General features: G+C 38.9%; 2 protein-coding genes across 6 annotated transcripts in view; both read left to right on the top strand.

Annotated features, from left to right (window-relative positions):
- Positions 1–7,108: 7,108 nt before the first annotated feature.
- Positions 7,109–35,329, top strand: smo.L (smoothened, frizzled class receptor L homeolog). 2 transcript variants are annotated; one of them, NM_001135232.1, is given in 12 exon segments: positions 7,564–8,258; positions 21,589–21,794; positions 22,493–22,702; positions 23,019–23,191; positions 24,147–24,366; positions 26,973–27,096; positions 27,635–27,727; positions 28,137–28,245; positions 28,688–28,873; positions 29,062–29,210; positions 29,844–29,978; positions 31,068–35,329. In NM_001135232.1, coding segments are annotated over 12 exon segments (2,448 nt in total). In that variant the 5' UTR covers positions 7,564–8,008; the 3' UTR covers positions 31,661–35,329.
- A 9,419-nt stretch (positions 35,330–44,748) lies between these two features.
- The window catches only part of ahcyl2.L (adenosylhomocysteinase-like 2 L homeolog), a 65,661-nt gene continuing 44,498 nt past the window's right edge, over positions 44,749–65,911 (top strand). Inside the window, exon 1 of one of the 4 annotated variants that reach the window (XM_018251015.2) lies at positions 44,749–45,205. In XM_018251015.2, the coding sequence (XP_018106504.1) occupies positions 44,909–45,205 (297 nt within the window). In that variant the 5' untranslated portion in view covers positions 44,749–44,908. 4 annotated transcript variants of the gene reach the window in all.

Raw genomic sequence — 65,911 nt, 5'->3', positions numbered from 1 at the left:
TGACACCTCTGCTGAAGGATTTGTTTGCATTGCTAAAATAGCTCCCTAGCGCCAGAATAGCACCAAAGCAAGGAAACCCCCTGCTTTTCTCCAGCTTGGGTGCTATTCTCATGACTACCACCAGGTAGTACAAACATGACCCATGTTGTGGTATAATACAATGGAAAAGGAAGAAACAGGGGTGCTTCGCCAAGGAGGAGAGTTGAGGCTGCTGCCGCAAAAATGCTGCTCCTGGTACTTTAAGAGCAAATTTCTGGGGGAGGGGGGGGGGCAGTAGCAAACTCCAGTTTGTGTTATTGCAAAAAGTTTGCCCATGGGTAGTTTTGTGTATCAAAGCATATTTTCCCTATGAATTGAATTAAATGGTTAATCATTTAGGTTCCATAAACTGTGGCCACAATTTTCCAATAAATACATAAATAATCGTTCCTATTTTTGTTATCTTTATTTTCTCATTGGCATCAAGTATCTTACGATTTCATGGATAGGTGAAGTGGGGCTAGTAGCATACCTGGCAGATGTTCCACTGGCATTTCCAGTCCAGTATTGCCTCCGGCCGATGATTTTGCATGCATCTGCATGTCACTGCACACATGGAGCAGATATCGGCCCAGAACACTAGTGTGCTTCTTCTGCATCTTACTCCAACTTCTTTTTGCTAGAAAAGAGACACCTATAATTTGACACCTTAGGAGTTTCAGCTAGTATGCATTATTTTGTATATAGTAATATTTTCTATGTAGGTACCCAGGGGCACTATATAGAGAAAATCTATTTTTAATCCCTCCACCGTCCTATTCAATCGGGCACATGCACTGATCAGGTAAGGGAGAGAAGGCATATCCTGAGTAGGGATAGCTGAAATGATTGGAAGGGGTTATATTTATAAGCATAACATACTACAGTTTTTTTGTACAACCCCTTTAAAAATTGTTATAAGTGCACAGAGGTATATGTTCAAAACCTGTAAACCTCCAGGTTGACAAATCCTACATTTTATCTTTTGTATGCTTTGATCTTTTCTTGTGTTGATGATTATTACAAGGAGACATTCTAGAAGTGGATTTTGCAATAATGCTCATTTTGCAATAAGACACTGAGTTTAAGATGTCAGAAGCAGAAGCCAAAGAGAGCGTGTGAGCAATAGTACCAGTTAATGAGTCTGTGATGCACTGTAGCCCAAAACACTCACATATTAAAACTGACTCATTATTTTATCAGTAAATGTAAGTATATAAAATGGTTGCATTCGGAGAGAGGAAAAAAGGTGGTCTAAAGCAATATATTGATTTGTATAGGCTTAAAAATATAAAGTATTAATACAACCAACACAAAGGATGTACCCAAGCTTGATTATAATTAATAGTGTACACTAGGGACTCTTTCTAAATGCTGCATTCATGAGGATGTTTGGAAGGCAGAAAAGTCAATTAAGTATGGGACATACAGTATTTCAATCATAGTTACTACTAAACAGTTGCTGAAATTTGAAGCTTTCAGTATAATAATTGACTTTTAATTAAAAAAAGATTGTGGAAACATTCTAGGAATCAGTGTCGGACTGGGATGTCCAGGGCCAACTGGGGCTGCAACCACAGTTGGTAACAACCTGCCTTCAACCTCCACTCCCCCCATAGGCACTGCTCAAGATTTGGAGTGTGGAGCAGGCCTGGGTGAACCCTGCTAGGGACCGAATATGCAAAGTAATCTGCAATATAGACTGAAATACATTTGCAGATCATCCAAATTACCATTTCTACAACATACTAAAAATTGACTTTAAGATGAAGTACCTCTTCATTTCTAAGTCTTAAAGGAGAAGGACAGGCAACAATCACTGGGGGGGGCAAAATGCTTAAAAAATGCTATTGTTTCCCCCATCTGTTACCCCCCCCCCCCACACACACACAAACACACAGTGGGGGAAAACATTTTAATTTTCATTACTGCCATATTTCAGCCGGAACTCTTGATGGAACATCTTCAGCATGAAAAGCACCAGTGCTAGGGTTAACCATGCAAGTACGGTAAATTAGGAGGAGGAGCAGGGATGATTTACAGTGCTTCACAATGTGCAGTTGAAGAAATGACCCCTTACCATCAGCCTACAAATGGAAGAAAAAATGGAAAAAAGTGGATTAACTGGAGTAAATACAAACATTGCTATTAGGTTTACTGGGACAAAATCTGAGTTCATTTAGATATTATATCCTCTAAATATATTCATTTTAAATTAATAATGCCTCTTTAAAAGAGAAGGAAAGCTCCCGAAGCAGTTTATTTTCAATAGATTAGCCACAATAGTGCAAGCTATAAGACTATATTTATTCTGCAGAATGTTTTACCATAACCGAGTAAACAGCTCTAGAAACTCTCACTGTTTGTTTAGGATAGCTGCCATATACATCACTTCCTGCCTGAGTCTATCCCTGCTCACTCATAGCTCCGGGCTCAGATTACAGCAGGGAGGGGAGGGGGAAAAGGGAGTGGGAGTGGGAGAGAGAAGCAAACAGAGCATGCTCAAGCCCTAGCCCTAGCCCTGGAGGTTTAAGCTGAAAACAGGAAGTCTGATACAAAAGTCCATGTATACACAATAGAAGGAAAGAAATGTGGTGTCACTTTTGACAGAGGAATCACAGCAGCATTTCTTTGAGGGTTTACCAGTGTATTTATATAGACCTTTCTGATAAAACTTACTTAATTATAGCTTTTCCTTCTCCTTTAAAGATTATAATATCTTGAATGTAATATAGTATATATTATATTAGAATATTGCTCAATTCAGATAAAAGCATAAAAGTGTTTCTATTCTGGTTTAAACATTTCCTTTCTGTAAAACACTACACACAATATAGGTCAGTGTACAGGGCAGTTCTCATCTGGCTGACAGTATTCTAAACATTACAATCCCAGTCTAAACATGTTCCATATAAAGAAGACCTAGGAAGCAATGACTCGTGTAGTCTGGTTTGGACACATAAGGGGACAGTTTGGCAAACTGGACAGATTTGAAAGAAAAACATTATTATTAACATGCTTAATTGAATAGATCTGCCCAAAGGAGCATAGAACATTGAATCAAAATTTTGACAAATCATGTAATGGGTACTGCTGCCAAGAATTTCCTCCTGAAAAGAAAGAGGAAATGTATTATTGTTTCCACTATCAATACTCCTTGAGTTGCTGTGTATAGCATACAGTTACAATAATGCTAAAGCACCTTGGCACCAGCACACATAATGTTCTGCACTCCAAATAATTAGGCAAAGCCATTTTAGATCAATTGAAGGCACTTGCATCAACATGCACAATTTACACTTCCTTATAGTTGCACTCAACATGTTGAAGTGTGAGCACAACTGCATCAATTTAGACACATCGCCCACAACTGCATCAGGTGCACTTCTCCCTGGTGACCAAAATAATGTTTGCATTTTTGGAAAAAAAGATGCATTTTAAGTAAACTATGTTGATTGTGTTCAGAAGTGAACTTTCTCACTGCACCCACGGTATAGAAATTACCCCGTTTAACTTTTATTACTCTTTGATCAGAACAGGAAGCTTTACATCATTCTGAATTTCCAATGAATCTTCATTCAGTATGCCCCCACATGAGTGATGCCAAAATGCTAACAAGAGTTTTTTTTATTAAATGCTATTGTCTGTTACCCCATACGTCTGGTGGGGGAAATCATTTTCAGGGTTCCCTTTCATTGATACCAATCTCAGATCAGTGAATGTGCATTGCACAAACTGAGATGTTCAACAAGGAATGCACCAAATACCCTACCTGGCAGTATAACCCTGGAACTCCTGTATGTGCAGGCTGGGGGTTATTTTAGGGTTCCCTAGCATCGATGAGCCATTTAACTCAACTTGCTTTAGTTCACAGTTAATGGCATGGCTTTCCCTTACTGGTATATTTCAGCTTGCAAAGAAGTGCCTAAAACTGCCCTTGCCATTTTCTTGAAATAGAAAAGCCTGACAGTGTCAGAACCGCCATATTTTAACTAAAACTCTAGAGCTTCTTCACCAGGGCTATGCACAACCATTACAAAAACTGGGGGAGCAGTGTTTGGCAATGTGCAATTAGTGGAATTATGTGAAGTGAATACAAACATTGCCATTAGGTTTACTGTGACAAAATCTGAGTTTGCCTATATATCATCTCCTCTAATACATTTGTTATAAATTAATATTGTCTCTTTCAAAATTATAATCTCAGAGGAAGTGTGGGCAATGTGTCTTGAATCTCCATTTAGTTTACCTGTGAGAACAGTTTTATTCCATATCTAGCATTGTAGGAACTGACTATCCCTTCTTTCTGCATTTCTTCTATATTAGTGTTTCTTAAAATTTGCCCACAATAACTTGGCAACCACATTTCTGAGCCAGATGTGAATGAAATGCCAATTGTTTGATCATAACCATTAGTTAGAATTCACCTTAATCTCAAAAGTGATGTGAGGCCACAGCAAAGGAGATTTCTCATGCCCAAAATACCTGTACCTCTGTATTTATAGGAATCTCTGCATATAAAACTCTTTACATGGAGCAATTCCAATGGATCCTGAGGAGCATGTATTTTCGGGCACTTTGAGGACCACGAGAACCTCCTCTGAATACTTCCCCAGTGGCTAGTGAATTGCCTTAGAAAATATAAGAAATGTATCAACTAAAATGTATCAATTTAGAACAGTTACAGAGTCAGCGACCCCCCCCCCCCGCTACTTTAGAAAGACATAAGAAAGTGAAAACTCAAAAGTTCCACTTCATTATTAGAAAAAATGGTCACAAATAGAAAATGGAAGGTAATTGGAAAAAGTCTTTATTTCTGGTGAACTATCTGAAAACAACTGAACTGAAAAAAGTGTTGGAAGGTGAACAACCCCTTTAACTTTCACCCATTGATAAATACAATTCTAAAAAATCCCATAGGAATGAATAGAAAGTGGGTGAATTTTTCTGTGGTGAGCTCTAATCTCACATTTTGATAAATGTTCCAAATGTTCCACTAAATCTAAAAGAAAAGAAAAAGGAAGGCCATGCTACAAGCCTCTTGCTTGTGGTATAGCCTTCACCTAGTGGTTGGTAAGCTTGATAAAAGGCCCACTGTGGCATGAAACATCGCTGTTATCCAGGTCTGCCATGTGTATCTAATAAAGGCATTTTTATTATATGATAATTTGGCACTGTACATAAAATGTTCTTCAGTATAGCCTTACGTTGTAGCCTGGTTCCTTACGCTCATAGCACATGTAGTATTTGTTCTGCAAGACCATTTTCTACTTGTGGAAAAAAGCCAATCACTATTTAGGATGCCTGTCATAAAATGAATGTGTGTTTTTAGCCTTAAATCACAGGTGGCTGGGGATTGCTATTTATTTCAGTGGTAACATTAGGATCTCTGCCTGCTGAGTAAACATTACATGTGACAAGAGCCTTAGGGGGAAATTCACTAACAGGTGAAAATTTTCCATCGGTGGCTTAGCCGCCTTCGCCATACTTCGCCAGGCACAACTTCGCACAGACAACTAAGTTGCGAAGTTTCGTCACCGGCACTGAACGCTTGCGAAGTTGCGCTAACGTTACTACGCCAGGCATAGCGAAGTTGTGCTAGCGTTAGATAATTTGCCTATGGCGGGAAGTTAAATTTCAATGGACGTATATGTTGCAGCAAATATATTACACTACACAAGCCCAGGGAACCTTAATAAAAGAAAATAGCGGTGTTATATTGTGCTACATATGAGCCCAGTGTATAGTTTATGTGCCATATGTAAGGAAATGTAGGGGGGGAAGGAGGGTACCCCAAAAAAAAGGTACAATCTTTTTCAGCCTATCACCCTGTAAAAAGGAAAAGGCGCCATTGTTTTTTGGGACTTTCAACTTTTTTTTGGACCAAGTCCTATCTACTCTATTGCACTTCGCCTGGTCTGAGGTGGCGAAGGCAAGTCTGGTGATAGAGGTAATGTTCAGTAAAAACAAAAACTTAGTGAATTTGCATAGTAACGCTCTTTCGCCAGAGTGAAAATATGTCTGGCGTTAGAGTGCAAAGTTGCGCCACAGTCTATCTCCTTCGCTAGTGTAATTACTCCAGCGCCCGTTAGTAAATCGGCGAAGTGCCCAAATGACGTCACGCTGGCGAATTTTCAGCGTTAGTCACTTCGCCCTTGAGTAAATTTCCCCCTTTGGTGTTCTGGTGGAATAGGGCCCTCCTGTAAGCAGGGATTGGGGACAGAACAACTACATAGATAGATAGTGAATTAGTAATACCAGACTGGCTAGGGCAAGCTGATGAAATATTGGCCTGGTAGCAACCCTAATCCTATCAGAGGCCAATGTGAGCTGTTGTGAATCGTGTTTTTCCAGCGCCAAGTAAGTTTTACTACATATGTGCCACAAAGGGGCAAACCAAGAAAATGTTGCGGATGCAGAAATATAATTTAATTGCATTTGCAAAACTTATAGAACGTGCTAAAAGTGCACAACAATAAGTTTTTGCTTTGCTTTACTTTTTACCTCAGTAAATGTTATTTAGATCTTTGTGACATCTTTGACCTTTGTTACTGTGTATATCTGTGCTTTTTTATTTAGTGTAACGTTTCTTTTACTTTTTGAATCATTATTGATCTGTAAAAATGTGCAAATACATATAAATACTGCTTTTGTACAGTATGCTCCATTCATCGTTAAGCTGGCCATAGACGCAAAGATCCTATTGTACGAACCGAGGATTCATACGATTTTCGGACCGTGTGGAGAGTCCCGACATTTTTCGTCCAGCGGAGATCGGTCAAGTTTTATTTTGTCCCGACCGATCCCGCCAGAGCCCATTGCGCCCTCATCGTAATCTGATCGTTCAGATTACCCCCGATATAGCCATGTCCGTTAGTGGCATATCAGGGAAAGATCGGCTCGTTTGGCGATGTCACCAAACGAGTGGATCTTTTTGTCTATGGCCACCTTTAGAAGTCATTTTCTCTGGCACTGGGAAGATGATGCATGAGTTCAGCAGACTGATCCACCAATCCCCTCCTTTCAGCCACTGTTTTTTTTTTTTTTGTTGCTGTTTTTTGAGGAGGGTGGAGGAGAATGTTGGAGGAGGGAACTGACTGAGAAACTTTCGTTGCTCTTGTGTGTCCTCAGCAGCTGCATTCCTGGACTGTCGTACTCCCAAAAATTCATTTCTAACAAGAGAACACATTAAAGACCGTCTGTCATAGGGCATTGCAGTTTGTTTTTATTTGGCGGGAATTATTTTGCTTCGTTAAGGGAAAGGACAGAGCCTGTGCGATTTGACCTGCATAACGCAATTTTCGCAAATGATTTAGGATAATTTCAGCAGATACGGCGCAAGGATCTCGGTAGTGCGCGACTGTGCGCAAAGATGAGCTGCACAAACTCTCACAAAGCAAAGGCAAAGAGGCAGCAGCAAGTGTAACGGAATCTTTTAGCGAATGGAAAACAACTTTCAGAGGAAATCGGAAAAGAGAGGAAAAAAAAGTCCGTTTCCCTGTGTGTGTGTGTGTGTGTGTGAAAGAAAGTTTGATGCAGAAGTGGGAGCCCCGGAGAGGAGGAGGCTGAAGATCAGATTACATTCTTCCACTCTTCTCCTCACACATCACTTCCCCGCTGCATGTTTTTGTTGGGGAAAGAAGTGAGCTGTTCCCACTGAAACCCTCCCCCAAACAAGTTGCTTGCATGTGTTGTGCAGGACGGGGCTTTGTGTGGGTGGGAGCTTAGGGAGATTGGGCCTTTGTTGGCTGCAGGCACTTCTACTGGGGGAAAGATTTGGGATTTGTATGGCTGCGTGAGGAGAGCGCAGAAAGTAAAATGGAGGAGAGCTTCGTGCAGTGTTCTAGAGGGTTGGGAAAGGAGCCATCCCAGTGAGACGTCGGATATTTGCTGGAAAGAAAATGCTGCCTTGAGGCATATGGTAATTTACTGCTGTATGGAAGGCTTTCCTAGAGGTTTGCTGTAGTTTCATCCCCCCTCACTTCTCAAGATGTCTTCCATGGTGCCTTGGATCTGTTGGATAGGAGGCTTTGGCTTTTTACTCTTCATTTGTACTTCAGGAGGAGTTCAGATTAATGAGACCTTTTACATGGATAAGTGCAAGAAGACCACCACTTGTGAGCCCCTCAAATACAACATTTGCCTGGGATCTGTGCTCCCCTATGCATTGACTTCCACTGTCCTGGCTGAAGATTCCAGCTCCCAGGATGAGGTTCATGACAAACTCTCGCTTTGGTCTGGTAAGTTTCTTGGATGTTGGGCAACGCGTCAACCGATTCCTTGACTACATTGCCGAGTACTTTACTTACAGTACAGTATGAGTGTGTGTGTAATAATATACCCCTTGTTGTAAATAGAAGGATTTCTCAAGTCCCCCAGAGTTTCATGACCATATAAAGGCATAAGGGTACAGTCCAAGTGTTTTTATATTGGTAAAGTCCATTGTGACTTATGATTTACTCATTTTACAACACGGATACATTATTTTCTATAATAGAAGTTTTAATGAATCATGGCCCCTGACTGCCCCTCACATACCTGAATGTGCAGGACACTTCAGCACCCTAGGTAATTTAAAAATAAAATTCTGCTTTTTGGGTTTTTCTTCTATAGAGGCACTAAAAGGCCACCCACATAAAGCTGCCACCCGAGGGCACGTGCTCTCAAATGCCTACATAATAAATACAACCCTGACATAACTGATGCCATCACTAAGCCTTATTTATAAAATGAATAATATAACTCCTGTTGTAAAATATCAGGATATTATAAGTCACACAGGAGTTCTATGACCATACAAAGGCACAACTTGTAGGTGACTTCTAATATAATTACATTTTACAACAGGGGGTGCATTATTTAATATACTACACAAGATTCATATGACAAATTACATCACTAAGCACCAATTATAACTGGTAACCTCAATTTAGCACCACTTTTAAGAATATAAATTACAGGATTCTTGTGTATTATATCTTTATGAATGTCTGTTCATGAATGTTCTGTAAATTATATCCTTATAAACAGTGCTTAGTGATGTCATTGGTTATAATCAGTGCTTAGTGATGTAATTTTTGTCACTTGGCTCACTGATGCTTGGGTATTATAATAAAGTACCCCCTTATTGTAAAATATTAGGATTTTGTAAGTTCCATGACCAGTTTAAAAGCACAAGGTCAAGGTCATGGAACTCATCAATGACTTATAATATCCTTATCAATGTTCCCTCTAAGCTGTGTGCTCATGCACACAAATTTTAAGGCCAGAAGACAGAAATTATGGGGCATGCAAAGTTTTTAAAAATGTGCACACAGGGAAAATTGATCCTTATATTTTACAACAGGGGGTACAAAATTCACTAAAATTGTAAAAGGTATTCATGACTCTTGTGTAATACACAACACAAACATCAAATAAAGGGAATGTACATCTTTCACAGAGTTTGAATACAATTAATTACCATGATATTATCAATCACTGTATACCGCAGATGCAGATTACCTCAACAGGAAATGAGCCACTTTGGACGCCAAGTTTAAGCTATCCCTCTTCAGGAGTGGATTGGCTACGCTAAAGCAGAGTGTGCCAGCAGAAAGAGAGGATCATTTAGGACATAAGAAGCATTATTTACAACCACAAGTGTAGCGAGCAAATGCAATTTCAAGCAAAATTGCCATTTCTCTCTCCCCCACAAAGCAATATTTTCCCCAGAATTCATTGCAGTCGCTAAGGGGGCTAATGCAATTGCAGTCGATGCATTAAAATTAGCACATTGTGATCACTCTTCAATGCGAATCCTATGCAATTGCATTGAAAACGTCAGTTTTCACTCATCATTTCTGGCATTTGGCGTGCCCTATTTTTTCGAGCTGTGCTGTGATGTTTTATGCAAACCGCTGTGGTTATAAATAACCCCTTTCCCTCATTCATTTACGAAGCATTATTTCTATTGGTTGTTGATACAGTTAATGCCATGAGGATGAGAGAGGAAAAGACAGAACATGTGCAAAAGTGCTCAAGAGGAATAGTCTAAACTTGGTGTTGGAGGGCTCCCCAGTTTTTTTTTTTTTTTTACCCGTAAGCAACATTCCATTGTAAAAAAAAAATGTTGGGGAGCAACACAAGCATGAAAAAAGTTCCTGGGGAGGGCAAATAAGACCTGTGGTTAGCTATTTGGTAGCCCCTATGTGGACTGGCAGTCTAAAGGAGGCTCTGTAAGTATTCTTACTTAAAATAATTATTTGATTAAAACGAAGTCTATGGAAGATGACCTTCCATTAATTCTAAACTTTCAGGATAATGTATTTACAGATAATGGATCCTATACCTGTTTTTTTTTTTATAAAGTGGAAGAATTATATCCTTCTTTGACTCAATACCTGTTTTATTAAAGAACAATATGCTGCTGGTCCTTTCTTCCACAAGAGCTTCCAGGTTTTTTGCCCCACGAAGTAACAAGTTGTTATTAAATATAAGAACAACGTAAAGACCAGAAACAAGGCAGTACCACATCTGATGAAACTGAATACAGTGGAATCAAAAACTTTTTTTTTTTATTAGTATGGTTTTGTGCTTCTAACTTTGGTGTTCTGTACATTACCACAATAAATTTTAAATGAAACAACTCAGATGCAGTTGAACTGCAGACTTAGAGCTTTAATTCAGTGGGTTGAACAGAAAGATTGCATAAAAATGTGGCAAATATCTACAGTTTGGTACATCCTGAGAAAGAAAGTACTGGTAAACTCAGCAAAGCAAAAAGACCTGGACGTCCATGGAAGACAACAGTGGTGGATAATTGCAATCATTTCTATGGTGAAGAGAAATCCCTTAAAGGAAAACTATACCCCCAAACAATGTAGGTCTCTATTAAAAGATACTGAGTAAAACAGCTCATGTGTAAAACCCTGCTTCATGTAAATGAACCATTATCATAATAATATACTTTTTTAGTAGTATGTGCCATTGGGTAATCATAAAAAGAAAATTGCCATTTTAAAAAATAAGGGCCGCCCCCTGAGATCGTAAGATTCACTGTGCACACATACAAACCACATGTTAGGTCACATGAGCCAATTAACAGACAGAGTTCAGCCTTTTTCTTCCTCACTTCTTCCTGTTACAGTTAGTGTTGTAGTATTTCTGGTCAGGTGATCTCTGAGGCAGCACAGATAGAGTCACGAAATGGTGGTTCAAGGCAAGAGATGTAAAAGGGCAATATTTATGTAAATATATATTCCAGTTTGGTAAGATTCTTTAATATGTCATTCAATTTGATATAAACTATCTGTTGCTTACGTATTCATTTTGGGGGTATAGTTTTCCTTTAACAACAGTCAAACAAGTGAACAACACTCTCCAGGAGGTAGGCATATCAATATTCAAGTCTACCATAAAGAGAAGACTTAATGAAAGTAAATACAGAGGGTGCACTGCAAGGTGCAAGCCACTCATAAGCATCAAGAATAGAAAGGCTAGATTGGACTTTGCTATAAAAAAAAAAACCATCTAAAAAAGCCAGCACAGTTCTGAAAAAATGTTCTTTGGACAGATGAAACCAAGATCAACCTCTACCAGAATGATGGCAAGAAAAAAGTATGGAGAAGGCGTGGAACAGCTCATGATCCAAAGCATACCACATCATCTGTAAAACATGGCGGAGGCAGTGTGATGGCTTGGGCGTGCATGGCTGCCAGTGGCACTGGGACGCTAGTGTTTATCCATGATGTGACAGGACAGAAGCAGCCAAATGCAGTCTTTCTGAGTCAATTCTGAGGTGTTCAGAGACACTGTCTGCTCAAATCCAGCCAAATGCAGTCAAATTGATCAGGAGGCGTTTCATAATGACCCAAAACATACAGCCAAAGCAACCCATGAGTTTATTAAAGCAAAGAAGTGGAATATTCTTGAATGGCCACGTCACTCACCTGATCTGAACCCAATTGAGCAGCATTTCACTTGTTGAAGACTAAACTTCAGACAGAAAGGCCCACAAACAAACAGCAACTGAAAGCCCCCGCAGTAAAGGCCTGGCAGAGCATTAAAAAGGAGGAAACCCAGAATCTGGTGATGTACATGAGTTCAAGACTTCAGGCTGTCATTGCCAGCAAAGGGTTTTCAACCAAGTATTCGAAATGAACATTTTATTTTCAGTTTTTTAATTTGTCTAATTACTTTTGAGCCCATGAAATGTAGTGATTGTGTTAAAAAAATGCTTTAGTTCCTCACATTTTTATGCAATCTTTTTGTTCAACCCACTGAAAGTCTGCAGTTCAGCTGCATCTGAGTTGTTTCATTTGAAATTCATTGTGGTAATGTACAGAACCAAAATTAGAAAAAAATTGTCTGTCAAAAGATTTATGGGCCTGTAACTGTAACATACCAATATAAAGTCTCTTACACAAATTCATTTAAATAATGCCTTTCCATGTAAATGTTGTTTTTCTAATAGTACATTCTAATAGTACATTGCATTGGAGAAGCATGAAGTCTGACCCTCTAGCTTCTATGAGGCACTGTGCTCACAAACAAACCAAGGGCACACACATGCAAACTTATATCTACCAATGAATGGGCAGGACTGTGTCTACCCCCACACTACTTCCGTTACACTTAGAACACAGAATGAGCCACAAAATGGTGGCTTAATGTAAAATATGTAAAAAAAGCAATAATTAATGATCTATAATATAGTTAGTTAGCCAAAATTGTCATCTGTAAAGGCTGGAGTGACTGGATGTGTAACAGAACAGAACACTACTTCCTGCTTTTCTGGCCATTCTATAATATACTAAAAGTTAACGGAAAGGTGAACCACCCCTTATAAGTAAGTATAAATATAATAATAATAATCAATAATTCCAACTAGGTTTCTCTTTATGTTTATTTATTTTGCAGAGTATAGCTGTTTAATGAAAGAGCTAAGGAGTCGGGAAGATGTGCATAATTAGATTTTCTGTGGATGTGACCTGATTATGTTTTGGACACCCTGGGATGTTCATGCTAACAGGAGGATGTTTATTTAGAAATGCAAAATTCTTTCTTTTTACAAACTGTACTGAAATATCCTCTCCACTTCTATTTGCAGTTTAGTTTACAAAACAATGCCTGTCCCTTTCACACCATTTCTGTCTAAATCATTTGCATTTGAAGCACTGGTTTTATGGCAGTGTCCCTAGAGCTGCAGTGTAGTGTGTGTCTGGGGAAGGGGGGGGGGTGCAAAATGATGTCTTGGAAAATGTTATCTGATGTCCTGGGTGTTCCTGGCACTACATAATGTTGTCCCCAGAATACTACCCCAAATCCTTAGTGTCCCAAAATCCTCTGCAGACAGTTATACTTATACAGATGTGGTTGGATGTGATTACTTGACAGCAGTGATGCATGAGGGACAGTATATATGCATGATGTGGGCTTTCCTTGGCCCACTAATTTTTTACACTTTATTCATGGGAGATTATATGGTCACATAACTTCTCAGCGATGTATTATGATTTCCAGTAGTTTCCATGTCCACGGATGGAAAAACATGTTGACTTAATAACGAATGGAGGGCACACCAGAACTTTCAAAAAGTAATTAGAGGTGCAAGAACAAATGTTACCCCTACCGAAGGTAACCTATACCAATGTATTTTATCCGTATGTTCGCACACTCAAAACAAACACAATTTAGAAAAAAGGTGGTTTGAAAAAAATTATTTTTACTTTTATGCAGAGAAAAATACTTTACATGAACAACACCATAATGCACATGGCATAATTTATACAATGTTAAAAATAGCATACAATATCAACCACCCTTTGGTTATACATGGCAAGCAAGATATCAACAAGGAGCGGATACACCTACCAGTAAAATGAGAATGGCCCCCTGAGGGGGTGTATCCGCTCCTTGTTGATATCTTTCTTGCCATGTATAACCAAAGGGTGGTTGATATTGTATGCTATTTTTAATATTGTATAAATTATGCCATGTGCATTATGGCGTTGTTCGTGTAAAGTATTTTTCTCTGCATAAAAGCAAAAAATTTTTTTTTCAAACCACCTTTTTTTCTAAATTGTGTTTGTTTTGAGTGTGCGAACATACGGATAAAAAACATGTGGACTTGCAAGCTCTTTTTGGTCAGGGCCCTCTTTACCTCTTGAATTGTATAACTGGATGTTTTTGTATGTATTCTTGTATTTTTTTTAAGTATATACCCATTTTTTGTACAGCGCAACATGTTGACATTTTGTAAAAGGAGCAGGCAGCAAAATGCCCCATGTCACATTGCCCTTACAATAGTTGGCCAATAGAAAAAAACTGTGAAATTCCACTGGACTTTTTATTGTCTTGGTGATATACAAGTAATTTAATTATAGACAATCCCATTTCCCCTAGAGATAATACAACAGTGCCTACTTTACTACATGTATAGTTACACATAAAAACCAATCAGGTAGTTGCATTTATTGATTAGCTGTTTGAAAGCATAATCATGGCTGGGCACTATGGGACATAGATATGGGATCCGTTATCCGGAAACCCGTTATTCAGAAAGCTCCAAACTACAGAAAGGCTGTCTCCTATAGACTCCATTTTATCCAAATAATCCAAACTTTTAAAAACTTTCCCTTTTCTCTGTAATAAATTAGTACCTTGTACTTGATCCAAACTAATATATAATTAATCCTTATTGGAAGAAAAACCAGTCTATTGCGTTTATTGTTTACATGATTTTCTAGTAGACTTAAGGTATGAAGATCCAAATTAAGGAAAGATCTGTTATCCGGAAAACCCCCGGTCCCAAGCATTCTGGATAACCGATCACATACCTGTACTAGAACTTGCCAAACATTTCCCCATTGATTACATTTACCCAAAACTTTTCTATACAGTGGTGTGTGCATCAAGGATTTTGCTAAGAGTTTTGGAATAGTACGATAGGAATTGCCAGCGAGACATAATGATAAAAACCATAGACATTATGCCACCTTGTGGTAAATTGGAGCAGAAAAGAAAAATGTAAACGTTTTGCTGTGTAACACAAAACAAAAGGTAGAGCCATAATAAGACCATTGTGATAAAAAGGTGGCTGCATCAGCATGCCTGTAACCATTTCCATTGTAAAAGGAAAGAAAAAGAACCTTGTTTTGTGACTGTATCAATTCACCAGACCTCCTATATTTCAAACACTTCCCTTAATATTTGTCACATTGATAATGGTTACTCAGTTTCTATTCTATTCGTTGTATAGTTTAAAAAGGATACCCTTATCTACTTAAATTAACCGACTTGATACTTTGTTTACAGACTTTAAAATAAGCTGATAACACCAGGCTATATAAATAATAAAATTACAATGTTGCTTATTGTTCAGATTAGGTAAGTTTAACTTCTCCCTGCTACATATTAATGAATATAACGTGCAACATTCACCTTCAAAGAACCCACAATAAAATGTTTTAATTGAAAAGAAACTTATCAATTGGTATCGTTGTTATTTTATTCAGGTTAATTTTCGCTGCCAGACAATTTGGCTGATTTGGTACTTCTATTGCCAGACCATTTTTGAACATTTTGTACTCTTTCACTTTTAAGAGCATTTCCTGGGGGGGTGTTTTAGTTTAACCAGGGAAACAATATATGTTTTTTTTCAGGACAACCTGAGCTTTCAAAATATGCTAGAATTGTTGTGTAATTCAACTTCTGTAAAAAAATATAGGCTTCAAAGTGCCTAATAAAATGAAAAAAATCAGGTTTCACATAGTACAATTACATATATCAGAAACATCATTTATTTTATGTACGAGAACACAGCAGATTTGGAAAGGTCTATGTCTCCTGAACGCAACAATACCAAATATATATAGTTTTATTGAGATTTCTCACTAATATAGATCAAAATCAGTGTACAAGCAGTACACTAGCAAATTTCCAAAGCACCGCTCCACAAAACGGCATACTTCTGATTTCAAGGCCAAACATTCCAGTAGGTTCACCCCAGAAAACCATATATTTTCAGAAAGTACACATTCCCCCGAATCTAAATTGGGCATGCATGTCTTTCTACCCCAAAGCACCAAGCCACAAATCTTTCCTAAATTTGCCAATTTTGGGGACATTTCCAAAAATCACCTCAAAACTTCCACCCAGCAGCATCTTATATCGAACATACTATTGGTTAACAAGACAAATGACCCCAAATATGAAAGCCTAGGGTCCGCTGAACAGTTTGATGCCCAATATGTATAGGTGTACCTAAGCACGTGGCATATAGGGGCCTCAAAACGAAGACCCCCCATTTGGTCTGTCTTTTCAGGTGCTGCAAAATCAACACATTTACATCATTTTGGGGTGAGCAAAGGTAGAAAAAAGTACGTTCACCCCAGAAAACTATATGTTTTCAGAAAGTACACATTCCCCCGAATCTAAATTGGGTATGCATGTCTTTCTAACCCAAAGCACCAAGCCGCAAATCTTTCCTAAATTTGCCAATTTTGGGGACATTTCCAAAAATCACCTCAAAACTTCCACCTGCAGCACCTTATTTCATACATACTATTAGGTATCAAGATAAATCACCCCAAATATGAAAGCCTGGGGTCCTCTGAACAGTTTGATGCCCAATGTACATAGGATTATCGAAGTACATGGCATGTAAAGACCCCAGAATCTACCTTTTGCATACTTATTTGATGTCTTACATTTACACTAATTTCCAAACATTACCAGTTTTATATGGGATAAAAGCTACAAAAAGTTATGGTAACCCCTAAAAGCCATATATTTTTGGAAAGTACACATTCTGACGAATCTAAAATGGGTAATTATGTCTTTCTACTCCAAACTACCTTACTGCAAAGCTACGCTAAAGGCAGTGGTTTTTATGACATTTCTGAAAACTGTCTAAAAATATTGCAATTGGTCGCATTTATCTCACCCAATTTGTTACATACAATTGTAAAACACCCTAAATATTGACGCCAAGGGTCTACTGAACAGTTTGATGCCCAATGTGCATAGATATACCAAAGCAGCTGGCATGTGCGGACCCCCAAAAAATTTGTGTATTTGAATTTTCCCCGCTGTCTTTTTGCCTTCTGTGAAGTATGACACGTGACTGTGTATTATTTGCCAAAAGACCCTCCTAACAGCACATAGACCCCCAAAACCATATATGTTTGGAAAGTACACATTCTGACGAATCTAAAATGGGTAATTATGTCTTTCTACTCCAAACTACCTTACTGCAAAGCTTCGATAAAGGCAGCGGTTTTTATGACATTTCTGAAAATTGTCTAAAATATTGCAACTGGTCACATTTATCTCACCCAATTTGTAACATACAATTGTAAAACACCCTAAATATTGACGCCAAGGGTCTACTGAACAGTTTGATGCCCAATATGCATAGATATACCAAAGCAGCTGGCATGTGCGGACCCCCAAAAAATTTGTGTATTTGAATTTTCCCCGCTGTCTTTTCGCCTTCTGTGAAGTATGACACGTGACTGTGTATTATTTGCCAAAAGACCCTCCTAACAGCACAAAGACCCCCAAAACCATATATGTTTGGAAAGTACACATTCTGACGAATCTAAAATGGGTAATTTTGTCTTTCTACTCCAAACTACCTTACTGTAAAGCTACGCTAAAGGCAGCGGTTTTTATGACATTTCTGAAAATTGTCTAAAAATATTGCAATTGGTCACATTTATCTCACCCAATTTCTTACATACCATTGTAAAACGCCCTAAATGTTGACGCCAAGGGTCTACTGAACAGTTTGATGCCAAGTATGCATAGATATACCAAAACAACTGGCATGTGCAGACCCCCAAATAAAATTAGTGCATTTGAATTTTCTTCTCTGTCTTTTCACCTTCTGTGAAGAATGACCCGTGACTGTGTATTATTTGCCAAAAGACCCTCCTAACAGCACATAGACCCCCAAAACCATATATGTTTGGAAAGCGCACATTCTGATGAATCTAAAATGGGTAATTATGTCTTTCTACTCCAAACTACCTTACTGCAAAGCTACGCTAAAGGCAGCGGTTTTTAGGACATTTCTGAAAATTGTCTAAAAATATTGCAATTGGCCGCATTTATCTCACCTAATTTCTTATATAGAATTGTAAAACACCCTAAATATTGACGCCACGGGTCTACTGAACAGTTTGATGCCCAATATGCATAGGTATACCAAAGCAGCTGGCATGTGCGGACCCCCAAATAAAATTAGTGCATTTGAATTTTCTTCTCTGTCTTTTCACCTTCTGTGAAGAATGCCCTGTGACAGCATATTGAGCCACAATACCCTCCTAACAGCACATAGACCCCCAAAACCATATATTTTTAGAAAGTACACATTCTGACGAATACAAAATAGGTAATTATATCTTTCTACTCCAAACTATCGTACTGCAAAGTTACGCTAAGGCAGCGGTTTTTATGACATTTCTGAAAATTGTCTTTTCGACTTCTGTGAACATAAAGCAGAGACTGTATATTGTGCCACAAGACCCCCTAACAGCACAAGACCCCCCAAAAACATACATTTTTGTAAAGTACACATTCTGACATAAACAAAATTGCAACAACAAAAAAAAGTCAGAAAAGAAAAAGAATAAAGCTAACTTAGTAAAATGTGTATTTGTACATGCATGTAATTAGTATGTAAATGTGTGTATAACTGTAAAATAAATGCTACTTACAGTTCTGATGTCCAGCAGGGTCCTGGGCAGCTAGGGGGGGGGGGGTCCTAAAGCAGAGTGCACGCAGCAGGAAGCAGCAGGCTGGCTGGAACAGGCAGAGGAGACATGTGTCTGCATAACTGTAGACGGGTCCTGCGACGATCGTGACCTCTCCCTCTGCTCGTTGCCTAGGGGGTGGGAAGACTAACGGAAGCCTCTGCTGAAGCGGCAATCGCCGCAGATGCAGAGAGGAGCCCTTTACAGCCAAGAACGTAGGTACTACGTGCTTGGCAGTTAGGGCTTTTCCCTGCAAGAACGTAGTACCTACGTTCTTGGCAGGTAAAAGGTTAAACCCACAGCACCAGCAATAACTGAAGGTAAAACCAAGAGTTAATCACTTTAGATTCAATCAGTTTAATTAATTTAAGGTGCCAATACTATATAAAATTCCTATTAATTCATAAGTTAATTATATTCGATCCCAACGTTTTGTCAACCAACTTAACTAATAGGTTGTTGCTACAATTCATTAAGTGCACAGTGTAAAGTGACCTGTGCAATCAATTGTGCTTTGATTTTTAAATAATTCGGATGTGTTCTAATTTATAAAGTGCTGTGTGCAATTAATTAATTCACCAATTCATTTGATCTAAAATACACAATTTCAAAGTGACTCGTGCATAAATTAACTAAAATCTAAAAAGTTAATTAATGTGATCACAATTATGAACCCTTGGTTATCGACCTTTTAATTGAGTTAAGGAAAGGTGAAAATTATATAGAGGGTGGAGTTGCTCCCAATATTATAGCTAATCGTTTTTTCTTAGTCCCTAGGAGCACCACAAAGATGTAGAATGGCAGGAACTGTAGGGCTGCGGTCTCAATTGTACCTTTCTATCTATATTAGAAGAGGCTAACTTAACCTACAAAACCGCAAACCCCACAGTCCTTGGAATAGAAAATAGATAAGTAAAAGAGTCTGAGAATATTAAGGGCTCTTACAGATGAGCGTTTTTACCTGCGCTCCCCTGCGTTCCATTTTTCTGCGTTCAGGGATAGATGCATTACATTTTTTCCAATGGGGCTGTACTCACACAGACGCATGTAGGCGCTGAACGCAGGTTGAGACGCAACATGCTGCATTTTTCGTGCGTTCGGCGCCTACACGCGCCTGTGTGAGTACAGCACCATTGGAAAAAATGTAATGCGTCTATCCCTGCGCTCCCCTGCGGCTGAACGCAGAAAAACGGAACGCAGGGGAGCGCAGGTAAAAATGCTCATCTGTAAGAGCCCTAATGATAAAAGTTTTTTGGTAGTCTCAATCCCACCCCACCATCCGGTGATTATTAAGCTAAAATCAAGGAGACTGTCAGTTGCCCTCAACCATTTCCAGTAAATTTAAATGTGTGGGTCTGGGTACACACAGTGACACACATGGCATATTGACTCCCAATACAAAAACACCTTTCTCTTCAGGGCCTTTCTATTCATATTCCAGTTTTTTATTCAAATCAGTGCATGGTTGCTATGGTAATTTGGACCCTAGCAACCAGGTTGCTGAAATTGCAAACTGAAGAACTGCTGCATAAAAAGCTAAATAACAATAACAAACCAATTGCAAATTGTCTCAGAATATCACTCTACATCAGGGGTCCCCAACCTTTTTCACCCGTGAGCAACATTCAGATGTAAAAAGAGTTGGGGAGCAACACCAGCATGAAAAATATTCCTGGGTGGTGTCAAATAAGGGTTGTAATTGGCTATTGGTAGCCCTATGTGGACTGCCAGCCTACAGGAGTCTCTGTTTGGCAGTACATCTGTTTTTTATACAACCAAATCTTGCCTTAAACCCTGGAATTCAAAAATAATCACCTGCTTTGAGGCCACTGGGAGCAACATCCAAGGGGTTGGGGAGCAACATGTTGCTCACGAGCTACTGGTTGGGGATCACTGCTCTACATCATACTAAAAGTTAATTTAAAGATGAACAACCCCTATAAAGGTTTTTGAGCTGTTTAGCTTTTTATTCAGCAGCTCTCCAGTTTGCATTTTCAACAAACTGGTTGCTAGGATCCAAATAATCCTAGCAACCATGCTTTGATTTAAATGAGAGACTGGAATATGAATTGGAGAGGATCTGAATAGAAAGATGAGTAATACAAATTAGCAGAATATATTTGTAACCTTTCAGAGCATTTGTTTTATGGGGTCAGTGACATCCATTTGAAAAAATCCGAAGAAAAAGGCGATTCATTCACAAACTATAAACAATAAAAAAAGAAGACCAACTGAAAAGTTGCTTAGAATTGGCAAATCTATAACAATAAAGGGGAACTATCGTGAAAATGTATTTAATGTAAGCTTCAACATACTGAAATAAGAAACTTTCTAAATACAATCAATTAAAAAATCGGTACTGTTTCTGAAATAATCAAGTTTATCTTCACAATTCCTCTCTCAGAATCTGTTTCTCTTCATTCTGTCTTCATGGAGCAGTTGGGTGTCAGATAATCATTGACAGTTAGATCCAATATGTAACTGTCAATGAATATCTGACACTCAACTGCTGCATGAAGACAGAATGAAGAGAAACAGATGCTGAGAAAGGAATAGTGAGGATGAACTTGATTATTTCAGAAACGGTACAGCATATTTAATTGATTGTATTTAGAAAGTATCTTATTTCAGTATGCTGAAGCTTGTATTACATTTTCATTTTCGCGATTGTTCCCTTTTAACCTAAAGGTGAATAGGTACACTTACAGTGTATTGTACTAATATTGTATTGACTTGTGGTTTCTAGAAAAAGCCTTGCCTCTTGCTATTTCAGTGCATGTTGTTTTGACCATGAATAAGTAATTGGTTTTTTTTTTGTGTGCGTTTTAAGGATTACGGAATGCTCCACGTTGTTGGGATGCCATCAGGCCTCTCCTATGTGCTGTCTATATGCCAAAGTGTGAAGGGGGCAAGGTAGAGCTTCCCAGCCAGGGCCTGTGCCAGACAACGCGGGTCCCATGTGCAATCGTAGCACGAGAGAGAGGTTGGCCTGATTTCCTGAAGTGCACAACTGACTATTTCCCTGAGGGCTGCCCGGTAAGAGAGCACAAAAAAGCCTTTGAATTTTTCAATAGGATTTAGTAAGCAGATTTGTATCCATATTTTTCACTGCCAAGTTAATCAATGGGGCATATTCATGAACCTGTGTAGAATGATTTAACAATTTATTTTCAGCTGGTGCTGTCTTCAGAGAGTTAGTGATAAACAAAGGAGCATCTATTTTATTTCACTTTATTAGGTATACTATATGGCCACTGGTATACAGGCAAGTATCTAGATACCTGTTTTAAAATTGCATATGCTCAGAACGTTTAATGCCGAGTTACAAACTGCCTCTGGGAGCAACATCAGCAAGGGAACTATTTGTCAGGAGCATGGGATTTTATATATTGGTGAGCAGATCTCAAAACACAAGCCTAACATCACTATATAGGCAAACATTGGCTGGGGAGGTAAACTGGAATTTGCATTGCCAGCTGTTGTGTATGGTTATATTGTTGTCAGTTCCAAATAGTGGGAAAGCATATTCTTGTTTGAGTCAGGTAACACCCCATGCATACAATGAGAGTTCTATAAATTTGATTTGCTGAGGTGGAAATGGATTGGACTCGACATCTTGGAACACCTACTGCAAGCCATTGTACAATACATATATTTTAATGAGAATCATAACATGTTTTTCTATGACCAACTGGGTATGGAAATGATTATCATTTCATTGTTTATTTTTTTAGAATGAAGTACAGAACATAAAGTTCAATAGCTCTGGGCAGTGTGAGGCACCACTTGTCCGTACTGACAATCCAAAGAGCTGGTATGAGGATGTGGAGGGCTGCGGCATCCAGTGTCAGAACCCACTGTTCACTAACAAAGAGCATCGTGAGATGCACATCTACATTGCCATATTCAGCTCAGTCACCATCTTCTGTACCTTCTTTACTCTGGTAACACTACTGCAGTGACCTTTAGTCTCTCTGTCTTACAGACTAATGAGATTCTGGCAATGAAAGACTAAATATGTATAGTTTGTTATTTCTTATATAAGCCATAAAGTTTTAAGTACCACTACAGTTGTTTTAAACATCTTGTATCTTGTGCTGTCTTAACTGGGGGTCTCCAATTAGATTTGTATTCATATTCAAGGGGATACTGTCATTAGAGAAAAAAAAACCTTAATTGGATTTGCAGTCATAATATTAAAATAGATAGCTTGTACTGTCTCAGGCTTCTCATTTACTGTTTTTTCCTCCTTATGTTTAGGCCACCTTCCTTGTAGACTGGAAGAATTCCAACCGTTACCCAGCTGTCATCCTGTTTTACGTAAATGCCTGCTTCTTTGCAGGCAGCATAGGTTGGCTTGCACAATTCATGGATGGTGCCCGTGATGAAATAGTTTGTCGAGGGGATGGTACCATGAGGCTAGGGGAGCCCACGTAAGTCTCTAGACTCAGCAGTTCCACAATTCATAAAATGAACTGCAGATGTTGCTGTGTCTTCCATGTGTTAAACTGAAATCAAAGTTAATATATGTTTGTATATGTGCGAATGCCTATGTGTGTGATTTTTGAGATACTGAACGTTAACTGAAAGGTGAACTACCCCTTTTAAAGGAAAAGGACAGGTATACTGATAAACCAAATGAAAAAATGAGACTTCAACAATAAAACAACTGTTTTATTATAGGTAAACTATACCCCTGAACATTGCAGGCCTCTAGAAAAATATAAAGCATAATACAGCCTACCGTATATGTAAAACCCTGCTTAATCGAAATAAACCATTTTCATAAAAATATACTTCTCTAGAAGTATGTGCCATTGGATATTTCTAAATAGAAAATTTCCATTTTAAGTACTAAGGGCCACCCCCTACCGTGTACAATTTACTGTGCTTACACACCAGGGCAAATATACAGCTAGGTTAAACCAGCCAATGAATGGACAGCGCTGTCTTTTTTTTCACACTTCTTCCTGTAACAATTGAATTATTTGCTGTCCGGCAAGTATGATTTTCTAATAGGTCACTCATTATGATAAATCATATGTTGGTAAAGTTTTTATTCTGAATGTATAGTTTTCCTTTAAAGGACAAGGAAAGAAAGTCACTGGGGGTACCAATCTCTTTGGCAACCCCAAGTGACTTTAATACCCCGCCACAAATAACCCCAGGCTGGTGTGATTTTTAAAGAAGTGGAGTGTTGGCACAGGGTATACGTTAAGAAATTGAATTCAGTGGTAGGTGGCTAACAAGTTGGCACCTTCCTCAGATGCTTTAATAAAACATTCATATTATTGATTTTTACTCCTTTTGCTGTGTTTTTTTTTCCAATGTGAAATATATAATTTAGTGGATATAACCTCATTAACTTTAACTTTTCTTTCTTTATAGATCGAACGAGACCCTTTCATGTGTAATTATCTTTATAATTGTGTATTATGCCATGATGTCGGGTGTTATCTGGTTCGTCATGTTGACTTATGCCTGGCACACATCTTTTAAGGCCCTGGGCACCACACATCAGCCCTTATCTGGAAAGACTTCCTATTTTCACCTGATCACCTGGTCTATTCCTTTTGTCCTCACTGTTGCAATACTTGCAGTGGCTCAGGTAAATTAATTAAATCTTGTAGTAAAGCAGTCTGTATTTTAGAATCTTTTAGCAAATTGTATTGCAGTTTGAACATTAGACTTTTCTCAAGTAATTCCAGCCATATTTAAAACATTGCTTTATATACTGTAAATACTCTTCAGCTTTTTATGAAAAATAATACCTACCTCTGGCTAGGTTAGAACCTACATTTTTATCCTTTCAGGTGTTCAGTGAAGAACACAACACAAAATGGTGTTTCAAGGCAAAAGATATAAAAGGGCAATATTTACAGATATATATGCAAATTTCTGAAGATTCTTTTTCGATTTATAGAATATCTGTTGGTTAGATTTTAATATAGAACATATCTTACCTCATATCATACCTTTAGCATCAACCATCATTAAATGCAGCACATTTCTGCAGCACTTTACAGAGATTATACGTCATTCACATCAGTCCCTTTCCTAGTGGAGCTTACTCTAAAGGTATTACATTCAAACACAGTTGGGACAATTTTATCACATGACAATTAACATGCTGGTATGTGTTTTGGGGAGGAAAACTGTATGCATACTTTGGGAAAACATACAATCTCCTTACAGATAGTGCCCTGGCTGGAATCTGATTTAAGGCCCCAATGCCGTAAGGCAATCCAATACTGTTTGTAAAGATAATGTGAATTTTAATGTTAATCCAATTGCTTGTGCTTTGAACAAGAGAGGTACATGAGTGTTTTTAAATAACAATAACTGGCGATAGTGCCCCATCCATCTGCAGTTCTCTTCAGCGCCTGACCCTGCATACACAAGATTTTGGCCTAAAAGTGCTAAAGTGTGCATTTTACAATAAAATCTGGCAAGTGTGTAAAATGCAATTACAGGCAATAGCAGGAGGAAGGGGCATTATCAGGCTGCCACTGATTAGATCGATTATTGGTGCCAAGAAATGTTTTATCTGCAGGTTCTGGACAGATAAACGACAGACTGTAATGTTAGCACCAAAAGTACTTTACAAATACCTAACTGAGATAACTGCAACCGTATCAATAGGTTACATGTTTAGGGTAAGGACACACTGGACGATTTGTCGCCAACGTTTTAAAAAAGTAAATCGCGGCGACAAGGCAATCGTCTTTTTTGAACAGACGATTCACAGCGACTATTGGCACAGAGCAATTTGTATCCCATTACTCTGTGCGGTACATGCTCCACCCAAACCGGAAACGGTTTGTGCTTCCCGCTGTAACGTGGCGTCTTTACGTGCTTGCGTCATTGCGTTCGCATTGTAATTTGAATACAATTGCTGCTACTTATCTGTATGTGTGTGCGTGTCTAGGAGATTTCAGTGCTTTTCTAAGTACATGCTATTTCTGATAAATCGCTCGGAAAAGGGTCTCAGTGCGTTTTGGAGCTACAGCCGATTCACAAACGCGCTGTGGGCACAGGAGCTGGCGTCTTTCATTTGGTTTTGTTCAGAGACAAAACGAGCGATATGTCGCCGCGATTTGCTTTTTAAAAACGTTGGCGACAAATCGTCCAGTGTGTCCTTACCCTTAAGAATGTATATAGATGATAGATAGATAGATAGATAGATTAAATACAGATTGTTAAAGTAAAAAAAGTTTATATATGGGTAAAATAGAATGTGTAAATTAATTTATAATAAAATACTTATGAACCATCAATACAAAGCTGCATTGTTAAAAATTTTCTCACCATCCAAGGCACTTAGTTGCTGATTAAAGGTTTTGATCAACTGTATAATGCAAGACATGCTTACATTGAATAGGTTTTGCTTACAGAGAACTTTGTATCTGCATGTTTGCCCTTCTAAATATGAGAGGGAGCTGACATTGCTTAGTCTTAGTGTTAACTGGAGTCTCCGTTTTTGGCTCACTAACAGTGGTAAGAGTTAATAAGGGTTGTTCACTAACTGCGGGGTAGGGTGTATACAGCGCTGCCAAACACAGACAGTGTTGAGATGTGGGCTGGGTGATGCATACCACTAGGCTACCTAGGTATTACTGGGCAGGCTGTGCACAAATCCACTGCCACAAGCTCTTAGGCTAATGAGACACAGGTACATTGCTCTGCTGGCATATAAAATCTTATCTACTGCTTTCTGCTCCTTTGTGTGTTCGATGACAGGCTCGGGATTATCCCGTCAGCAAACACATGAGAGTGAATATCTATACTAAAATGCATATGTCAAGGTTTCTGTGTCAAAATCTGCTCTGTGCCAGGCTAATCCCCTGTGCCAGTGAACACACATACAAGGTACGGATGGCAGTGGATCGACCTTTCTGTGCTGGCATATATACAACGGTGGATAAAACAACACATGTACTATTTGCCATAGTGTTTTAGGACCCGCAGCAAAGGATTTGATAAATGACCCCTAATGAGTTTAAATTTGATTCAGCTGAACACAGCAATGCAAAAAGTGCATCCCTATAAGGAATGTGCAAGTAAAGAGTGGGACTAATGCATTATCATGACCAACTGCCCAAGTCTAAATTTGGAACCCAGGCAAGCGTCATGTGAAAGATTTCTATTTTTACTCCTTTGTCTTAATCATAGTTCCTGTGTATGATTTGACTTTTGCTCTTTCTCTTCTAACAGGTTGATGGGGATTCTGTGAGTGGCATCTGCTTTGTTGGATACAAGAATTATCACTACAGAGCAGGTTTTGTTCTGGCTCCTATCGGACTTGTACTAATTGTGGGAGGTTATTTTTTAATCAGAGGTGAGCTGAAGATATTGTATATGTGTATAATCTTATTTAGTGTTGCAACACTTAACAACCGGAAGGATGTTTCAGATGGCATGTAATAATGCTGCAATGGGGCCATTTATTATCAATTCTATTATTCTATTGTTCATTTGAGTTTTGTTTTTTCCTACTTGATGTTGACATTGCAATGCTTAATTTAAGACACATTGTCTTCATTCGCTTCTCCATATCAGTTATATGATTTACTACAAATAGACTGCCTTTAGTACTGGCTAAAAATGTTTTTCTGCTTGTTACAAAATACTAGGCATTATGTGTGCTTCCTCGGCTGCCAGTAAAATTCCTGTTCACGATGCTGCTATTTATCCTGATAAAGCTGGCTAATGCTAAAGTGGTATCATTACCATAACCTAAATGAGAAATTTAAAACAAGACTTGTTTAAAATGTGTGTGTGTGGACTTATCATGGTGCTAGTTTGTTTATGCTTAAGCATATGATGATGTCTGCCAGCATCTTTTAATTCCTCTGAACGTTTGATTTCCTCTGCAGGTGTAATGACATTATTTTCGATCAAGAGCAACCACCCGGGCCTTCTCAGTGAAAAAGCGGCCAGCAAAATAAATGAAACTATGTTGCGGCTGGGTAATATACTGTACTTTTACTGTTTCTTACTGGCTGAGTGGCAGTGAAGGGATACTAGACTCTCACCTTGTACATCTAGCTGAGTGTTCACAGTAGCTATTGGACCTATCTATCATCATGTCTAAAAGTTCCGCCACCAATAAACCCATCATTGCCTGATTAAAGGAGAGAAATGAATGTAGTCTTGTTCAAACCTTTAAGTTCTATAGATGGTAAAATATGAGGCACTGGTAAAACTGTACCTTTTATATATCCAGTCCACTATGACACTGGCTGACATCGAGACATATTTTCTTGAAGGATTGTTGAAGTTCTTTTTGTATAATTAGCAACATTACAATAAATTCAATTCTGCATTAAATGGCAGAGCATGCCCCACTGATGACAACATTAGAATATTCTCTTACAGGAATATTTGGATTTTTGGCCTTTGGCTTTGTGCTAATCACATTTGGCTGCCATTTTTATGACTTCTTCAACCAAGCTGAGTGGGAACGGAGTTTTCGGGAATATGTTCTGTAAGTAACTAAATTTCCTTGACACTGCAAAGTATATAGCTCACAGTTTCCAGTTGAATTATGAGGCAATATATAGATATATATCCGAGGAATTCCATGACCATATAAAAACACCGGCCGACTTCACTTAGCACCGATTATAACTGATGACATCACTAAGCACCGTTTATAAGGATATTATTTACAGGGTATTCATGGCTCATGTGTATTCTGTGTGTGTGTGTATATATACATATGTCAGGGTCTTGACAAAGGTCTTAAAAAGAGACTGAAACGTTGGCCAGTTCTTTTAAATGTAATCAGCAAAACTTGGATTAACTAACTAAGCATCAATATAAGTCAGATAGCAACTTTTTTTTCTTTTTATAAATTTTGGCTATGTCATAGTCCTAGCCTAATCTTACTAAATTTTTTTGGAGCCTAATGCATTGTTATCCTACAGATGTGAAGCCAATGTAACTATTGCAGAGGAGACCAATAAGCCTATCCCAGAATGTGAGATCAAGAATAGACCAAGCCTTCTAGTGGAGAAGATCAACCTATTTGCCATGTTTGGAACTGGCATATCAATGAGCACCTGGGTCTGGACAAAGGCTACCATTGTCATCTGGAAACGAGCATGGTGCCGGTAAGACCCACAAAATCATCTTTTGGCTTTATTCCCAATTGCATTTTAGCTGTAGAGCAGTCTTTTGCAAAGTTATATTTAGTATTTGCTAAAACATTTTAAATGTCTTTCTTTACAAATGTGTGTTCTGCTTTCAAGGCAATTCAAAATTGCTAATTTAAAAGTATGTGTCCCCACCACTACCACAGGATTCTAGGGAGAAGTGATGATGAACCAAAGAGGATCAAGAAGAGTAAAATGATTGCCAAGGCTTTCTCCAAGCGGAAGGAGCTACTGAATAACCCTGAGAAGGAACTGTCCTTCAGTCTACACACTGTGTCGCATGAAGGACCAGTTGGTAAGAAGATATATTCTTATTGATATACCTTTAAATATACCAAAATGCTTAGAGCTCCCCCATAATCCTAAAGGAAAATTATTTTATTTAATTGGAATTACCATGTTACTCAAGTAATATTGTTAAACAATAACATTTTAAACATTTTGCATCCTTCCGTGGTTAACCCTTCACTCGCATAATAACTGTTTTGTGTCTTGCTGATACAAAAATAAAAGCAAAGACATTTTAATTAAAAGTAATATTCAGGCTGCAGCCTAGATAATCCACATTTGGGCAAAATACATGTAATTACAATATATTTAATTGAGGATTTAAATTTCTGTAACAAGAGCAATTATATAATTATGTAAAGCTTAATTTAGAAATATAGATTACCTTTTCTTTCACTTTACCCTAAATACATATTAAGGTAAGGAAAAGCAGCATATTACTTGACAAGATACTTTACTAATTTACATTTCTCGCTATATGTTTGGTTTAAAATAATGTGTTTACACAAATCTTGCTTTAAGCAATGCTTAATGATATAAAAGTGTTTATTCACACCCCTCTTGTGTTCAACATCTGTTTGAGCTGTGCACCTTCTGTGTCCTCTTTGACTAATTCAGATTGTCTTTTTGTTATGCCAAGCTGGGTTGAATTTTGACATGAATGAGCCATCAGCTGACATGTCATCGGCATGGGCACAGCATGTCACCAAAATGGTGGCTAGAAGAGGAGCCATTTTACCTCAAGATGTCTCCGTAACACCTGTAGCAACTCCAGGTAAAGTGCTGATTGAATTATGCCGATTTTGGCTTATGATGTATACTGGAGCAGTCGCATGGAGAGATGGGCGTTTTTATGTTTTTCACTGGATAGCAGTGGTGTACAAAAAGCACCCATATGCCATTATCCCTAGGTTTATAGATACAGAGGATCTGATAATCCAAGAGATTAGAAAATATACTTTAAGTACAGGTATGGGACCTGTTATCCAGAATGCTCGGAACCTGGGGTATTCAGGATAATGGATCTTTCTGTGATTTGGGTCTTCATACCTTAAGTCTACTAGAAAAACATGTAAACATTAAATAAACCCAATAGGCTGGATCTGCTTCCAATAAGGATTAATTATATTTTAGTTTGGATCAAGGTACTTTTATTATTATAGAAAAAAAGGAAATCATTTTTTAAAATTTGGATTATTTGGATAAAATGGAGTCTATGGGAGACCATTCCGCAATTCAGTGCTTTCTGGATAACGGGTTTCCAGATAACTGATCCCATACCTGTACTATGTTTTTCCCTTCCCACTTTTGCACTAAAGAGGTGTGATCAAAAGTAAGCCATGAAGGGGATTACCCACAATAATGTAGTTTTTATTATTTGCACAGTTCTGTTTGTAAAATTTTGTGTGGCATGTCTATGAAGATTTTCATTCATCCAGGTGATGATATACAGTATTTAGTTTTCTTAAAAATGTTTCACTACTCATGTTAGTGGGTTAGTTAGTGTTTAACTGCTCATATGAGTGGTGAAAGTGTGGAATCAAGAGTAAATGACTGTGTCTTTAGTTTTAACTGTTCTTCAGTAAAAATTGCAACAAATAAAAAAAAAAAAATTGTAACCACTATTCATTAGACTCATGATGAACTTCAACTACTTCTACTGGAAGGGGAAAATTATTATAATTACATGATTTCTGCCTATCAAAATAAATACAGCCAAAGGATGTTTGTGACTTGAGATTGTTAGCATGCCAAAGAGCAAGGTGTAATCTGAGTAATATCTGTGGCCCCCAAGAATCACAGTGTGTCATTTTATAGCATAAGAATACTCACAATTAATTTGCCTACATTTGTGAATTTCTAGTTCCACCAGAAGAAAGGGAGCAGTGGTTTATCGAAGGTGATATGCCCCAGGGGATGGTTAAGAAAATGTCCAAGAAAAAAAGAAGGCGAAGGAAAAAAGAAATCCAGCCCCTGGAGGAAAAAACTGTCATGGAGCACTTTCACAGTAGGGCTAACACAGCAGTACCTCGTCTTCCCAAGCTGCCTCTCAAGACTGGATTGGTCACAAGATCAAAAGAACCTCAAAAAATAGATGAAACCCTTCCAGGGTCTTATAGAGAATGCAGGAGATTGCCCAATATAGAGGATAAATTATATCCTGTAGAAAGTGTGAACAACAACCTAGGATACACAAAATACCCACAGTCCAACATGACGTCCCATCCTTTCGCTGCAGACAAGACGCCGCTTACAGATCAAAGTAGGGTCACATATGTCCCTGTGCCAAAACATGATGGAGTTTTTCAGTATTCCAATGGCAACTCATATTCTAATCATATGGATCTAACTTCATATAGAGGTAGAACTCAGCCTAGATGGACAGGAATCCCACCAATGCATTCTAGAGCAAACCTTATGGATGCAGAGCTAATGGATACAGATTCTGATTTTTAATGCAGGTTTACCTGTCCTGCTACACACCTGACTCCGTTTAAGACTCGTAGAAGCAGAACTGTGAATTTCCTGATGCAACAGGAAAGCACTGAGAGACCCAAATGTGTGGTTGTTTATTTTCTCCAGAAATCCTGGTGTCTAAAATTGAGTGTTGCTTGAACAACACATTTTACTCATTTATACAGGAATTGGAGTGAAGAGCTGGAATAAACTAAAGGAACTCTCCATCCTGCCTTAAGAGCTGGAGAGCTGGTGACAGTTTAACATTTTCTCTGCTTTGACATTCATATAAGATAAACATATAGGTTTCTTATTTGCAGAGAAGTTAATGGCAAGCTCCTAATAAGACAGGTGTTACTATACCTTAAACAAAGCTGATGCTTGGTTGTATAAAATAATTGAGAAGAGGCATTGTGTATATAGTGAACAAAGTAACCCTCTTGTAAAATGTAAGGATATTATAAGTTACTGAGGAGTTCCATGACCATATAAAAACACAAGGCTAAGTGTTTTTATACAGGTCATGGAACTTCAATGTGACTTTTAATATCCTCATGTTTTGCTACAGGGGTTTTTTTATTCATTATAATAATATAATAACACAAGTTTCGGTGAGTAATGAGTCAGAAATGACATTACTATGGTCAGATTATAACTGATGACATCACTAAGCACTGTTTATACGGATATAATTTACCATGTAAATCCATGGCTCTTTTATATTCTATAACATTTAGAGAATTTACATGCCATATGTTCTGCAAACAGAAGTGACCTTAAGAAACTCTCCTTTGCCTGTTCAGCTTAATGCAGAGATATAATACAGTGGTCTTTTATGTGTGCAATTTTCAGGGCATTCTTTACAAACTGTTTTGGGGTTGGATCTACCTTTGTGTATGGATCCATCTAAATCTGTCATTTTGGTGCCTTATTGGAATATGTTTAATCAAATATGGTGGATTACTCATACTCTACAGAGCTCAGTATTATGCATAAAAACATTTGTTTACATGGGAAAAATTTGGAGTTCAAATGCAGTGTAAGAGGACAAATACACATTTAAAGTCTGTTGCAAAACTGTACACATTGGTCTTACTGAAACTGAGCTGAATAACATTTTTTTTTGTTAGAGAAATGCACTGACTTGAGTGCATTTGTCTGTAATTTAAGACTCAAGGCACATGGGATACATATTCTACGCTGGTATTTTTTAGACAGCAGAAAAGTGCCTGAAGGAGAGCCACGGAGAACTGTCAGTAGTATTAATGGAGACTGCCTGCCAAAAGTGATTGCAGATGGATTTCAACCGAGAAAACACACATCTGTGTGTGTCATACTACCATCTGATTCTAGCACAAGGCATTGGGATATACAGCATAAGACTGGATGAACATGAAAACAAAATAAAAAACAATTAAAGAAGATAGCTCACAATATAGTATCAGTGTAAAATGTACTTGTTTTATGGGAAGCTTCTATGGCCAACAGTTTTTTTTCTTGAAATAGAATCTTTGTACAGGGAGGTTGTATTTTTGCATTTAAAATGTATTTTCACTCGCAAAAGGTATATTATGTTTTGTTTCCTGACTGAGGAAAACAACTATATATGAATTAAGATGTGTGCACAAGGTTGTTGCTTGTAAAGCCAAATAAGTACTCTATTGTGAGATTTGCCCAGTACATTGTTTAATTGTAACAGACCAATGTTTACATTTATCACGTAAAGCAGGCGGTAACCCTTGTGAATATATACAAATATAAACACAGCGAGGTCTGTTTGTGCAGTATTACCTGTTTACTGAACAGTTATTGGAAACAAAATCAGAAGCAAATTCTGCATATAATTATGGTACATTAAATATTGTAGTTGATATATGTAGTGAAGGCACATTAAAAGTTAGTTTGGAATGTTTTTATTATTGTGCATAAGCTCTTGGCCCTATGCATTCTTAGCTCTAGTGTAGCTTGCCAAGTTTTTAGCAATGCTAGGGGGCTTGCTAAGGTCAATACACTTTTGTCATTTTTCATGCCCTTCTAGATCTATTTGTTTGTGTTGAGTCCCACATGTTCGTATACACTGGTCACCCAGCTACATGGTATTAGAGAATGGTCATGAGAGAATGGTCATGAGAGAAACTGTATACAAGTATAAAACTGAGATCTCCCTTTAAAGTTTTGTACATAGTGACCTATAAATATTGGGAGCACTGATAGATTCAGGGGACTTTAAAGGGTCAGTGGATATAGTCACTTTGGGAAGCAAGAGCGTTTGTAATCAATTTTTGTGTGTGTAAGTTGAAAGTGGGCAACCTTGGTGTTAATAAAGAAAATTATGAAGATATCTGATACCATACGAAAACCAAATATATCCATTGTGATGTTGGTGTGAGAATAAGTCGGGTCATTGTGTGCTGCCTAAGAAAACAATATATAACTAACCCATTGAAGGCACACAAGTAGAACGAATACCCCACAATGGTAGTTATTAGTTGTTAAGATGTTATTGGCCTTTTCCCCTTTAAAAGAGAACAAAAAACACACCCTGAGTTTTAAACAAATCACCCCCCGAAGAGGTCCTCCTGCCCCACACATGAACCAAATCAGTCCTGGCCCTGAATAGTTCTTGAGACTAGCAATGGAGCTGAAAACTGCCAGCTTTGCAAGCAAGAGTTTTGCCTCAGATGGCAGTGGACCACATTTTACCAGGGGTGACGGAAAGTCACTGCGATTGACTTTTAAGAGGCAAAATTTGGGTTCTTTAAACAGAAGTTTCTTTCTTCTAGAGCAGAGAGCTAACATGCACTCTCTCGACTAGCAATACAACCCCTCTGACTTGCTCCAAGGTATGTTTTGTGAGTGTGTGGGGGCAGCATTGGAAAGACCGCCTTAGGCTGGGGCCCAGAGTCACCCCTGAATCCTTGGCCACATCAGGTTTTGTTTCTGGAACTTGCACAGCGATCACCAGCCAGTAGTATGATCAGTGAAAGCTGGTCCTCTCTTCCACTGCTCATCATTTGTGGTGGGTATTTTTTTTTTTTGTTCTTTAAAGGGCATATAAAGTTAAAGATTAAATTAAATTTGCTCAACATCTTGAATGCAGTGAAATCGCAATCTACCCTTCATTTTAAAATTTAAATTAATCTTGAAAAATGTGAAAACAAATAATAGTTTGAATTTTTATATTCAAGTGTTGTTTTGCGTTTCATACATCTTATATATTCAATGTTCCCTTTTCTCTGTAATAATAAAACAGTTCCTTGTACTTGATGGCCACATGAATCCATACTGGTGATAAAACAATGCTATTAGGTTTATTTAATGTTGAAATGTGTTTAGCAGACTATGGAGATACAAATAATGGAAAGAAAAACTGCACATCCCAAGCATTCATAATAATATACCTGTATATATTATAATTATTTTTTATTATATATTATACCTGGACCTTGAAACACATGGCAGAGGCATCTTTCTTTGGTAAACATTGTAAGCAAAATTAATTTCTATAATTTTGCATTTTTTTTTACATGGTATAGAAACTTATTTGAAATACTTTGTGTAAATTATCAAACAATTTGAATGCTCTAAATGAAAAGTATCAGATGTATTGTACTTGTAAGTATAAGCTGGATTATTATACATGTAAATAAAGCACACAACATTTGATACTTTTGACTGTGATAAATACTGTTCAGGCTTCCTTTGTGCTGAAGGTACAGTGATTCCTGCCTGCCATATAATCCTGTAGCCTTGCACCCGATTGCGCTGCTCTCCGAACCTTGCTCTGCATTGGTAAATGAGGTTACGTTTTTATTTTTTCAGGAATGTGCACTCTAGCTCTGTTTATAATCTAGAATAATGGAAAGAAAATACAAAAAGCCTTGAAATTTCTCAAAAATTGTCTAGGGCATTTGTTTTATGCTGGATAATGTGAACCACAGGTCCTTAGGTGCTCAGGGCTGCACTTTGAAAGCCTCTAGTGACTAGGACTCCCATTTAAAGGGATACTGTCATGGGAAATTTTTTTTTTTTAAAATGCATCAGTTAATAGTGCTGCTCCAGTACTGCTGTACTACAAGTTGGAGTGATATCACCCCCTCCGTTTTCCCCCCCAGCAGCCAAACAAAAGAACAATGGGAAGGTAACCAGATAACAGCTCCCTAACACAAGATAACAGCAGCCTGGTAGATCTAAGAACAACACTCAATAGTAAAAACCCATGTCCCACTGAGACACATTCAGTTACACTGAGAAGGAAAAACAGCAGCCTGCCAGAAAGCATTTCTCTCCTAATGTGCAGGCACATGACCAGGGGCAGCTGGGAAATTGACAAAATGTCTAGCCCCATGTCAAATTTCAAAATTGAATATAAAAAAATCTGTTTGCTCTTTTGAGAAATGGATTTCAGTGCAGAATTCTGCTGGATCAGCACTATTAACTGATGCGTTTTGAAAACATGTTTTCTGATGACAGGATCACTATGTAGTTACAATCTAGTATATGACTTCATGGCACATGTTGCCATAGTGGGCACTCCTGTCTACTTAAACACAGCTCTATTTAGATAAATGAGCCTAGCCATCTCATCTTCTACCAAATGAACAGTTATCACATTTATACAGAGATAACGACAGTATAAACTACTGGTGATAACCTGGTAGCATAATAACTTCAGAGAGGCAATAATATAACACACTGAATGCAACAGTGACCGTAAGCATGAAGTGTTACTATGTTGAGTTGATGTAACCTGTCCATACAGATGATATAAACATACCCTTATTCTGTATACAACATATGTTGTGGTTATACACACCTTGCAAACTGCAGGAAAATCCAAGATGAGTCAACTGGAAGAGGATCAGGCAATATAGACCTTTGTTTCAGTTAAGGTCTCCTCTGTTAATGCGATGTGCATTATCTTGCATACTGTAGACAAATCTATTAAGCTGCAAGAGCTGGAAGGTAATTAGGCAATATATATCTATTCTTCAGTTACCGTATATACTCGAGTATAAGCCGAGTTTTACAGCACCCAAAATGTGCTGAAAATGTCTACCTCCGCTTATAATGGAGTCAATGACGCAAATGGCTACGCTTCAGCAGAACACATGCTCCTGTGTGCACACACCATTCACTTCCTACCCGGCCCACATTTCCCCGGCACCTCCTGCTCACTCACAGTGCCTTCATCACGTGACGTCATCAGAGGTTGCGGGCAGCATGGCGACGGGCGTAGTTCCTCCCACTGCAGCCTCCCCACCTCTGCAGTCCTGCGGGGACTCGCGCTAGAGATGAGCTGTGGCCAAGTAAGTGTGCAGGCTGGTGTTCTGGGCCAGGGATAGGGGGCAGACTTCTGGAGATCCAGATGCTCCAACGCAGAGGCAGGTTTATCCCTCCGCTCGCGTGTGGAGTGGACTGAGCCTGTGGAAGAGCGAGCTTGTGAGTGTCTCATTGCCTTACCTGGCTGCGTATGGTGCAGCACTGGCCCGACCCTTGCTGTATGTTTGTATGTATGTTTATGTAATGTATGTGTGTTTATATGTATGTAATGTATGTATACCTTTACAACAGCAAGTGTGGGCAGCACAGAGCTGTGACTGCAGCCTCTTCGGATCAGTAAGTAAGAGGTGAGTTCTTCCCTAGCAGAGCGCACGCAGGAGCGTGTGTTCTGCTAAAGATGTCCTAAAATGCATTTCTCACCCCATGGCTTATACTTGAGTCAATAACTTTTACAAGTTTTTGTAGGTAAAATTAGGTACCTCGGCTTATACTCTGGTCGGCTTATACATGAGTATATACAGTAGGTGCTTTCTTTACGAGATGCACAATATCTTGCACACTACAGGTAATCTATTAAGTGGAATAAGCTGGAAGTGAATCAGGTAATATGGACCTAATCATCAGTGCTCTCGTAACAGGATGCAAATTACCTTACACAATGCAGGCAAATCCAATAAGCCGGAAGGTAATCAGGTAATATAGACCTATTCCTCAGTTCGGTGTTTTCTTATCATTTTGCACATTGCAGGCAAATCCAATAAGCTTGAAGGTAATCATGCAATAGAGATCTACTCTTAGGTGCTTTTCTAACAAGATGCAAATTACTCTGCACAGTGCACGTAAATTCAATAAGAATAAAGTGTAATCAGGCAATAGAGACGTAATCTTCAGTGAGGTGTTTTCTTAACTTGATGCAATTATATTGCATACTGCAGGCAAATATAAAAAGCAAATTACCCTGCACACTGCAAGTAAGTCCAATAGGCTGAAAAAGCTGGAATGTAACCATGCAATACAGTTCTATCTTCATTAGGTTTTCTTTTCCGAGAAAAATGCAATTCACCAGACTCTGAGATTCACAAAATGCAGGTTCCTCCCAAGAGCCTGAATTTCTCAAGATACATCTAAGGCACTCTGATATTCTCCTGCGGATCACCCACTTAACTATAACTTCCCATAACTGGGGGAAAAGAAAAATCACTATTTAAAACACTCTGAGGCATAGAAATTTGCCTATGTATGTTAAAAACTGTATTGTAATTTCATAGCATGCTTCAAGCTATTAAACAGAGCGTACCTGAGGAAAGCACTTGTCCTCATTTGCATTCTCAAAGCATTTGGAATACAACCATTGACTGACTGTGCGAGTTCAACCACCATGTGGCTTACTGTGATGTACCGGCAACGGAAGGCCATGGTCTGGATAGGACCCTCACAGGATATATTTATTAAACTCTGGAGCTTCAGTAGTCAGAGGCCCGAGATCCTGCTGGTATTGGGATGAGCTCACGTGCAGGAAAATAAGGATGGATTGCTGGGGCTGGGATTCAAATTTATTCTATTTCCTGCGTGTCACGTGACCAGGGATTAACCCCCATTAGTACCCACTGCCATGTGAAGTACAGGAAATACTGTCTGCCTCTCCTCTGTGGGTCTGTTTGGGCCTCTGTGTGGGCTGATTGGGCCTCTGTGTACCTGAAATGCCAGGGCCTATTTTGATTCTCAGTCCAACTAAAAATTATGATGAAGCTCTTCTACATCAGCTGACCTGTGTGTTGGTGCCAGTGGTCCTCTATGCTCTCCTATGTACAGAACTATGCAACAATCGTGATTTCTGTGTCCTGCTCCAACAGTGGAGATGCAGGTCAGTGCAAGTGATTGTAATGCCACAGTATAGCACAATACTATTACTTTGGAGCAAGAGCTATTACCTCTTTCATAAGACCAGAGATACAAATGCTATAAGCATGACTTAGTTAGAAAATTAGACATCAGGGGGTGCTGGAGCTCTCTATTCAACACAGAGCCTTCCATTTCTACCTGCTTACGATTATTTTAAATGCTATTTAAAACTCCCTTTACAATCTATATAATGTAGAGGGAGTGGGAGGCACACATCACCCACAATGAGCAAAGCAGGCACACTGGAGAATGCAAAGCACTCTGACGCCCTCACATACAATCAGTGCACAAATCCAGTACACCGAACAAAAGATGCAGGCTAAACTATAGTCTCTGTGTGATGTACTCCTGAAAGCAAGGGACATTTTTTTCTTTGAATAGATGGCATGGGCAGATGACATGATTGTGTCCTGTGACATAGAACTGTGTTGTCATTGGTGGCTGTTGGCTGCACTGTGACATTTCTTTACCATGGGTAGTGTGAAATTTAATTACCACTGAACAGGAATTTTATATTGATTTGGTTATACACCTGCATTCATGGATATTCCTGGACGAAACGCATGCAATGTGTCAGATGTTGTGAAAAACAGGAAGTGAATGAGAATCGCATGTATGAACTACATTTATCCGACTGTCGGATGAAAACGCAGCGCTGCGTTCTCATCCGACATTTGGATAAATATAGTTCTTACATGCAATTCTCCTTCACTTCCTGTTTCTTCACAACGTTTCATTTCATGGCGACATGTTGCCACCAAACACATCGTGGTGTTCCTCCCTAACAGTTTTAACATACTGTATGATGCTTGCCCAGCACACCTGTGCTTTGGATTCTAACTAAGGGGCATATTTAGCAAAGAGTGATATTAGAGCTCACCACAGTCTGCCGGAGTTAAATTCCACCGCTCCCTACTCCTTTCTAGAGGATATTTATATAAAAGGGTGAAAGTCAGAGTTCAGCCATTGATAAATACACCTTGCATCCTATAGAAATGAAAAGGGAGAGGTGAAATTTCACTCTAGTGGGCTGTGTTAAAGGAGAACTAAAGCTGAACTAAAGAAGTAGGCAAGAAATGTTGTACATTATGTTTTGGGCTTCTGCACCAGCCCAAGGTAACCACAGCCCTATAGCGGGGAAGATCTGTGCCCCCAAAGATGCCCCAGTAGCTCCCCATCTTCTTTTCTGCGGATTCACTGCACATGTTCTGTGCTGCTGTCACTTACTGAGCTTAGGGACCCACTCACAATATAAAGTACACATAGAATAGAAATGTCACAATATAAGGCTTATACTTATGCTAGTTGCACTAGTTTCTGTGCTGCCATGTAGTAATTATCTGTATTAATTACTACATGGCAGCAAAGAACCAATGCAACTAGCATAAGAATTTAATAATCAGCCTTGTAGCATCAGTTTATATTACAGGCCAACCTCATTTCCTGCTTGATCATTTGCCACAGCCCCTAAGCTTAGCTTCTCAACAGCTGCTCAGAGCCCACTAAGCATGTGAGTGTTGCAGACATTTCCAAGATGGTGACCCCCTGTGACAAGTTTGAAGTCCTGGATCATTGCTACTATTGAGAAGCTGAAACTTTAGGCTGGTGCAATAAATTCAGTATATAAAATATGGCATTTTTAGCCACATTATTTTTTAGGGTTTAGTTATCCTTTAAGCTCTGTCACTCTGATAAATATGCCCATAAGCTTTACTTTGCTAGCAGATGCTGTCAGGTTTTAGCATCGGATCTAATTCTATGGGAAACAACAGGGCTTAGAACAACAGCAAATATGGCTCAGCACTGGTGCTTTATAAATATATTTTAAGATTAATAATGTGGCTGTTAAATGCATAAGTAGATTCAAAGTGGGCAAATTAAAAAAAAATGAAAAGATTCTTTGCATTGTACAGGGGAGAAATGACTGACATAATCAATGCTTCATCTTGATTGCATGGCATATTTCTGACCTTTTCTCTATTGGTCTTTGCCTGTCCACAGGTTACAACTTAGTCCTGAGGTCCTCTTTACTGTGAACACTAGTCTGACAACTCCAAACTGCCAGTATAGCTTCTGAGGTATTTGTAGCAAAAACTTTTTTTTTTCCTTTTCTGGTTTGTTTCTTGTGGCCTTCTGTCTGCAATCTACTTTTATTCTGAAGATCTGTGGACTAAATGGCTAGTCAGAGATTCTCAATCTGAAGCCATTTGTGGCATGTTGACATTTTTAAAATGGTTTGCAACAACTACGACTAAAGGTGGCCATACACGGGCCGATAAAAGCTGCCGACAGACCGAGTCAGCAGCTTATTGGCCCGTGTATGGGGGCCCCCGACGGGCTTCCCCAATCGAGATCTGGCCGAAAGTCGGGCAGATCTCGATCGGATGGGATTAAAAATCCCGTCGGATCGCGGCCGCATCTGTTCGTTGATGCGGTCCCGCGATCCGACCGCCCATTTGTGAACGCTAGGATCCGATCGTTGGGCCCTAGGGCCCACGATCGGATCAGCCCGATATTGCCCACCTCAAGGTGGGCATATCGGAGGGAGATCTGCTCGTTTGGCGACACCGCCAAACAGGCGGATCTATCCATGTATGGCCACCTTAAAGCTGGCCATACACAGGCAGATCTAATCTACTAATTCTGCCACAATTGGCATCTTCTGTGCCCATGTACGGGCCCTCCCGGTGGGCAACCCAATTTTCAGCCAGATATCTGTTGGGCTGGGATGGCATCAAGTTAAAGTGGTCCCCTCCCAAAGGGCCTGCATTGCCACCTATTACAATTTGACCATTAGCCCAGGGTCCTAAATGATTGGAACAGCCTGATTCGGTGTAGGTGGCCAAATCGGCCAGAAATCCACTTGCTTGTTGCTCAACTGACTTTTGTTTGGCAAAGTCGCCAGTTGCCAGATGTATTAGATATAAAGGTTCATTTACAAGCGCAAGCCCAGTGTGCAAAGTGCAATTTAAAGCAACTGAAGTCTGATTAGTGTTATTTCCAGCATTCTGCATCAAAATGTTTGGAATGCATAGATATGTTTACCCATTTTGGATTGACCAAAATCTGTTCTTTCTAATAATGCATAGTTTTCTAGGTTAAACCTACTGTTAGTGGAAAGTTTGACCTTGATATCAGAAGTATGCAGTTTTGTGGAGCGGTGCTTTGGAAATTAAGAAGTGTACTGAGTTTTTGTCCTATACAAGCGAGAAATCTTCACAAAACGATATATTCTTTTCTGTGTAAACTTAAAGACCCTCCCAGGAAAGGCCCCTAAAGTGAAAGCACAAAATGTTCAAAAATAACCTGGCAATAAAAGTACCAAATCAGCCAAACAGACAGCAATCATACCATAGTTATGTTCCGGAAATAGTATTGACAGTCACCCATGAATATCGTGACATAGGCAATGATTATCTTTATCCGACAGAAATTCTCTAACCTGTCAACTAAATGACCAATCACCATGGTATGAAAATTGTAGAGACGATTATTTTGAGCCCAAACACGGTCCGATAATTGGACAAAAACAAAATTTCTGCACAGTGTTATGCTGGTGTCTATGGTCTGTTTAATATTGTGCAGAAATCTGGGAAAAGAAAAAAATTTAAGTTGGAAATGTCATGTTACTAAGCAAGTCCTTTTATTTAGGGAGATTCGGGGTGATTAGAGATGTGTAAAGCACTCAAAAGTAGTTATGTCACCAACAGTTGTCATGTCCAATATAATCTGAAAGCTACTGGATAGGCTGCATATGGTACTATTACCATTCACTGTAGGCGGTATTCTGCTGTGAAGGACAGATGAGGCTATACTTTATGCAGACTGAATAATGTTATTCATTTATATTGATGGTATGTTTAAATACAATTATCTGATGAAAGCAAAAAACATCCAGAAGTCGGTCCAGAGAAATTGATTATGCCCACTAAAGCCTTAAAAGAATTGCTTTCTTGCAGCAGACAGATGCCCTGGGTAAAGGTGGCCATACACGGTCTGTCAGCAGCTTTTATCAGCCCGTGTATGGCCACCTTTAGTTCTCAAAAGGTCATTATATTCATGGAATTTTATGCTCCCCTCTGTGCTCTAGATGTCTTCTACAATGCAATTTACATTGCTATGTTAATTGGTTCTCAGTTCAGAAACTGGTTGTGTGTTTGTGATAGCACAAAGTCTCAGTTATGAAGAAAGGATGGCCACATTGGGATTGATTATACTGAAGAAGAGGTGTTTTAGGGGGAACTTAGATATTAAAGGAGAAGGAAAGGCAAATTATAAATACGCCCCTAATCAAAAACTTGTGGAAAAGGAACTTATGTAGCGTTTTAAAAGTTTTCTCCCTAGTATGATGTGGAAGGAGTAGCGCTCATAGGCAGACTGCAGCGGTGGACTCAGGTGACGTCGCGCTGCACGCAGTCTTCTTGTATCCTGCTGCCAGAGGCAGCCTTGATGCGCATTGGGTGTAATATACATCTACTGCGCAAGTCCTTCATGCTGCCACTACTGATCTGCTGGCGCTGTAGTGATGAGCTCCTGGGGTCAAGGTTTTTTGCGCATGCGCAATACGGAGAAGGAGGTGAAGGAAACGTCCTTTACCTTTCCAAGATGGCGCCTGTCTGATTAAATATGCGCTGCGAACAAGGACAAGGATTACTGATGATTAGCGTAGACTATGTGATTCGCTACCTTAGCGATTTCAGAGGCCTTGGGGTGTACATTACTGGGAGATAAGTATTTACTTTTGCCTTTCCTTCTCCTTTAAATATATAAGGGGATCATATAATTTCTCTAATGCTTTATTGACCACATAGCCTGCCAGAGGACGTGGGAGCATCCATTCAGACAGACTGTTTAGTTTTAAAATAGGTAAAGGGTTTGGTAAAGGTTTTTTCTTTTTACAGTGAATGCTGTGAAGTTGTGCTATTCTCTTTGTAAAATAATGTAATTGCATTCAGGATGGGACTGGGCCGGCGGGGCACTGCGAAAACACCCAGTTTGCAGCTCTTGTGGGCCCCACTGGTCCAGATCTGCACCATTGTTTTCTTCCTGCGGTGGCAAAAACTTGTTTGGCGTGCACATGCACACACGTGGCGGAGGGGGGCCTTGAGGCAGTAGCGGCAAAGACTCGGCTGGCTTGTGCTTGTGTGCAGGCGCACAGGTGCGGCGGAGGCTGAAGCAGCAGCCCCCAGGCCCCCCAGTCTGACCCTGATTGCATTGGCAGATACATTAGATAGCTTTAAGAAAGTATTGGGAGCCTTTTTAGCAAGGAAGAAAATACAACCTTACTGCAATTACATTTTAGTAATACATTTGATATGAAATAGGCCCTGCCATTACAGGCAAACAGAGGCCCATTCAGTCCCCTACAGGCCCAATAAATAGTGACTGTGTCTGTAGTATGTCACAGGAGTCCTTCCAGCATTTGACACAAGTCACAGATTGCCAGTCCAGGCCTGAGCCCAGTCACAAGAAGTGCTTGGCATGATTGATACATTGACCAAATCGAGAGTGATCTGGGGGTAACCAAAGAAAAAACAAATCTGTAGAAAGGAAATGGTCACTATAACCAGATGCAGAGATTCCAATAACCCAGTGTCAAGTGAGGGCGGTAACGATAGAGTTCTGGATTTGGGAATAGCACTTCTCTCTTTCCCATTCCATAGGCACTTAGACCTCGACTGTCAGTACTATCTACATCTGTTTGTGGCCTTTAGGATCGCATAGAATTAAGTATATAGCTATTCCAGCAGGTTATTTGACTTAGCATTGCAATGCAACGTATCCACCACAAAGCGGCCGTGAATGGAATAGCCAGCTGCATTACATGATCTCTCTAGCACAGAGACTCCATTCACCGTTGCACCACGGGAACGGTAGTTCGGATGCATTCTTGCTATTCCGTATGTGATGATGACTAGAACTACATGTCCCGTAATGCACTGCGCGTGGGCGGTCAATGCTAGCAGGGGCGTGTTGGTTGCTGCCGGCGGCAGCGTGTTAGTGTTTGTGTGCGGTAAGTAGGGAGCTGTAAGGACAAGAGAATAGTTCGAACCGTGAATAGCCATGTCTGTGCAAGTCGCCACCGTCAAAATGGCAGATATGGAGCTAAAAGGTGTGAATAGTGAGAGGCCATCCGAGGGCCTGTCTCTACCAGCTATTCCGGCAGTCCCGGCCATCCCAGCTTCCGTATCACCTATAGATCCGGAGAGCAGTCCGATCCCAGCGCTCAGCCAGCCGATGAAAGGAGCACCGGCTTCCGCCATGAAAAGAACTGACCCGACGCAGCGGCCAAAGGACGGCGGCGATGATGCAGGGAGTCCAGAAGGAGCGGTCAGCGAGGCCCCGCGCACCGTCAAAAAGGTAATTGTAGGTTTGCTCAATCTGTAGGACGTCAGCACTCGCCAAACTACAATTCCCAGAAGCTCCTAAAGACGGGGAATGCTGGGATGTCTAGTTCTTTGTATAGAGAGCTGTACATAGATCAGGCATCCTTCGTAAATCCAATCTATTCCGGGTTGCATCTTTATTATGCTAACGTTTGCTCGCTTCATTTTATCCAGTTCCTTGACTTTGAATGGGACTATTTTTCCTCCATCTTTTTTTATGCGAAGGGGCATTGTGCTGTTGCTAAGAGGTGATTTACCCTTACAGGTGAACGCAGCAGCATAGTCAGAAATCCCTACACTGGTACTCTCTCTCCCTTTGGCTGCGCGAGACCCGCTTTGTGATTGGTTTCTCTTTCTTGCCTTCTCTGAGCGAACTAACTGCTGTAGATGCATGGGGGGGGGGGGGGAGACGTAATGATGCTCAGCTGCACTGACGATAGTCAGGTGACCTTAAATTTTAGCTTCTGTTCCAGTGCATCTTATGACGTCATGTTTGCCCCATATATCTGGGGACAGCAATCAGTGTCACTTAGCTTAAAGGGATACTGTCATGGAAAAAAAAAAAAAAATTCAAAATTAATCAGTTAAAAGTGCTGCTCCAGTAGAATTCTGCACTGAAATCCATTTCTCAAAAGAGCAAACAGATTTTTTTATATTCAATTTTGAAATCTGACATGGGGCTAGACATATTGTCAATTTCCCAGCTGTCCCATGTGACTTGTGCTCTGATAAACTTCAATCACTTTTTACTGCTGTACTGCAAGTTGGAGTGATATCACCCCTCCCCCCCAGCAGCCAAACAAAAGAACAATGGAAAGGTACTCCGATAGCAGCTCCCTAACACAAGATAACAGTTGCCTGTTAATTCTAAGAACAGCACTCAATAGTAAAAACCCATGTCCCACTGAGACACATTGAGAAGGAAAAACAACAGCCTGCCAGAAAGCATTTCTCTCCTTAAGTGTAGGCACAAGTCACATGACTGGGGGCAGCTGGGAAATAGACAAAATGTCTAGCCCCATGTCAGATTTCAAAATTGAATATAAAAAAATCTGTTTGCTCTTTTGAGAAATGGATTTCAGTGCAGAATTCTGCTGGAGTAGCTCTTTTAACTGATGCGTTTTGAAAAAAAAAACATGTTTTCCGATGACAGGATCCCTTTAAGAACAATGACATTTTTCTGTGAGTATTTCAAGGCAGAGCAGTTCCCAGCATATTCTAATATTATTAGGCATAAAATAGGTTTTGCTCCAGGATGGATGAAACTATCAAGCTCTTTAGGGTCACTTGCCTTGTGAATGAAGATCCAGCTCTGTGTAACCATGTCTCCTGTGTACACCTGTTCCTTCTTTGCTAGACGCACATGTGCTCCCTCCAACACATGAACACTTAGGTTTGACCAACGTCTACTGTCTGGGGGCAAAACAATGTGTACGTGTATAGGTCAAAAACTCCCAGCCTTACTCTACCAAAGATTCAAAGCACTGCTCCAGAAATCTTCATACTTTCAATGCCAAAACATCTACTAACCGTATGAACATCCCAGAAAACCATACATTTTTGAAAGAACACATTCTGATGAATCTAAAATTGGAAATATGTCTTTCTTACTCGTTAGGTACAAAGAAGACCCATACTAAATATGAAAAAGGTTTAATGCCCGTTGTGCATAGGTTTACCAAATTATCATGAGTTGTTGGCCCAAAATCAAAGATGTGCATATGGATGTCATTGCACCTAATGCGTGATCAACACAATTACTACACTTTATGTAGTGTAAAGTCTCAAAGTCCAACATGAATAAAGTACTGCAGCCCCTCCATTTTATATAATAAAACAACTTTTATTATTACTGATGGCATGATCACTGCAACGTTTTGGCAGAAATAACTTGACACAGGATTCATATGTCCTAAACGTTTGCCGTGATAATGCCATAAGTAATAATAAAGGTGATTTTGTTATATGCATTGGAGTGCTCCGTTATTCTACTTGTGTTTGTGAACACATTTGGGCCGCGTGCACCTTGAGAGACATTGAAACGTGCTGGTGCTGGAAAACTGCTTTCAGGATCAAGATTGGAAATAGTAAGTTCAACTCAGAGCATACATCTTCTCCTGAATCCAAAATTGGTTAATATGTCAGCTTGAAAAAGGACCCGGATGGTCCGAAACATTGCTGAAGTTGCCGTATGAAATAATAAAGGCGGTTTTATTTTTACAGGATGGAAGTGCTGCTATCTTTCTACTTCGAAATTTGTCCAAACTACCAAACTGCAAAGCTTTCCTGTAATTAGCAGTCTGAATGAATTCCCTGAAAATTGTCTCAAAGCTTCTGCTTTACAGTGTCTTATCACCCACACATCATTAGGTACCACAATAAAACATACAAAATATACATCCAAACTATCTGGCATGCAAAGACCCAGAGTATACCTCCTGCAAACTAATTTCATGGCTCCAATTTCAACTACTTCATATACATACTGCCTGTTATGTGTGTGATAACAGCTGCAAAAAACATATTGTTTTCATGGGGTTAGCATATATTTTTGGGAAGTACTAAATCTAAAATTGGTAAAGATAAGAATCACCATCTTCCGTATGTACCAAGGTATAAGTCTTTTAGGATGTTCAAACAGTTTGATGCTCAATGTACATTGGTTGAGCAGTCTTGTGACTAGAGGAAGCAGCCCCCGCAGGTGGGAGCTGCTGTGTGTGCTGGGCCCCTCTGAAGACTTTATTTTTTTGCACGAGCGTTCTGTTACCCCACTGATGTTGATGTGTAGAGCCCCCCCCAAAAAATAATGCATACAAATGTTCATGGTTATTTAAATTGGGCATGATTAATTTGCCCCTACATCACAGTTTCTGCTTTTATATCGGACATGTTTAAGATTAGATGGCTGGGCATCTGCTTCATCAGATTCCTTGACTTGGCATCTTGTTAGTTTGGAGGCTATAATTTAATCCTTTGATCTATTTCAGTGTAGCCTTATTTAAGATACTGGGTTATTCTTTGTTTGCTTTCAGGCAGAATTTTGTGTTTATTATCAAATGCAGGGTGGAAGTGCAGCTAATCCAGTAAGGTTTTTCTTACTAGCTAGTAATTACAGGAAGTCATGCAGCCTCAGGGAGTACCTCTCTAGCCTGTTCTTTACAGCAGTGCATTTCTTTGATTTATATCTGTAAACAGATTTATGCCACAGTGATTATAGGATGCATTTGTACACTCTACTAATGCAACATGGTTATCAGTTGAAAGACCTTGTCCCTTTTACAATCTTCACTGCATTATTTTTACTTTTACTGTAATAACAGATTATGTGCATTATACACTTGTTCAACACAAGTAGGGTCTTGTCCTGGACATGCATTTGGTCTCTTTATTTAAAAATATGAATAGTTTGTTTTACCTACCAGAGCATAACAGTGAAATTGTAGACACTTTCATTTTACACTTGATCCCACCTCTTTAGTTCTTCAGAGCAGTTATGGCCGGGTGAGAAGGTATCCAATTCTGAATAATGAACACCTTATCTAAGGGTTTAAATTAAATTAAATTAAATTAAAAGAACGCTGGTGGCATGTACCATTTTCAGTGAATTATCCGATATCTTGTTTGATCTGTATCTGAGGGGAATGTCACAGGGAATAAGTCTAGGGAAACTAGAATAAAAGTGTCGCTGTAGTAGGACCAATAAATGGAGTATAACTCCAGAATATAAATTGGCTCTAACGTCTGCAGTAGTGGGGCATACATGCAAACACAATATTCATACATATACATGCATACGAGGAAAAGTTTCCACATGCCACCTTTATGAATCACTCAGATTTGTCAGAAAAACTTTTTTAAACACCAAAAATTTAGAGTTGGCGTAGGTTTTTGCTGTTTATTCATTTTGCATGCTTTATCAATGTGAAATTAAGAAAGACGGACTTAAATTGATGAAAACACTTACTGAAACCTTTCACAACATACTGTGTAATATACCTGGGCAGTAGTTTACCGGGTAGTGAAAGAGAGATTGAACAGATATCTTTGAAGGGCCTTTTTCACCTAAAGTACAATTACGGTAGATCCTTTGTGACGGGTATCTTCATTCACAGGGTACATTGCTATATCTAAACAAAAGCCCTGGGAGCAAGGTATTTTTTTTGTTTTTCGTCCGTTATGCTGAGTGGCCTTCTGTAATGTCCTTCTGTAAATTGACATATTAGTGTGGTATATTGAAAAAAAAAAAGTGCATTGCCCATAATTAGTGCTATTTAAAATGGTTGACATGTTCATATTAAATGGTGACGTAAAAGCTTCCCACAAATTCATTTTTTTTGTACAGCATGCAGCATGTATTCATACTGTGAAACATTTTTTAAAAGTTTGATTATAAGGTTGGTAAGTTATACCACAGCAAGGTAAACCCTATATAAACCCTGTCTTGGGCTGAGGGATTTATGGTATCCTGCCTTTTGCATAGATCAATGTGCAAGGCCACCTACATTGCCAGACGCAATCCAGTGTAGCTCTGGCAATCCAGCGTAGCTAGCTTCAGATTAAATATAGCTATAAAATGTTGTTATCTTCACAGTTGTGGATGCTTGGAATGGTCAGGACAATGAACTCTGGTGACGTCAGTTTTGATTTTGCAGGGCGGCTTGCAATGATATGCAGCAAATGTATATATTGTTTGTACTGTGGCACACAGGCATTCCTTCCCTCCCCCCAAATATCTTCTGGCCCTTATAAATGCTGTGTCAAAATGCATAAATCTTCTGCTCGTCACATTGTGTTCATTAGGTATCATGTAAAAGTATCTGCACTGCACTGTATTTTTCAGCTGACTGTTCCATTGAATACAGTAGGAAGCGCATGGATAATGCCGAAAAGATGTGCTGGTAAAACATCCCAAAATTTGAGCAGCATGCTATAGACATAATAGTTATAGTCAAGAATTGTATCTAGTGTTCCATTTGAAGACTGCAAACATTTCTCAGATCTGATAGAGGTTTTCTGCCCTTGCAGAACTTATTTCCAATACACCCTCACAGATTTATTTACGTTTTTCTCATTTAATTTGAACAGGAACTGGGGTAGTTGAAAAATGTAGTGTATTGATTGCATTAAATTGGAAATGCATAATAAACATGTCAGACCTATGCTTCATCATTACTCAGCTCAGTTTACAAGGTAGCTTAGTGTTGCTCAGTGTCCTCTTTCAGGTTTTTCAAGCAACCATTGTTGCTTTGGGTATCTGCTTTACAAACTTGAATTCATTTCCTTAAGTATTGAGCCATGACATTCATAAAAGGCTTGAAACAAAAGTTTTGTTTCATGGAATGGCCAGGGCTGTTTCTGTCCTTTCTGGCTCCAGAGGTAGAAGACCCAATGCTGCATCACTAGAGCTCTTAAATTAGTAAAGGGTTCTCTCCTTCCTCATGGAAAAAAACACCCATAGAGGTGACTAATCTATACAGTGCTTTTCTAATGCTTGCTGGGTATAAATGAGGTTTTTATATTAACATGCCTGCATCTGAAGTGTTATAAGCATATAATTTAGTTCTGGTTTCTAATCTCACTTGTGCAGAAAGTATACATTATAACCTGCATTCCATTTAATATACAGGTATTGCACCTGTTATCCAGAATGCTCGGGACCTGGGGTATTCCGGATAACAGATCTTTCCGTAATTTGAATCATCATTGCTTAAATCTACTAAAAAATCATGTGAATATTAAATAAACCCAATTGGCGGGTTTTGCTTCCAATGAGTATTAATTATATCTTAGTTTGGATCAAGTACAAGGTTACTGTTTTATTATTACAGAGAAAAAGGAAATCATTTTTTAATAACGGGTTTCCAGATAACTGATCCCATACCTGTATATTGACAATTTAAGCTGTGAACATTTTGTATAACAAGATTTCGAAAAAGAAAATATTGTTAGCACTTAATTATCTATTGTCACACAACCTTTAACCTCTTGTGAGTGCCTTAAATTCCAGCACATTAATTATAAACTTAAAAGATAGAAAGATAAACAGAAGGACTTGCTTGGGTTAGAAGTCTGATTTTTTCTTTAGCAAACTGTTCACTTTTTATAAAACATTAGCCCCCATATGGAATAAAAGTCACTAAGTTTGCCAAGGAGCTACTGCTCCTGGGCAAACTTAGTGCCTTTTATTACATAACCCCCTAGGGGCGCATTTTCTAAAAATTTCAGGAATAAGATGTACATGCTCTTAACGATCAGTTTGTTAGACCAGGTGACTACAGCTGGCCATAGACGCAAAGATCCGATCGTACAAATCGAGTATTCGTACAATTTTCGGACCGTGTGTGGAGAGTCCCGTCATTTTTCGTCCAGTGCAGATCGGTCATTTGGTCGATCGGACAGGTTAAAAGATTTCTGTCGGCTGCCGATAATATCTCTGCATATATTGCCGATTTATGATTTTCAGAGGGAGACTGTCAGTAGGTGTGAATACTCAAGGACACCTTGGAGTCAGCACCAGTTTGCTTGATGTGTACATACTTTGGAAATCTGGTGAGTAGGCAATTTCACCAGAGAAGGGATGATTTACCATCCCTGGTCTAACTTACCTGAAGGGTCTACAGCACATGGCACTTTTTTTAAACAAGTTTTATGTAATTAACACAGCACATTGTGTGGCACTTTAATATACAAATTCAAGGGTACTGCACCATAGTATCCATTTTTGCGCTTCCCTATAGAGATTTGTTTTGTATTGCAGAGTGGACCAGTGAAGGGTGGCTGCAATCAAGATTCTTTACACCAGTTGAAGATTCCACAATTTAAGCGCTGAATGAACTTTGTCACTAGCTTTGGTTGGACATAATTTTCGTATGATTGCCGTCAGGGGCTCATCTGTTCTTTTGTACTTTATTTGATCGAAACGGTTAGTGCCAGGTCGGGAGATGGGAAAGTCTGATCATACAATGATTCGTACGATCTGATATTTGCATCTATGGCCAGCTTTAGGGCCATATGTTTTCTATACTGGTGGAGAAAATGCAAACCCATTTCCTTCTGCCCAACATCCGTGTGTACTAATGCATATTAGTACACACGGATGTTGGGCAGAGAAAATGCCTGGTGTGACATGTTAATCTTCACTTGATATCAAACTTGAATCTCATTCATACATGAATGCTCTTGATACGTTATCTCTCAAGAAGGTGATCATATTCATCCCATACTGCAGCTGATCTATATATGAGCACCTTTAGTTGGCACTTGGCTTAAAGCCAGCTGGCCTAAATTTTTCATATGATTCAAGCCTGTGCATTTAAATAGTTATTTCAGGTTACAAGCCTAATTCATCTTTAAAATACTTCCTAATTTTTGTATGCATTAAAAAAAATTCTACAGATTGAAAAAAAATCTCTGTGCAGTCCCGCGATCTGACTGCCCATATCGGATCCATTTGTTGGGCCCTAGCACCCACGATCGGATCAGCCCGATATCGCCCACTTCACTGTGGGCATATCGCGGAGAGATCCGCTCGTCTATGGCCACCTTTAGAAACACAAGGCTATGCAACCCCACAGTCTTGTTGTTCCATTATGAAGTGAAGGATTCTGGGTTTGAAATTCCCTTTGCTTAGCAAAAAATCAGTGCACTAGACACTGTGGAAAGCTTATGGACTTCAAGTCCCAAATTCCATCACTTCACAATGAAACATTGTAGGGGAGGGGTTGCATTATTTGTAAAGCTGGCCATAGACATTCAGATTTTATTCTGAACTAACATTCGGATACCGATTGTACGTTTCAATTCGACAATCTAAGTTTAACTATTTAGATTTAAATTGTAGGATTAGAGTAGGAAAAATAACAAATTAGATCTGGCCGTTAATTGGCAGGCCGCAATCGTATGAAATAGTAGTAACAATTACCCATGGATAACCCCTGGCAATGCATGCAGAGATATTAAAGTTATTCAACAGAAGTTTTATAACCTGTCCAATCGACTATATGACTGATCACCATGGTATGAAAATTGTCGGGACAATTATTTGTAGTCCACACACACAGTACCTGGCTTTGTCAAGTCAGCGCAGAATCCTAATCTTAGATTGTGTTTAGAATGAAGCAAGGCAGTTATAAGACAGATAAAAATAACACAATTTTTATTATAATTAGACAAGTAATTTTATAGTACCAATTCATTACCCACACTGTTCAGTAGAAGACTTCATGCCTGATAAGTGAGTGGGAATTTGCAGTTTGGACAGATCGCTTTAGAGCGTGAGTTAGCAGCTTCATGCACTGCATTTGTTTTGGAGAACAGAACAACAGAATTGTGCAGTTTGTAGAAATAAAGGGTATGTCATGCATTTTAGGTGCTTTAAAATGTCATAGTAATAATGACACGGTTGCTTTCTGTCTGCCTTCAGCAGGGGAACATTCCCTGCGCTCCCCAGCAGTTATCCGAATGCCAGATGATCTCCAAATGTTAATCTGTTTTTTAGGCTTTTAAAATCAGTCTTTCATGTTACTGCCACACACATGCTGACTCTTTCCCATATCCCACGCAGCAGCCGTCTCCCATTTAGCAGGAGAACCAGGAAGGATCTGTGCTGTACAGTCACCATGAGATCAGCAGCAAGCTTTTGTAACCACTTTATTTCCTACATTTAACCCATTACTGGATCTGCTTAGTTTCTTGCAATTTGTTTTCTTAACCTTTTATTTTAGCTTTCTGATCTAACATACATTAGTTTTTTTCGGATTTTAATAAAGTGCCTCCCATGGGTGGTAATTGGCTCCTGATACAGTGTTTGCAATAGGTGCAATACATTGTGTAAACTCCATGGGTCAGGGACTATGTCCATATCACTAATAAAGAAGACACTTTTTTTTTTTTTTTTTTTTTTTTTTTTTTTTTTAAATTCCCCCAACTTACCTCTTCATAATTATAATTCTGACATAGCCATCTGAGGCCTAAGTGCAGTGGCATATGAGGCAATACTGAACAATTTGTCCCTGCAGCAATTAATAAGTGCATTCATTAGGTAATTATCTTTTGCTTATTGCTGGTTTTCTGAGCCTGACAGAGGTGAGTGCAAGTGAAACAGCTGGGACAGAATGCTTGAAATCAAGCATTATCCTAAAAGGACTATAGTGTTCATATATGAATAACAGATAAGAGATACTGTTTAGAATTCAGTGGTTTAAATACCGGTAATACTTAAGATAAATTGGGTTACAATATTGCTCAGAGCTCTCTACACACCCATAGGATGAACAATGATGACTGGTGCTGCCAAGAAATGTTTTATGTGCAGCTGTTGGACAAAAGTGACAGACACCAAACAACTGAATCTTCAAGTATAGCAGCAGTGCTTACCCCAGGACCCCATCACTGTGGCTTTTGTTTCAAATCTCTCTATTTTCATGGATACAATTTTTCAGCCTAGCTGGGCTCAAAAATACAAATTTGACTTCTTGAGAAACCTTTAGTTTAAGACTTATATCTGACAACTTTTAGGGTCACTTCAGTGCTTAAAAAAAAAAAAATATTTGACATGGATCTTACTTTGACCTAAATGAATGAGGTTTATGTTATCTGCAGCCATAAAGCTGTCCTTGCATTGCTATTAGCAATTTTTCATGAAAGTGTGAGATTGATAGCAATAATCTGAACCTTGACACTCTGATAATCTGTGGATTCAATGTACTCGAACATGCATTTTTTTTTGTATAATTTTAAACTAATTTTATTGTAATACAGTAGTGTAAAAAGACTATAGAATTTTTTTTATGGCTTTTCAGCGTAAAGCCAATGTATTCATTTTATTATGAATGTTCTTAGTGAGATTTTCATCAGAACTAACAGAAATCTGACCACACGCTGATCACGCTAATTCATTGGTAAATGCAACCTAGCATGTATGTTTGGTATGTGTGTGTGATCACTGTGCCACATAATGAGCCAGAGGGCATGTTTTTTGTGTTATATGTTAATGCATTTTTATGTGTGGTATTTGTAATAAAGACCCGCAATGTTCAGGCATATAGTTTCACTTTAAAGGGTGACTCTGAGCATTATTTTAAGGAGAAAAAAAATGATTACTCTGCAAGTCCAGTTGCTCTAGATTTACTTCTACTATATATACCATGACCTGGATGAATGAAAGTCTTCGTAGACAATTATAATGATGATTTTCCAGTCAAATCAGTGAGGCATGTGCCTTTTTAAATTTTCTGTAGAAAACACTAGTGATGCTATTATAGTCACTAAGATCCCCATGATATTAGTTGCCCCATGATTAATCTCCTCTGGCACTTGCAACTAATCTCCTCCAAATGCTTTAGAATGTATTCTTATTTTTACTCTCCACAATGTTCCTTCCCCCTTAAAGGAAAACGATACTTCCAAACAATGTAGGTCTCTATAAAAAAGATATTGCATAAAACAGCTCATATGTAAAACTCTGCTTCATGTAAATAAACCATTTTCATAAGATTATACTTTTTTAGTAGTATGTGCCATTGGGCAATCATAAATAGAAAATTGCCATTTTAAAAAAGGTAAGGGCGCCCCTTGTGATTCACTTAGCACACAAACACACCAAATAAACATGCTAGTCCAATTAACAGAGTTCTGCCTTTTGCTTCCACACTTCTTCCTGTTACAGTTAGAGCTGTGTTATTTCTGGCCAGCTGATCTCTGAGGCAGCACAGAGACAATCACAAAATGGTGGTTCAAGACGATATGTAAAAGGGCAGTTTTTACTTAAATATACCAGTTTGGTAAGATTCTTTCAAATGCCACTTAATTTGATATAAACTATATGTTGCTTTAAGTATTCATTTTGGGGGTGTAGTTTTCCTTTAAAGCTTAAGCATATGGCACATCTGCATGTCCAGAACGAGTTTCTGAATAGACCCTGACATTTTAATTACAGAGAGGCCCAAACAGAGACCCCAAAAGCCCAGTAAAAAGCAATGAAACCTCTCTGCATTTGCCAGAATAATCAGTTTGCCAGTCCTGGCCTGCACAAGGGGATAGCCACTGGAAAAAAACAAAAGAAAGCACCAGCAAAACACTTCTCTCATGCTATTCAATGTGAAGCAATGTATCTGTAGCACTTGGACCAGTGCTAGGCCTCCACTGCTCACTTGAGTCCTTAGAACAGGGGGTTATCAGCCTTTTTTTTACCCGTTGGCTACATTCAAATGTAAAAAGAGTTGGGGAGCAAAACATGCAAGAAAAGTCCATATCAGGGCTGTGATAGGCTTTTTGATAGTCCCTATGTGGACTGTCAGCCTACAGGAGGTTCTACTTGGCGGTACATGTCTTTTTTAAGCAATTAAAAGTTGCCTCCAAGCCAGGAATTGAAAAATAAGTATCTGCTTTGAGGCCATCGGGAGCAACACCAAGGGGTTGGGCAGCAACATGTTGCTTGTGAGCCACTAGTTGGGGTCACTGCCTTAGAATAACATTAGAACCCGTGACTGGTGTACAGGGGCATTTTGACTACTGTTTTTTTCCGTGAATGGCAGTGGCGGTCAAAGCATGTGTGCAGTTACTAAAACTCTTGGCAGAACTGTTTGTTCTGAACTTACTGCAATGTTGCTTTAATTAGCCAAAGCACAAGTAACTGTGATATATTAACTAACCAATGATGGATGGCCTTTGCAGTCTACTACACTTTCTGCTCAATGACATTTGCATTCATAGAACTATTTTGCTTAAATGGGTACCAATACTTAAATGTATTTCTTCTGGATGAAAGGTCAATGTAACATTCACAAATATGTATGTTAAAGATTGCTCTGTTGGCAGAAGTTGAAAAGGGGCATCGATTCACGGGAGGAGAGCGTTTATACTTCCACTTTACTGGTAAGCGCTAGTAAGGCTCCACCTAGAATATGCTGTGCAGTTTTGTGTTCAAGTGGAACATTATTGAATTAGAGAGGGTCTGGAGAAGGCAACTAAGCTGGTAAAGAGTATGGAAAGTCTCCGTTATAAAGAAAGGCTGGCTAAGTCAGGGTTGTTTACACTGGAGAAACGGTGCTTAAAGGAGAACCAAACCCTTAATTATAAAAACCCCTGCCCCCCAACCTAGCTAGGCTAGGGGTGTTTATAATTAAGGGTTTGGTTCTCCTTAAAGGGGTTATATGATAACTATGTTTAAATATATGAAGATTGTATAATAATCTCTCTAATGTTTTATTTACCAGTAGATCCTTCCAGTTGACACAAGGGCATCCATTCATGTTCATGAAGAAAGGTGTCTCCATCTAAATATTATATATAAAGAAAGTTTTTTCAGTGAGAGCTGTGAAGTTGTGGAATTCTCTCCCCAAATCAGTAGTACAGGCTGATACAATAGATAGCTTCAAGAGCGGGTTGGATGGCTTTTTAGCAAGTGAGGGAATGCAGCGTTATGGAAGATAGCTCTTGGTACAGGTTGTTTCAGGGACTGGTTCGATTGCCATTTTGGAGTCAGGAAGGAATTGCTTCTCCCTCTGAGTTAAATTGGAGAGGCTTCATAGGGCATTTTTTCCCTTCCTTAAGTAGATTTTTAAAGGTTGATCTTGAAGGAAGCGTTTCTTTTCATGCAGCTAAATTTCTGCCGAAAAGGCTGTAAATTTCCACTACTATGCTTTCAAGGGGAAGCCTTTATCAAAGTATATGCTGCCCTTGATGAATAATATGCTAGCAGTGACACTATGCCTAGATGCAAAGCAAGTTTTTGATTTTGTTAAAGACACTTTGGCAGTAATGTAATATAATAAATGGTGTAACGTTTGCTGTTTGTCTTGTAAACTATAACTACCAATTAGCAGGTAGAATTTACTGGTAAGCTGTCTCATATACATCTGTTTGGGTAGCTATGGGTTACATGATTTGGACAATTTTGACTTTTTAGTACATGAATCCATTTTTCTTTTGGATAGTATAGGTTTTCTCTATTTTAAAAATGTGCTTTTTCTAGCTCCAGAGGTACAGAACTGCCCTATAATGTATGGCACTGATACTTTTATTTAGCTCATTGTTTTGGTTCACTGTTCCATAACCAAGCCTGATAACTGTATGCAAGGAATCTTATTAATAATATGGCAAGAAACATCCTGTAAGCATGGAAAAACATTCAGTTTGAGGGACAGCTTTATGTATAATTTATAAACAGAGATGAGCACAGCAGTCGTGACTCTTCCCTTCTAGTCAGATTAACATTCCTGATTTTATTTTCCTGTCTATTTATTTCATTCTTACAAAGCCATTCTTGTTTAGAGCAATCTAGCTGTTTTCTTGGTGACTGTTTTAGAGAGAAACTGAGTTACAGAAACTGAGACGCAGTCTAAGCTTAAATGAATAATAGACTGGAGTCCTTACAGAGCAAAACAAAACCTCATCATAACTTTCAGTCCTGTATTGAAAAGCAATAGAGCTACAAAAGATATAGCATATAGTTATGGCACCTTCTCACTTGTGCAATATATACAGGTATCGGGGCATGCCAGCCAAAGAAGGCATAGAATAAAACGTTAATCTTCCTGCTTCTTTTTTGCTCTACTGCACATGCGAGCCGAAAGAAGAAGCAGGAAGATGATTATTAAAAAAAAAAAAAAACTGAGCTCCCTGTTGTTTGTGCCACTTTGTGTGTAGCCTTAACGGTGCTTCACGGTATAGAAAGACCCCTTATTTGAATCTTATATTGAATGTCGTCCATGATTTTTCATGTTATAAACTTTTTTTCTCACTGAACTGAGCTAAATCTAGTCGATAGTTTGGTCTGTGTTGGGGAATTTGGTGTTCTCAAATCATATAACACTGCTGAAAATAGATCTCCTGTGAGCCTTGGCAAACTAGTATATTTTATTACATAAAGGGAATTAACCCTAAGTAGTGTCAATGGGACATTCTTCTCTATTTAATAGGCATATATAGAAAATTAAATGGAAATTAAGGGCTAGAAAGTGATGTTCTGAGACAATTTGAATTTTCTTCATTTTATTTAGTGTGTGTGTGTTTTCAATTATTCAACAGCTCTCCAGTGTGGAATTTCAGCAGCTACCTTGTTGCTGGGCTCTTATTTAACCTAGCAACCAGGCAGTGAATGAGACTGAAATGTGAATAGGTGAGAGACTGAATAGAAGGATGTGTTCTAGATTTGTGCTTCCACAAAAACATTTAATAACTTTGAATAATGAAAGAACAATTGCAAAGTTGCTAGAAATCTGATTTTATAACATAGTAAGATTAACTTGAAGGTGGACCACCCCTATAATAACATATTATAAAGTATATAATTGTGCACTATGCACAATTGGTCAAATAAGGGTTATGGGAACAAAGCTCGGCACTGTGAGTAAAGTTAATAAAGTAACTGTTAAAGGAGGGAGGCTCATACTTTCCATGTATAGCAGGTTTTAGGTTGCAGTTTTTGAATTGCATGCCCCTTCCCCCATCTACATGCTTGTCCTTTGTGCTTGCAAAAAAGATATGTAGTTTAAAGATTTGCTACAGCTAAGTTTTCATTGAAATGGGCTCCACTTTTCATGACTACCCAATCCTGGTTGACTTTTACAATTGCGTAGGTGTGCTACAGTAATGGCTAATTGATTAGTCTTTTCTTATGGTATTGATTAAAAGCTCTGCTAATTATTTACAGAGTTTGCATTTAGTCATTTTTTTTATCAGTGCAGATTAATTGCTGCGCTCCTCTACTGATGACCTTGCCTCTAATGACATGGTTTGAACCTCGGCAAAGCTAAATTCTTTTTGTTGTGCCTTCCAAATGTGTTAACCATAATAAATGGAAACCTTGATTCCCATGCTAAGCTGTCTTAATTTTTCTCTGTAATGTCTTCCCACCCCTCAGTGACCTTGCAATACACACAAATTTGTCTGTGACTGTATGTGAATTCTGAAATTTCTTTTCATGATAATAGTTGCTTTCTCTGATTGCCCCATGTATCACAGGTACCAAAGGGTTAATGTTGAGAGGCAGAATGACAACAGAAAAAATTGAGCAGGGATATCGCTCCTCCTCTTTCTGACATTAACACATCCCTCTTAAGATTTGTCATCTTGCTTCCTAGAATGTATAGAACCTAGAAACTTCAAGTCCCAACCTACTGTCCTTCAGAACCTCTGCACCACAATCATTAAGTGTTATACTTGAGGGTGTGTTCCACCAAAATCTTCTTAGAAAGAGTAGTAGGCACCATGTTACGGACTGGAAGCGGGTTTCATCCCACACATATCAAAGACTATGGAAACTTTGTAAATTGGTTCACCCAGAAGACTATCATTTTCCATAGCATCCAACACACCCCTCCCTTCTTAGATTTTCTACTACAAGGATTAGACAAAGGACATCACTAGCTCCTTGAAATTAAAAACTTCAGCCCTTCCAAACTTACTGCAACAGTCACTGGCACCTTTACAGGGTGTGTAGACCTTCACTCAAGCTACTCCGTGTATTTGCTCATGATGGCACTCCTCCTTGGGACCTTAAAGAACTAAACCCTAAAAATGAATGTGGCTATAAATGCCATGTTGTATATAATTAACTTATTGCCACAGCCTAAAGTTTTAGCTTCTCATTAGCAGCAATGATCCAGGACTTCAATCTTGTCACAGGGGTCACCATCTTGGAAAATTTCTGTGACACTCACATGCTCAGTGGCTCTGATCAGATGTTGAGAAGCTAAGCTTAGGGGTCATTACCAAGTAGAAAATGAGGTTGGCCCGTAATTTAAGATGATGCTACAAGGCTGATTATTAAATTTTCATGCAAGTTGCACTAATTTGTAATTATCTGTATTAAAGGACAAGGAAATCCTAATGGCTAGGCTCTTACAAATCTTGTGCTCTGTCCATGCAGTCTATAGAAGCTCATTAAGAAATATGCGAGATACATGTCGTCCGCCTGACTCCAGTTTAGAGCCTCAGACCAAAGCTAAACGCATGTGCAGAAGTGATACCCAAGCTCTGAGAAGTCTGTCAGCGCTTCAAAATAGAATTCAGCTGTGTACATCATGTGTGCAGCGCTTGTATCATCAGTGACCGGAGATAGGTGTGCATGTGCAAAATTTAATTAGTGATGAATGTGAGAATTTTACAAAGAAAAAAACATAGTTCAGGAGGGGGGGTATGGTGCCAACTATTGTGCAAAGAGAGCAATAAGGGTTGGGTTTCCTTGTCCTTTACTAATTAGCCATATATTGTGACAGTTATATTTTATGTGTACTGCATATTTTGAGTCAGTCCCTGAGCTCAGTAAGTGACAGCTGCCCAGAGCATGTGCAGTGAATCGGCAGAGAAGAAGATGGGGGGCTCTACTGCTAAAAGGCTGTGGTTGTCTTGGCTTGTACAGAAGCCCAAAACATAATGTACAACATTTCTAGCCTACTTCTTTAGTTAAGCTTTAGTTTTCCTTTAAAGGCCCTGCAAAGAGAACCATTTGAGCCTTTACATCTGAGCCTTTATCAGCCTAAAATTCCTCTTCTGTGCTGTTCCATGTTGCCATAACAGTAGCTAGAAAGATCTCAGAACTAGCAGCTTTCTCCTGCACGCCACTTTGCATTTGCCAATAAGACAAGGTGGTGCTCAGGGCAGTTCACACTTCCAAACTAAGGTTGTTTCAGAGTTTTATTATACCAAGACCAGACTGCACAGAATAGATCCCTCTGTTTCTCCCCTTTGTAACTGCTGTGCTCAACAGAATGGTACCCATCTCCTTACTCTGTGGACCTGTACAAAGTTGGAGTCATACTGGACCAAAATCCTAGAAACCCCAGCTAGTCAGGTAGGGACCCCTCACCAAAAGATCCCAAGTGTCTCCTTGGAATCACCACCCCGTTAGTGCTCCCCTCACCTTTGATAACCTATCTTCACTAAGTGTTATTTTTGCCTAGGAAATGGATAACTCTTTGCTTGAAAAACCCAGACCCTCCAACTTACGCACAGTTGGTATAACTCTTTGAAGGATCTGGCAAAAAAAAAAAAAGCTTTGCATTCCAAAAATGGACGAGTACAGTCCTATATGGCATTATGGGAAAAGTGGAACACATCATAAATTACTCTAATTGCTAAGATAATCTTAAACCAAGATCACTGTGTGTAATCTGATAAATGCTATATCAAACCACAATATGTAAACTTACATTGCCTATATTACCTGTAATGCATGTATGTATATTATCTCAAATAAACTTTCTGTAGTATATTAAATCCCCTTTAATTATAAGCAATGTTTACCTGAAAGGGCTTCATCATCCCCAAAATATAATGTTCATTAACTTTCCAATATACATTTTCAGTGGTGGTAAAATTATTTTCAAATGTAATTGCTGCTGAATGAAGTATTGATTCTCTACCCTGCTAGTTCTGACTCCAGAAACAATGTAGCAGGAGCTAGCTTGCTAACTGAGCTGGAGAACAGAAGAGGAAGGCAAATAGTTTAAAAATAAAAAATGAAGACCAACAGAAAGGCTGCTAAAAATTGTACATTCTAGATAACATACTAAAGGTAAAGGTCTCTAAATACATTATCCAACATTTACTACATTGTGAATTTGCTCAGCTTCTGATCTTTTGTCAAGGTACATTTTTAATGCAAGCATGCTTTGGCAATTGAATTGTTAAATAAATGTGCACAGATGCTTTATGCAAATAAAATATAGTCACACATTATTTAACTCTAAGCTTGCCCATTAGTTACGTAACGTGGATTTGAATGTAAAGATAAAAGCTGTACATGTGAGTTGTGTTGCTTGTGCTATATATTGTATCTGAGATGCTGGAGGTACTTAGAAATGACTGATATAGTTAAAATATTGTATTAAATGGATATTAAAACCTCAGCCTTGACTGCAGTGTTGTACAGTTACCGGAGCCTGTGTATATAGTTGCATATGAGCGACATCTTGTGGCCACTAGATTAGTTGTTCTGAGCTATAGCAAGTGAAGCATTTCTTTACTTTTTACTTTGCATCCACAGAAAATCTGCTAACCAGAAAAAATTGATTGCGGTATTTAACCTAGAAATACAAAGAAAAATAAAAAATACCTTCAGTCTGTAGTCAGTGCAGAAAAAGAAGATAGTGATTTCAACAGCAAGCCAGTTTACCATTGTTACTTATGCTAGATCAGGGGTCAGCAACCTTTACTATCAAAAGAGCCATTTTGCCCCCTCTTCCACTAAAGAAAAATAGTCTGGAGCTGCAAAACATAACACAGCTTTTAAACTTTTAAAGGTTTTAACCTTTTTTTAATTTGAACTGTTACAACAACAAAATACAACAAACAAAAATGCAGTGTGCATGTGTGGGCCTACTTTGAAATAAATTAAACACTGAATAGCCCTATTAGATGCTAGTGTTCTCATCTGTTTAATGTGACTTCTGTTTCTGAAGCTCCATGCTGATCTTCCCTATGTCGGGGCTATAAGATGTGACTTTGATCATCACACAGGACTGTAGGCTCTCATTTCTTAAGTGGGAGTAATATTTGGATTTTATGAAGTTCATGTTTGAGAAAACTTGCTTGCATAAGTATGTTGAGCCAAAGATGGACAGGACTCCAAATGCATACTTTTTCATGTTCATATACATGTCGGGAATGGCACTCCATGTTTCAAAAACAAGTTTGTGGGGTTTGGGGAGGTTTTCAATATCATTCCACTTGTGCTCTTTAGTGAGAGTTCCCTTCTGTTGAGTGATTTCTTCGAGATCCGCTGTCAAGCTTTTGAACTTGGACACCCATAACCATAAGTCTTTATCCGCTATGTCAGCTAGTTCAATTTCAAGATTGGGCTGACTTATCCTTGTGAATGCGGATATGTTCAGCAGGGATGGGTCGATGTTATGTCTTGAGTGTGCGACCCCCTGTCACTCCTGGGATGACTATACAGCCCTCGCACTTGCTGGCGGCTTCCTGAGTGTGCTACCGTGGTAAGCTAACCATTAGCTTACAGCGGTCGCACACTCAAGAAGCCGCTAGCAGGTGCGAGGGCTTTATAGACGACAAAGCCAAAAGACGGCAAAGCCACAAGACCGAGCCGCAGCAAGGAGGATAAAGAGCCACATGTGGCTCCGGAGCCGCGGGTTGCAGACCCCTGTGCTAGATAAAACTAGAACCCAGGCAGATAGCCATGTTTATCCTCTGTGCCAATTTAAAGTTGTATAGAAAGAAATATGACAGTCAAACACACCGTTTTTGGAAGGCTTCACTGCAAGGATCATTTTACATCTTCTGCACCCACTGGGTATTTAAGTAGAATTCACACTGGCTTAGATTATTCATCAAGAGCAACCTTATGTGACTGCTGTGACAGTTTATTAATTTAGGTTGCAATTTAGAGTATACAGGTATGGGACTGTTATCCGGAAACCCGCTATCCAGAAAATAGATAATGGAAAATGATTTCCAATCCCATTGGTTTTATTTAAAAATTGTTATTTTAATAGATTTAGGCTATGGATCCAAATTACAGAAAGACCATTATCCAGAAAAAACCCAGTCCCCAGCATTCTGGATAACAGGTCCAATACCTGTATTTGAAATCTTACTACTTAAAATGTGGGTACTTTGTCAGTTCTTAATCAAAACAAACCCTGCAACATTTCTTTCTGCTATACACTTGAGAGACAAAGATTTCTCTCTTAACACTTCTTAGTGTTTTTTTTCTACGTTCTTCGAACTGCTGGCCCTGTTGTAGTATAGCTTTGGTTTTTCTTTACCATATGTAGTATTGTTTGACAAAAACAAACAAAAAAAGTTTCTCTTCAATTGTTTTTGGTGTCAGGTTTAAGGGAGAAACTGTCTAAGGCTTTCATGTTTTCTTGACATGGTTGTGTAGTATTTGCTTTGTGACAGATTAAAAATACACTAGTTAAATAATGTACATCTATGGATCTATTGTCAGGCTGTCAAAATAAATACTATTCAAGCATGCCATTTTCTCCTTTAGCCACTTGTCAAGACATTGTTGCGAGAGTTATTTTACGTTGGTAAAAACCCCGCAACTTGAATGTATATTTTTTAATTGTATTACTTTTTCTTTCTGCATAATTTTTTTAATGTCTTTATTTGCACCAAAAAGACAAATATAGAATAGAATGAAACCTGTCAATACAATCATGCATAGGGTTACATATGTAAATTCGAGTAGCCCTACACACAATCTTCAACCCATCCCCATAAACAAAAGCATACACTAATAATGAGATTCCCCTAAACAATAAAGAATTTGCACTTAGGAGCCACTCTTATTTCCATCCAGAATTGTAGAGATGAAATGCTGTAAGGACATTTACTTGTATTCTTATGTGTTTAAGTTCCTGTTGATAAGGGGGTTCTCCCCATTAGCTTCTCTGACATATACCAAATAGAGAACCAGAATGCATAGAAAATTCTTATTGCACATATTTTGTCCAAGTAGCAGTAAAATTGGATTTGGTGACTTGTCACTCTCAGTAACGTCAAAAAATAAAAGTGTTTTAAAGTAATGAAAATATAATGCAGTGTTGCCCTGCACTGGTAAAACTGCTGAGTTTGCTTAAGAAACACTAATATTGTTTATATAAATAAGCTGCTGTGTAGCAATGGGGGCAGCCATTCAAAGGGGAAAAGGCTCAGGTTACACAGCAGATATCAAATAAGCTCTGTCTGACTAATGGTGTTATCTGTT

The sequence above is a fragment of the Xenopus laevis genome, chromosome 3L (assembly GCF_017654675.1).
Source record: "Xenopus laevis strain J_2021 chromosome 3L, Xenopus_laevis_v10.1, whole genome shotgun sequence".
Taxonomy (NCBI): Eukaryota; Metazoa; Chordata; class Amphibia; order Anura; family Pipidae; genus Xenopus; species Xenopus laevis.
This window is presented reverse-complemented; position numbering and strand designations above follow the sequence as displayed.

What these genes read in the sequence shown, in the direction of transcription:
- smo.L (XM_018250559.2), top strand. Translation starts at nt 8,009, where the DNA reads ATGTCTTCCATGGTGCCTTGGATCTGTTGGATAGGAGGCTTTGGCTTT. An exon ending in CAAACTCTCGCTTTGGTCTG is followed by an intron (nt 8,259 to 21,588) that starts GTAAGTTTCTTG and finishes GTGCGTTTTAAG; the next exon opens with GATTACGGAATGCTCCACGT. An exon ending in AACACCTGTAGCAACTCCAG is followed by an intron (nt 29,979 to 31,067) that starts GTAAAGTGCTGA and finishes GTGAATTTCTAG; the next exon opens with TTCCACCAGAAGAAAGGGAG.